The following is a 72,089-nucleotide window of genomic DNA, read 5'->3' as shown; positions in this document are numbered from 1 at the left end:
TCTGACTTACTTCACTCTGTATGACAGTCTCTAGATCCATCCACATCCCAATAAATGACTCAATTTCGTTCCTTTTTATGGCTGAGTAATATTCCATTGTATATATGTACCACATCTTCTTTATCCATTTGTCTGTTGATGGGCATTTAGGTTGCTTCCATGACCTGGCTACTGTAAATAGTGCTGCAATGAACATTGGGGTGCATGTGTCTTTTTGAATTATGGTTGTCTCTGGGTATATGCCCAGTAGTGGCATGTCTGGATCATATGGTAATTCTATTTTTAGTTCTTTAAGGAACCTCCATACTGTTCTCCATAGAGGCTGTATCAATTTCCATTCCCACCAACAGTGCAAGAGGGATCCCTTTTCTCCACACCCTCTCCAGCATTTGTTGTTTGTAGATTTTCTGATGATGCCCATTCTAACTGGTGTGAGGTGATACCTCATTTTTGAGGTAGTTTTGATTTGCATTTCTCTAATAATTAATGATGTTGAGCAGCTTTTCATGTGCTTCTTGGCCATCTGTATGTCTTCTTTGGAGAAATGTCTATTTGGGTCTTCTGTCCATTTTTGGATTAGGTTGTTTGTTTCTTTAATATTGAGCTCCATGAACTGTTTATATAGTTTGGAGATTAATCCTTTGTCCATTGATTCATTTGCAAATTTTTTCTCCCATTCTGAGGGTTGTCTTTTCATCTTGTTTATGGTTTCCTTTGCTGTGCAAAAGCTTTGAAGTTTCATTAGGTCCCATTTGTTTATTTTTGTTTTTATTTCCATTACTCTAGGAGGTGGATCAAAAAAGATCTTGCTGCGATTTATGTCAAATAGTGTTCTTCCTATGTTTTCCTTTAACAGTTTTATAGTGTCCGGACTTACATTTAGGTGTTGAATCCATTTTGAGTTTATTTTTGTGTATGGTGTTAGGGAGTGTTCTAATTTCATTCTTTTACATATATCTGTCCAGCTTTCCCAGCACCACTTGCTGAAGAGACTATCTTTTCTCCATTGTATATCTTTGCCTCCTTTGTCATAGATTAGTTGACCATATGTGTGTGGGTTTATCTCTGGGCTTTCTATCTTGTTCCATTAATCTATGTTTCTGTTTTTGTGCCAGTACCATATTGTCTTTTTTTTTTTTTTAACATCTTTATTGGGGTATAATTGCTTTACAATGGTGTGTTGGTTTCTGCTTTATGACAAAGTGAATCAGTTATACATATGTTCCCATATCTCTTCCCTCTTGCGTCTCCCTCCCTCCCACCCTCCCTACATATTGTCTTGATTACTGTAGCTTTGTAGTATAGTCTGAAGTATCCTCCAGCTCTGTTTTTTTCCCTCAAGACTGCTTTGGCTATTCGGGGTCTTTTGTGTCTCCATACATATTTTAAGATGATTTGTTCTAGTTCTGTAAAAAATGCCATTGGTAATTTGATAAGGATTGCATTGAATCTGTAGATTGCTTTGGGTAGTATAGTCATTTTCACAATATTGATTCTTCCAATCCAAGAACATGGTATATCTCTCTATCTGTAGGTATCATCTTTAATTGCTTTCATCAGTGTCTTATAGTTTTCTGCATACAGGTCTTTTGTCTTCCTAGGTAGATTTATTCCTAGGTATTTTATTCTTTTTGTTGCAATGGTAGATGGGAGTGTTTCCATAATTTCTCTTTCAGATTTTTCATCATTATTGTACTGGAATGCAAGAGATTTCTGTGCAACTTTACCTAATTCATTGATTAGCTCTAGTAGTTTTCTTGTGGCATTTTTAGGATTCTCTATGTATAGTATCGTGTCATCAGAAAACAGTGACAGTTTTACTTCTTCTTTTCCAATTTGTATTATTTTACCTAAATGTCCATCGACATAGTAATGGATAAAGATGTGGTACATATACACAATGGAACATTACTCAGCTGTTAAAAAGAATGAAATAATGCCATTTGCAGCAACATGGATGGGCCTGGGGATTATCATACTAAGTGAGTAAGTCAGACAGAGAAAGACAAATATCATATGATATCGATTATATGTGAAATCTTTAAGAAAATGATACAAATGAACTTATTTACAAACCAGAAACAGACTCACAGACTTAGAGAACAAACTTATGGCTACGGGGGGGAAGGTGGGGGAAGGGACATATTGGGAGTTTGGGATTGACATGTGCAATCCCAGGAAGAATATATTGATTTTTATTGCCTCATAGAATAAAACATTTCAAAATACTAATAATTTTAGACAAAATTTTAAAATTTAGAAACATTTTTGAAAAACAATGTTTTTAAGTATTATTGCAAAAGAAGACCACAAAGTATAATTACTTTCTTTTTGTTCACTTTTATAGACACACAGACAATTTGAGGATTTCAAAATAATTATTTACTGAATAACAGCTACATAGAGAAAGGATAGCAGGTGTAAACAAAGAGAAATAGCAGGAGAACAGTATTGTTAGAACAAACTGGATTAATCTCTAAAAATACATTCATACGGGCTTCCCTGGTGGCGCAGTGGTTGAGAGTCCGCCTGCCGGTGCTGGGGACACGGGTTCGTGCCCCGATCCGGAAGGATCCCACATGCTGTGGAGCGGCTGGGCCAGTGAGCCATGGCCGCTGGGCCTGTGCGTCCGGGCCTGTGCTCCGCGGTGGCGGGGTGGGGGGGGCACGGCAGTGAGAGGCCCGCGTACCAAAAAAAAAAAAAAAACATTCATACTCTATCCATATGACTATAGAAAGTTCTAGAAATCACAAGTAAACACAAGCAAGTAGTCTATTAGCCACCAGAACGACAATACCACATGTCATGTTGCCTCTGAAAAAATGCTTTTCACTTCTGAGATAATTAATGTGAAACATGCAAGTAACATCTTAATGTTATTATAAAAATAATTTTTATACTGTGAACTCTCTGAAAGTCTTGAGGTTCATGATCCACACTTTGAGAACTACTGCCTGAGACCTTTTCCTTGTGGGCTGCTCATCACTTAGGTCTCAGCTGCCTCAGACAGGCTTTCTACCACCCAAATTGAGGGGGTCAGGGACTTGCCTTCACTTATTCTCTATTGCTTTAACATATCATCGTTTGTTGCATTTACCACTCTCTGGAATTATCTTAGGTTGTTTGTTGATTTTTTAGCAATGTATTTTATAACTATCATTTCCACAAGAATAAGGACTTTATTGGTCCCTTAGGGTTGGCACAGGTCCTCCATATATGTTTGTTGAGTGAATGCAATACTTTTCAAGAATACTCCTTGTTGTTCTCAACTTGTCTGTTTTTTCAGATGGATTCTCATTTACATTTTTATAGCAAAAACAATACTGTTGGATTTGAATGAGGTCACACTGATTTTTATAACTCAACCGAGGAGAAGTTGACATCTTTACAATATTGTATTTTGACATCCAAGGATAGATTGTCTTAGCATTTATCTAAGTGGTTTTTTGTAACTGTGAATATCTAGCTTTTAACTGAATCTGTACAGTAAATTAATTAACTTTTGAAAACTCCATGCCATGACAGAATCATGGTGGAATATGATTCCAGTCTAACCACTGGAGAATTTTAAATAGTTCATTTTTAATCTTTTTTTCAGGTCTAGTTTTCTCCAGATTATCTTGTCTCTATTACTGAACCAACCGAACCTAGAAGATACAAAAATACTATCATTTACAGTGCTGATATGGATTTTGATTTTTTTGTACAGGATAAGCAAGAATTTAACTTCCCTTTATTTTTCATGAAAGTAGGTAAAGCACAAGGAATGTACTCATGACATTATAGTTTTTTTTTAAGTTCAAAGTTTCAACCTAGAAGTTTCTCTGACATGTCCTTTAAAGCTCACAAGACAGATACAAGCCACTGTATGTGAAGCATGTCTGCCAGCTGTTACGGTTTATATATGTCTAATATAATGTATATCATGATTATAGATATTAATTGGATTTAAGTGGAGTGAAATAGGAAGAAGTGTAACAATCATTTCAAATACAAAAATTTTTTAAAATACATCAAGATTGGGCTTCCCTGGTGGCGCAGTGGTTGAGAGTCCGCCTGCCGATGCAGAGGACACGGGTTCGTGCCCCGGTCTGGGAGGATCCCACATGCCGCGGAGCGGCTGGGCCCGTGAGCCATGGCCGCTGAGCCTGCGCGTCCGGAGCCTGTGCTCCGCAACGGGAGAGGCCACAACGGTGAGAGGCCCGCGTACCGCAAACAAAACAAAACAAAACAAAACATCAAGATTATATTATGACAACTAATCATAAAAAAGTGATGACATCAGGCTTTCTGCCTTCTTCTATCCCTTATTAATCTGTGTGTGTGTGTGTTTACCCAATACGTTCTAGCAGTTAAGAGTGTTCTATAACATATCTGCTGATTCATTTTGAGCAATTCACTTCGCCTCAGTTTGTTTATCTTTAAAATTGGAAAGGTCATGGTGCCTATTTTGCAAAGCTTTACTCATGACCTTAAATGAGTTATGCATGTATAACTTTTAGAAAAATTTCTTGCAGACAGTAAACACTCAACGATTGTTAGCTATTATTACTGTTATGGAGGTCCACCACTTCCAGCATGTATGAAAGAGAGTGACATGGAAGGTGGTGCATTGTGTAGGAGCAGCAAATTCCCTGAGATAGGAATCTTTGCTTCTGTCTCTTCTGTTGTCTGCTTTGCAACTAACTCTATGTATATAAACTCTATGTATTTAAACCCTTTAAATCTCATTTTCCCTTTTTGTAGAATAGAATTAATTACCACCAACATAGGCGATGGTAAAAGGATTAAATGAGTTAATACATTACTTAGAACATTGTAAGCATACAGTGGTTTATTTTGGTAAGCTAAAGCATATAAAAATAGACATAAATTATTAATATTTATACTAATATTAAACATGCAAAAACAAATTAAAAATACAACTTATCAAAAGTATTATAAGGTAAACTAATAAGATGTAATGAAAGAGACTACAAGCATTGGAAAGCAGAGAAAGACTGCCTGTTGGATAAACAAATATTTAAACTGGGTAGGAAAATATGAAGAAGTGGAGCAAAGAGTGTTTAGTGCAGAGATTTCAGAATTTTTTAATGAGGGGTCGATGATAAAAGCTGGGTAGTTTAGTGGCATGGAAATTGCAATTGGTTATGTAATGATGACCAGGTTATGTAGGTCATCACAGTCCATACTATACATTTTAGATTTTCATTCAAGTGCTTTGGATGCTAATAATTGTAGGTAATTGAATGACAAGAGGAAGCCAAAAGGCCAAATTGGACACAGCAGCATTAGTCCAGACAAGAATTGAAGATGATGACTTGAACTACAGAGGTGGCAATGGAAATGGATAGAACTTAGTACATATAATTTCAGTATAATCAAAGAATGAGTTAACTGCATAAAAATATTTCCTTCTAATGTCTGTAGCTGGAACTTAATTAAGAACTTTAAAGACTGTAAGCACTGAAAAAAAAATCTTATGGAGCTACTCTTCAATATGCAATTCAAATTAAAATCAATACAAACCTATACAATGAGTGTAAGACAGTTAGAAAAATTCTGATTTGCCTCTTGAGGGAAAACCAAATTATTCATTTATTGGTCCACACATAAATACCAACCAAATTATTCATTTATTGGTCCACACATAAATACCTATAAAGACTTAGGCACCATATTGCACTACAGACCAGCCCCCTGTCCTCACGAAGCACAGAGTCGAGGTGGAAAAGACGCAAATAAGCATGCAGTTATGATGCTGTGTGGCAAATGCTTCTACAGAGGGAAGAATAAGAGAGAGTAGCAGCAGCTGAACCAGGCCTGATTGATTGAAGAAGATTTTACATTGGGAAGTGAAAATCAAGATGAACCTTTACAGTGAAGGATGAGCTGGGGTTAGCCAAGGGGAGAATAGTTCACATAATTCCAGACAGGGGGAAAGCTTTTGAAAGGTACAAAGGGTGGAAGAAGCCTATAATTTTGGGAATCAACTGCTTTCCCATGACGGAATTCATGAATAGAAGGTCTGTATATACACTGAAAGTTAAAAATAAATTCCTTTTTCTTCTGATTAACTCTATGATGTTTCAGAACATATCGTTTTCCAAGGAGCTAAATTAAACAAGGGTTTAACTATGCACAAATAGCATAAAAGATTAAAAATATTTTTGTCTTAACCTTTTTAAAAATGAACACTTTCCTAGGAGTCCAGGAGGCATATTGTATGACTATAAAGTTTTTGAAAACTTAAATAATCCTGAAGTGTATTTTTAGTACCAAAGTCATGTTTTGAAAATGACATCATATTGACTCATTATAAAACAGGTTCCACTAAAAACAAATTGACTTCTAACAGCAGATGGTATAAGTACTCATTATTTTAATGTTGAAAGCTTTGGTCCTGAAATTTAATATCTACCCTTCATTCCAAATATCCTTCCTCTATTACATGTGCAAGTAAATGGTTGACCTGTAAGATTAAGTAGTTAATAGACTTTCAGATGATACACATTTTCCAGGGCTATATGGTTTCCCCTAAGATTCAGAAGAGAATTTTAGAAAATAGCTCTGGGGTTTTAAAATATAAGTTGTAGTTGACTTATTCATAAACCACAAAGTTTTTTAGGATAATTACTTCAATATTGAAAACTCTAGTGTACTTCTAAGCTTCCCGTCTGCAGAATATATATTTTTAGATACTCATCCAAACCTATTATATTCCAACCGATGCCCAATTTCTTCCTTTGCACAACAATGAAATTACCATGTTAATAAAAGTCTTTCTAAAGTTTCCAAGAAGAAAATGGGGCAGATCCATTACAGTAATCTTGGCAATGATTTGTTGATTTAAATATTTCTGTATTAAAAATAATCATGTTTTTTGCCTTCTCTAGTTAGATTTGGCCATAACTCAAATTTTGAATAAATTAATGATTTCCAAAGTTGGTTGTTGATTGAAATCATTCAAGGAACTTAAAAAAAAAAATACAGATTCCCAAGAAATGTCTCTTGGAGATCCTAATTGAATGTGTGTACTATGACATTTACATTTTTAACAAACACCGAAAGTAATTACAATAATCAGATGAAAGTAAGTTATGTTCTATTCATTCCTCTATTTTTGCTTCTCTATGTAGTAGACTATCCAAGGTTTGGATTCTCCTCATTTCTCTATGTTTGCTTCTCTGTATAGTGGAAGATACCATCATCCTAAGTTTGGAGGCCTTAGGCTAATATCAGGCATTTGTACTATTTTGTGCTATTGTACAATAAGTGTAAGACAGTTATAAAAATTCTGATTGTACTATTTGTACTTTGTACCATTGAAATGATCTTCTCCTCAGGACCTTAGATTCCAAAAGCCTGATTTCTTATAGTCCCCTGTGCTAATTAAACAGCCCCTTCGAAATTCCTGTGCCTTATCAGTTGTCTTAGGGAGAGAATGTCTCTGCCTTTTTTTTTTTTTTTAAGTGAAAAACGTGTGACTCCAATGGAGGAAATTCAGGATTAGTTAATCAGAAAGACCCATAGAGGAAGCGAAGACTTCATCATAGCTTTCTTCATGACTATCTATTCAGTCTATTAATAATGCAGATTTGAGGAGAGAAGATGTTAAAAGACTCAGGGTCTTCAGGAATATTCCTATTGGTCCAGACATAGGCTCTGGCAAATCTAGAAGCTAGTTAGTCATGGAATATTTATTCATTTTGTGTTGATTGAAAATTGATGCATGGAATTCAGATGGACAAAGAAAATTACAATACTTATTTTTTAAATTTTTTGTTTAATCTCCCTTCCACCAACACTAGATCGTAGGAAATCTGAGCTTAGTAGTTGACATTTTGTTAGTCTCTATCCATTTAAATAGTCTCTTTCAATTTAGATTGTCTCTTTAGCTTTCCAGAGATTAACTCCCTCAACATTATCTTCTACAGGATGGAATCTGGGTGTGGAACTTAATATATCTTCCTGGTTACAGGGGCTGATGAAGGGAAGGAGCAGCTACTAGGATTGGTATGGTGGTTCTTTTGTTCCTTGGTATCTTCACTGATGAACTCCTGCACTGGAGATTGTGGCTCCTGAGTTTGTGGCCTCTTATCTCTGGGGTGGATTGTGTACCCATCAATCCTCTATGATGCTCATCTCTTACCATCTCCGGCTGGCTTTGAGTAACTTCCTGATGTTTGGCTATGACTCCCAAACAAATCCCTGCTTGTGTGGTTGTCTCTGCAATCACTGCAGTAATAGAACCAAGGCCAGAGAAGAGTGAGGGAGGTCAAGAAGGGACTTAGATGAGTTTCAGGATCCGTTTTCCTGTTGCTGCTGTAATAAATGATCACACACTCTGTGCCTTAAAACAGCACAAATATATTATCTTTCAGTTCTGAAGCTCAGAAATCCAAAATGAGTTTCACTGGGTTAAAATCAAGGTGTCAGCAGGACTACATTTTGCGGGGGCTCTAAGAGAGAATTCATTTCCTTGCCTTTTCCAGCTTCTAGAGACATCACTTTTTTTTGTCTCTTAAGTCCACCATCTTCAAAGCTGGCAATGGTCAGTTGTGCCTTTCTCACATCACATCACAGTCACATCATGTTACATCACTCTGACATTAACTTTTCTGACTCCTTCTTCCACTTTTAAGGACCCTGTGATTCCATGAGGCCCACCCAGATAAACAAGGGCAATCTTCTATTTTAAGGTCAACTGAGTAGTGTTCTTAATTCTGTCAACTACCTTAAATCCTCATTGCCATGGAATGGAATATGTTCACAGTTTCTGGGAATGAGGATGTCTACATCCTTGAGAAACCACTATTTTGCCTACAACAGCTTCTAAAACATTTTGGGGAACTATGGGTTCATTTAAATTAAATCTCCAAGGATGTTTGATTAGAAGAAAGTTGTGCTCTTTAGATCCATGACTTCTAATATGTTTGATCATAATTTTTAAAAAATCAATTATAGCCACATCACGTAGTATCTCCTAATTTATACTCTAACATTAGACAATTAGACTTTTTATTTTTTAGCTTTTATTATCCAGCTAGGAAGGTGAGTTGAGATATGACTTTTAGTAGCGTGATTCAGCTGTTATACATTGCTAAATTGTGTATTTAATACTCCCTTGGAATCAGGGAAAATAAAATTATAATAAATTTATTTCTGGTCTGCTTAATGTCCTTTCTGGGAATAGACTTGGGAGTAACTTAAAAAGTACACTGAGACATTTCCTTGTGGGCATGTGGGTTGTTCTTCCCAGAAGTGTTGTTGTATACTAGTCTGGGCAACCAGTCTCAGAAAGGAGGGTGTGAGTGCTCACAAGTGTGCATTTATTTCTGTGATCACCATGGTCATGACTCAGAGTAGAGTCCCTAAATGAGTCATATCTCACTTTGCCACTTTGGAAAAAAAGAAAAAGATGAGTATCTAAGAGAAAAACAGTTATGTGGTTGTGCTGGATCATGGATCACAACCACTGAAAATACTAATCCCAATATGAGTACCAAATTTCTAATATCATTTTGTCCATGAATTTTATCAGGATCCTTCCTAACACCGACTCCTTCCTTCCCCATTTTCCTGCCTACTTCCCAGTTATATTTCCCTTTACTGCTCCTATGATTACTTTGTGATAAACGCAACACCTGCTGTTGTTTTATATATAACGTAAATATATACATAATATGAATATATATTAATATATATTTACATATTTTATAATTATGTTATTTTACATATATAAATATATATAATGTAAAGTAAATGTGTATATGTATATATGTAATGTATGTATATATAAAAACATGTTCAGTAATTCCCCTACATACGGACCTTCAAGCTGTGAACTTTCAAAGATGTCCCTGTATGCCCCTTTATGCCAGCTGTTGTACTGTACTACTGTACTTTTCAAGGTACTGTACTGTAATATTAAAAATGTTTTCTTTATTTTTTGTTTGTTTTTTATGTATTATTTGTGTGAAAAATATTATAATATTACAGTATAGTACTGTATAGCCAATTGTGTTAGTTGGGTACCTAGGCTAACTTTGTTGGACTTACAAACAAATTGGACTTACAAACGAGTTCTCAGAATGGAACTCATTGGTATGTAGGGGACTTACTGTATATACATTTAGTTAATATGATTTCCACACAGAAGAAGACTAAATAGAACAGGAAAGTAAACAAAGGAAGGGAGTGTACCATTACTTTTAGATTCACTACTTCAATTTTATTAGCTTTTATATATGATTCTTCTTAAGGAATACGGTTATAGTATATATTTGGAGAACATTCCTTAGAAAAAGAAAAGAAAGGCAAAGTAAGCATTTTTCAAATAGGGCTAACATGTGGTTGAATTTGAGCCCTCTGCTTCCCTTCCTCAATTCCAAATGTTACTTTCTTCCTAAATGAAATTCCAAGGTCTCCCTCTTCAACTAATATAGGAATCTTTACAACTGAAGTGGTGAAATATGTCTAAGACATTATTATGTGTTTAAAGACAGTCACTCTAAAACACCAGATCTAATCAGGTCTCTCTAAATACATCTCGTTGTATACGCAGAGCTCCATAAGCAGTTTATTTTAATTCCTTATTTCTTAAAAGAGTCTTTCATGGTAGTGATATCTAGAGAAATTCACCATTTACCATTCTTGACAAAGATAATAAAGATCATTAACGTTTTAGTTATTTACAATATAGAGAACGCTTTCATGTATATTATTTGAACTGATCCTTGTTAAAACTCAGTGAAATACAAATTATTAAGTCTGTGTTAAAGATGAAGAAAATCAGGCCTCAGAAACAGGACATCTGCCTCCAAATTCCTTGACTTTTCAGCTCCACCATCCCTGAAAGAGGAGATACTGTCTCATGTTTTCCATTTCCCTTTGGATACTCATTCTCTCACCACCCCTCACGACCACCCCCAACTCAATTTGGATTCTTCCACTGTACATGGTACATGTAAGCCCTAGGGATTTTCTCTCAGCAGGCTGTCTGTCTCAGTTACTCTTTTGTTTCTGTCATAATGTTATCGAAAGTGGGATTTGGCTGCTCGTTGTTCTAAAGCCAATAAAGCGGCAAAGTTGGTGGAAAGGAAAGTTTGCTTTACTTTGGAGGCCAGCAACCAGGAGGGAGGGTGGACTCCTGTCCAAAGGCCAACTCCCCCAATGACAATCAGTGGGCAAGAGCTTTTGTAGGCAGAGGGAGTGTCTACATGCAGAAACGGCACAGTCAGCTCTGACAGTCATCTTGAAGTTGGTCATGCAGTGTTCAGATCAGTGTCATCTTGATTGTTTTAAGTACAGTTAATCTTCAGTTCCAGGATCTATTTGTTCCCATTTCTTTGAGGCCAGCTCTCGGAATTGTGGCAGCTTATGTCATGGCTATAGTCTGGTCATCATGTAGTTAACTTCCTCCTGGTGGGGGTTTTAGTATCTATAAGACAGCTCACAGGACATGGCTCAGAATATTATCTATAGCCCTTGAGGAGGAACTAAAAGTCTTTGACTACGCTTAATGACTAAACTATTAATATTTGGTCTTCTTTGACTGCTTTCCTTTGCTTCTGTTCTGCATTTTCTCATTTTTCTGATTAAACTTATTAAAGTTTTTCTGCAGACAAAGACCATAGGGTCCTGCTCTGCTCCAATAGCACCTATTACAATTTGTCTTTTATTTATTTTTCTGCTTACTCTGTGTGAGTGTGTGTGTGTGTGTGTGTGTGTGTGTGTGTGTGTGTATTTCTCAATGGAGTGAGATCATACTTGCTTTTTATGTTGTTGTTTTCACCATAAAATCTCTAGCATCTATCACAAAGTTCTGCACAGAGTAGGAGTTTAAGTATTTGTTGAATGAATGAACAAATACATGAAGATCATGGTTTAATCTACTCACAGCTAAAATATTATATATGCCAAAGGATTCTGAATTCGATTTGGAGTCTGATGAGTATCTTTTAAGAATTAAACCATAATGGAGGTAGTTCCGGGATTATGTGAGGTCTTCCAAAAGTCTGGGAGATATCCAAATCTCCCCACACTTCTTAGGCTGTGTCATGAAAGCATTTAAGTTTGTTCCTTTTGCCTCACAGTAGAGTCTTTAAACTTTCACTTCTCAATCAATTTGTGCTTCAGAAATATTCATACTATGAGTCTCACAGATTTAACAGTCTCTCACTGCCAATTTAAAACATGCCATCAACACTAAGTTGGCGTGCAAATGATAAAGAACACAGAACTTGTGGACAGGTGGTGGGATTAGTTCTTTCACTAATTTGCTGTTTTTTTTTTTCTCCCTGGGGCAGTTTTTTAACTTCTTTGGACTTTACAATCTTTATCATTATAATGAAGTCAGTAAAGTATAACTAGGTAAAAAAACAACAACAAAAGTAATAGTAAGCAGAGAAAATCAGTTACCATTTTAGACCTATGAAATAACATTAATTAAGAAAATTTTTTTCATTGGCAAATGTAATGAAATGTTCAAAGCCGTTGATCCAGTAATCCCCATATCTAGATATCAAAATATTAAGTGATTTATAATCAGAACAATAAGTTTTTCAACTCTACATAATTTTTTCAACATTATGTATTATTTTAGGGTAATAGAAAGTTGGACGAAATTCTAAATTAGAGGAGAAAAAAGCATGTGTAAGTGATTATATGGTAAACTCATGTAATGAAATATAATACATTACTAAAATTATACCAATATTATGTAATAAAGAGGAAACATTTTATTCAAATAAATCAGTAAAAGTGCAATATATAATTTCATAATCTCTCTTTGCAGTGATATAGAGCTGTATGGTCTTGCATCAGCATACATACCTAACAATGAAATATTAAAGTGAAATCATTGACACAATTATCTCCTTGAACAAAGATATCTTTATCTCTAGTCTCATAATTTTACACAACTTAATATCAAAATAATCATCTTACTAAGAAGCAATTCCTGATAATGAATAATTCCTAAATGCAGATACAGAATTCATTATTTTATGGGTATTTTTTGTAATTATGATCTTATTTATGTATTCTTATCCCAACCAGAAATAAAGTGAAGAGTTTGACTGTCAAACGTATGTGGGAATTTTGGATAAAATCTTGAAAACTTTTTGTTTAATTTTTATACTTTGACAATTATAATAGCTTTTTGAAATGAAATTATACTTTGTATTTCAAATTTGAGAAAAGATAAAATAAAAATTATATATGTTATGAATTTTTTCACATTTTTATTATAAATAATGTGAAAAATATTATGATACATTTTGTCAAGAACATCTTCCCTCATTTTATGCCCATATTTGTTTTGAAGAAAGTACTCTGGGTACTCAGAAAGCATTGCCTCACCTCAAAAATATAGTTTTAAATAAATGTACCGTCTGATGACCAAAGGAGGCTTTTCAGACATTATGCTTCATGTAAACACAAGCCAACCTCAAAAAAACCCTGGCTCAGTTTGCAAAAAGGAATCTTTTAGGTGACTGTTCTTAAACTTCATTAACTCTAATTTTCTGTTTCATCAGTAACGATCAGAATTCCTGAGGACTGTCCCCTAAGGTATTGGTCTAACTCACCAACATTTATAGAACCCAGTACAACAGATGTGATTTTCCCTCATTTTGCTTACTGAAAATAATGCGGTGTTTTACCACAACTGCAGTTTTCTGGTTTCAGAACCCAACCCATAGAATTTCATTTGGTTTTCTAATTTGATCCAGCTGTTGAAATAGAACTTTTCTTTTCTCTTTTCTCCTTCTCTTCTCTTCTCACCTCCCTTCTTTCCTTCCTTCCTTCCTTTCCTTTCTTCTTCTTCTACTTCTCCTCCCCTCTTTCTTCCTCTCTCTCTCTCTCTCTCCAGTCAATTATTCTTTGGAAACTTATGGCTAAATGGAAGTAACATTGTTAAAAAGAAGTGAATTTTCAGCATCACAAATGCTACCGGCACACACCTGTTTCATAAGGCAGATACAAGGAGTAATGAAGACTTTACTAAATGTGCTCATCTTGTGTCACCTTGAACCTATCCCCTGCCTCCGCCTTCTAGAATCCAAGTTACTCCTTCAGATTCTTCTGGCAGAACCCCTGTTATAAAATATCTCTATTAACTCTTTCACCCTGAACACTCAAAATTAAGAAAAAGAAGGTAAATAAAAGCAGCTAGTTTGCATTATTGAATAATACTTTCAAACCTTCTGAGTAGCTGGCTGTGAGTGTGAGTATAGAGTCTAACCAAATGGTCTCCTTTGCTCTGACATTCGTTCATTCATTTAGTCCTTCATTCATTCACTCAAGATATATGGAATGTCCAACTGTGTGTTTAGAATTAGCCTTTGTTCTTGACAGATAGCAGTGGATAAGATGGACAAGGCCCCTGCTCTCAAGGAATTTTTTGGGGGAAAAGATAATAAACAAGACACTGTCCAAAAATAGTTTAAGTACTATGAAAAATAAAATAAGGTAAAGGGATGGAAAGTGATGAGAACATATGCTGTTTTATAAATGGTGGTCATGGAAATGGAATTTGAGCATAGATCAAAGTGTCCCAGACAGAGGAAAGAGCAAATATAAATGTCCTGAGGTAGGACCAAATTAGCATGTTACAGGTGAGAGTTAAGTGCAGAGGTTTGGACAAGGAAGTGTTTGTGTAAAGCCTTATAGATTGTGATGTGGGGTTGTGTAGGAGTGGGGTAGAGAGAGAGGATGAGTGGAAGCAGGAAAATCACTCAGAATATTTCACATCCCAGGTGAGAGATGATGGTGTTGAATTGGTTGATAGCAGAGTTGATGAAAAGGGGACTTATTGAGGATATACTTTGGATGTTATGTTAGTAGTATTTAACTGATGGATTACCAAAAAACTTCCCAGATTTTGGGTGAACTAATCAATGACTGTAGCATACTGACAAGTAACAATGTTTGATTATTTCAATAACATGAAGGGAATGAAAATCATATTACATTCTTTTGGACAACAAAAAGCTAAGAATATTAATAATGATTAGTTGAAAAACAGGTGCACAAATTACTACCTAATAAGTAAAACTCATATTTCTTGCTTAAAATTCAGGGGGTTTATTACAGTACACTAGTGATTTGAAAAGGCTTTCTCTACTATTCCTTCTTTCTTTTTTTGTTTTTGGCTTTCTAAAATTTACACTTATAGATTTTTTTTAAACATCTTTATTGGAGTATAATTGCTTTACAATGGTGGATTAGTTTCTGCTTTATAACAAAGTGAATCAGTTATACATATACATATGTCCCCATATCTCTTCCTTCTTGCATCTCCCTCCCTCCCACACTCCCTATCCCACCCCTCTAGGTGGTCACAAAGCACCGAGCTGATCTCCTTGTGCTATGCGGCTGCTTCCCACTAGCTATCTATTTTACATTTGGTAGTGTATATATGTCCATGCCACTCTCTCTCTTTGTCCCAGCTTCCCCTTCCCCCTCCCCATATCCTCAAGTCCTTATCTGGTAGATCTGCGTCTTTATTTCCACCTTGCCCCTAGGTTCTTCATGACCTTTTTTTTTTAGATTCCATATATATGTGTTAGCATGCAGTATTTGTTTTTCTCTTTCTGACTTACTTCACTCTGTATGACAGACTATAGGTCCATCCACCTCACTACAAATAACTCAATTTCGTTTCTTTTTATGGCTGAATAATACTCCATTGTATATATGTGCCATACCTTCTTTATCCATTCATCTGTTGATGGACACTTAAGTTGCTTCCATGGCCTGGCTATGGTAAATAGAGCTGCAATGGACATTGGGGTGCATGTGTCTTTTTGAATTATGGTTTTCTCAGGGTATATGCCCAGTAGTAGGATTGCTGGGTCGTATGGTAGTTCTATTTTTAGTGTTTTAAGGAACCTCCATAATGTTCTCCATAGTGACTGTATCAATTTACATTCCCACCAACAGTTCAAGAGGGTACCCTTTTCTCCACACCCTCTCCAGCATTTATTGTTTGTAGATTTTTTGATGACGGCCATTCTGACCGGTGTGAGATGGTATCTCATTGTAGTTTTGATTTGAGTTTCTCTAATGATTAATGATGTTGAGCATTCTTTCATGTGTTTTTTGGCAATCTGTATATCTTCTTTGGAGAAATGTCTATTTAGATCTTCTGCCCATTTTTGGATTGGGTTGTTTGCTTTTCTGATATTGCCTCTTAATTCAATTAACAAATATTTATTAATTGCTTACTATAAGCCAGGTCTTAGGGAAATAACACAAAAGAGTGCATGGACATAGTCACAAAACTTACTGTCAAAGTACTGAAAAGTTTGCTCCATGTTCTTCTGTAGTTTAGTGCTGTAGAGAAGTCCAAGGCAGGTGTAATTATTTTCCTCCTGTGGATAGACCCTTCTATTTATTGTTGTTTGTCCCACATTATACCTGTATGATGTTTTTGTGGTTGGTGTTATGTTCATTTTTGATATCCAAGTACATTACCAGGTTTCATTAAGACTGTTTTCTTTCCATTAATACTTCATGAGCCCCCTTGTAAGCTGCAGATTCCAGTCTTCAACTCAGAATGTTTCTCCAATTTTGCCTTTGATTATTTGTTTTGCACAGTTTGAATTAGTTTCTTTTTAAAGAACAGCAATTACCCATGGGATGGTTTTCTCCTGTTTTTATTTGTCATCACATTGAAGTATTCACACCTTTGTCTTTTTCCTTTGCCTTCTCTCTGCAGTGTTGATTTACCTCTTTACTGTTTCTGAAACGACCTTATTTTTCTCATAATGTATTTTCATTTCTTTAAACTCTGCCTATCACCCAGATCTCTCTTTCCCTCTATCTCAGTATCTCTTGTGTCATAAATGCTACTTTTTCAATATGTATTTAGAACTTTGCAAAATTTCTGTTTTCTAGATAAATGATTTTCAAAGCAGTGATTCCCCCCACCCAACACCAGTTCAGTTCTCCTTTTTATTGTATGTTGCAGAATATTTTCCTAAAGTTCTAGCTGTTTTAACAATGTTTTCTCATCCTTGAGCGATCTCTACTCAGGCTGGCATTTTGCCCATCAACAAACACTTCAGATTCTTCTTCTTGTCTTTATCTCTCTTTCGTTTTTTAAAAAATAATCCTTTTATATATTAAGCAAGGAAACTAAGTGGTGTGCAGCATTCTGGTCTTCCACAATGATTTTTAGACTGTGAATTTGCTGAGCTAAGGAGGAAATTCCTGGTTCTATCACCTGGTCATCTTATCTTTCCAGATACAATGAAAAGAGGAAAGTTTCAAAAATAGCATAGAAAAGCAAAAGTGCATCATTTCTGTGGCTCTGCCAAGAAACATAAAAACAAAAAGCCTGTATAAGATGTTATAAAAATGAATTGCCTATTTCCAAACTTACTCTGTTGCACATGGAATACCATTTTTTTTTGGAATACCATTTTTATCCATTTTGCATGTAACTTATTGAAACTCCAATCCCAAAATTAGTGCAAAAAATATTAATTAAGGCATAAGATTAAAGAATATAAAAGCTCTTGTTCTTTCAGAAATTGACTCTAGATAAATAGTAGTGTTGGCTCTTCGACAATGGTCTCAACAATATTTTTTTAGATCTGTCTCCTCAGGCAAAGGAGACAAGAACAAAAATAAAGAAATGAGATCTGATCACACTTAAAAGCTTTTGCACAGTGAAGGAAACGGTCAACAAAATTAAAAGGTTACCTACGGAATGGGAAAAAATATTTGCAAATGATATGTCTGATAAGGGGTTAATATCTAAGATATATAAATAACTCATACCACTCATATAAAAAAAAAGCACAGCCCAATTAAAACATGAGCAAAGGATCTAAAAAGACATTTTTCCAAAGACATACAGATGGCCATCAGACACATGAAAAGATGCTCAACATCACTAATCATCAGGCAAATACAAATCAAAACCATGATAAGACACCACTTCATACCTATCAGAATGGCTATCATCAAAAAGATAACAAATAAGAAGTGTTGGCAAGGATGTGAAGAAATGGGAAACTTGTACACTGTTGGTGGGAAGTAAATTGGTATAGCTACTATGGAAAACAGTATGGAGGGTCCTCAAAAAATTAAAAATAAAATTACCATATGATCTAGCAATTCTACTCCTGCGTATATATTCAAAGAAAATGAAAACACTAATTTGAAAAGATATATGCACCTCAGTGTTCATAGTGCCATTATTTACAATAGCTAATATATGGAAGAAATCTAAGCGTCTATCAACAAATGAATAAATAAAGAAGACGTGTGTGTGTGTGCGTGTGTGTGTGTGTGTGTATGTGATGGAATATTACTCAGCCATAAAAAAGAATTAAAAATTGCCACTTGCAACAACCTGGATGGACCTGGAGGATATTATGCTTAGTGAAATAAGGCCAACAGAGAAAGACAAATACCGTACGTTAACACTTATATGTGGAAACTAAAAGATAAGACAAATGAATGAATATTAAAAAAAAATAAACAGATTCACAGATACAGTGAACAAACTAGTGGTTACCAGTAGTAAGAGGAATGGGGGAAGGGCAAGATAGGTGAAGGGGATTAAGAGGTATAAACTACTAGGTATAAAATAAAAAAGACACAAGGATGTACTATACAGCACAGGGAATATAACCAATATGTTATAGTAACTTTATGTGGAGTATAATCTGTAAAAGTATCAAATTACTATGTTGTAACCTGGTACCTACTTGTATTGTAAGTCAACTATACTTCAGTTAAAGAACAACCAAACCAATACATTGTACATCTTAAACTTAAACAATGTTATATATCAATTATGTCTTAATAAGAACAACCCACCCCCCCAAAAATAGTAGTGTTGGTTTCCTTACTCTGACCGACAAGGAACCTGTACTTTTTTGGTAGGATAATTATACCTTGCCACCAACCAAATATGACCATTCCATATTTGAAGAGTTTGTATTAGAAGTCTTTTTACTTTTAGCCATTGTCATAGGTACAGGGTAGCATCTTATTGTGTTTTGTTTGTTTTGTTTTGTTTTCTGTTCTTTAAATTAAAATTATATATATATATATATATATTAAAAGTGTACAACATGATGATTAGATAGACAGGTAAATAGTCAAATGATTACTACAGTCAAGCTAACTAATGTATCTTCTCACAGAGTCACCATTTTCTTTTCTTTGTGGTAAAAGCATCTGAAATCTACTCTCTTAGCAAATTTCCAGTATTCAAAACAGTATTATTAACAATAGTCATCATGAGCTTTTAAACAGCATTTCCCTGAGGACTACGTGATCTGTACATGTTGTACATCGTTGATCTTACCATACATTTTTTGGGTTATTTACATATTTTCTTTCATGAAATGTCTGTTCAAAAGTTTGTCCATTTTTTGAAGGTTGTTTGGTCTTACTGAAGTTAAGTTTATGTGTGTATACACACACACGCACACACACACACACACACACTCTGGATAAAAGTTCTTTGTTAAATATATGTATTGGAAATGTTATCTCTCAGTCTGTAGCATTCTTTATTTTTCTTAAAATGTCTTTTGAAGAGTAAAAATTTTAATTTTATTGAAGTCCAACTTATAAACTTTTTTTTTATTATGGTTCATGTTTTATGTATCATATCTAGGAAATTTTTGCTTACCTCAAGTTCACAAAGACTTTCTCCTATGTTTTCTTCTAGAAATTTTATAGTTTTAATTTTTACACTGTATTTATGATCCCTTTTGAATTAATTTAATTTTTATGTAGAGTATAAGGTAATGGTCAATTTGAATTGTTTTTCATACCAATATCTAGTTGTTCCGGGACCATTTGTTAAAGTGCCTTTCTGTCCCGTTTCAATTGCCTTGTCACTGTCATTGAAAATCACTTGACTGTATACGTATGGGCTCATTTCTGGGCTCATCTCTCTTTTGTTCAATTGATTTTTATATCTATCCCTTGGCTAATGCCACACTATCTTCACAGAACTTTTTTAAAAGTGTAAATGATCAATTTTTTTCTTGGAAAAAGAGCTTTGTATCTACTCAGTTGTTTGCATCTTCATGTAAAATTTAGAATCAGCTTGTCAATTTCTATATAAAGTCTTATTAAAATTATGATTGAAATTGTGATGAATCTATAGGTCAATTATCTTACAATAATGAATTGTCAAATGATGAACACTGTATATGTCTCCACTGTTAAGGTCTCCTTTGACTTCTTTTTTTTTTTAAATATCTTTATTAGAGTATAATTGCTTTACAATGGTGTGTTAGTTTCTGCTTTATAACAAAGTGAATCAGCTGTACATATACATATATCCCCATATCTCCTCCCTCTTGCGTCTCCCTCCCACCCTCCCTATCCCACCCCTCTAGGTGGTCACAAAGCACTGAGCTGATCTCCCTGTGCTATGTGGCTGCTTCCCACTAGCTGTCCTTTGATTTCTGTAAGGGCTATTTTATAGTTTTTTATGTATATGTCTTACATTTCTCCTGTTAAATTTATTCATAAGTTTTCAAACATGCATTTTATAATTCTAAGATAAACAGAATAAAAAAAAATCCAGGTTTTTGCTACTGGTAAGCAAAAACAAACCTGATTCTTGTATATTAACCTTGCATTCTGTGGTCTTGCTAAACTGACTTATTAATTTTAGTAGGTATCTTTTATTTTTATCTTAGTATTTTTATGACTATATTCATGTCATTTTCAAATGAAGATGGTTTACATCTTCGAATCTTCATTCTTTTCATTTATGTTTCCTGTCTACTGCATTATCTAGCACTTTCTGTACAATGTTTAATAGAAGTGGTAAGGTTAGTCTTTTTTTTTTTCCTGATCTTAGGGAAAAATGCCCCACTTTCTAATACCGTCATATTGAGGGATAGGGTTTCAACAGATGAATTTTGGAATGTCACAGACATTCAGGCCATAACAGAAAGGGAATGGATAAATGAGAGAATGAGGAAGTAAGCCAGGGAAGAGGTGGAAGAGATACCAATAAGAATATTGAAGGAAAAAAGATATTTTTCTTCCCCAGTCTGTTAGCAATGCAACTCCTTGTCCCCTAGCTAATGGATTAGGCCTATGTTTAATTTCATTTCTCTATCAAAGCCTTTTAAAATTACTTATACCTTGTCTCTTTCAGAATATAAACAAATTCCACTGTTGGTCGTAAAACAGCAATGAGGTTATATCAGTGAATACAGTTGTCAACCAAAAGCTGTCATATCAATGCAAAGTATTGCTATTGTCATTATTACTACTGAAAGAAAAGCCAGTGAAAGGATATAAACTGAGGGATGTTAACTAAACTTATCGTGGTGATCATTTCACCACTATATATATAGTATGTGTGTAAACACCAAATTATTATGTTGTATAGTCGTCCCTCGGTATCCATTGCAGATTGGTTCCAGGACTTCCCACAGATACCAAAATCCATGGATGCTCAAGTCCCAGTCAGTCCTCTGTATCTGTGGACCTGCACCCACGGATTCCATTAACTTCGTATCACTACATGTGTTCATTGAAAAACATACATGTATAAGTGGACCTGCACAGTTCAGACTGGTGTTGTTCAAGGGTTAATTGTACACCTTAAAGATAATGTTATTATTTATAGTATTTGTAATAATATTTGTAATTATATCTCAGTAAAACTGGGAAAAAATACATGCTTGCCCATGTGAAAAAATAAGCCAAAACAACTTCAAATCAATTTGCTATTTTCAGAGTCAAAAAGGACGAAGGTCAAGGAGTTCTAACAACCTATGAAAAGACTCTGTTTACATTATTACCTGATTTCCAGTTTTTGCCCACTAGAGCCAAAGGCATTCTTTCTCAGAAAGGAGTTTAAAGTGGACCCTAGATATCTGAGAAAATGTAGGCTTTGTGAATGTGACAGCAACTTTTATATCCCAGCTGTGTTCTACAGCCCACTCATGAGTAGCTGAGTTTTCTGCACTAACTTTCCCTTTCAGAAACTACGAACTCTATCATCACTCATCTTAGGTAAATAGATTTCTAGTATATTTATCAATGAGAGTTGCTGAAGCTAGGAAGCTATACCAGAGGAAAAAATCCATCTATCAGTCCAGATGTTATGAAAAGGGTCTTAATCAAAATAACAGCATTCATGAACAGCTGGTCTCATAAGCTTTATTTATCATTTCCTAGACCTCAGAAAAAGCTTTGTGAGTTGTAGGTGGCCTGGTATTTCTCACAGTGTTCCAGATGTTTTTCCTGAAGTCAAAGACAGCCACAGGAAATTTGTTTAGCATTATAATTTTTAATCAGGAACAGGGACACAATACTTTTGACTTTCATTTCCTCTCAGAATCTTCTCAGGTATTACCATGTCATTCATTTTTAAAGTTGATTGAAATAATATCTCACTTTCACATCCCACTGTTATTAACTACAGGAAATCAAATATACATTTTTTTTGTTTTTATTTTCTCCAAACCTAGCATAGCTCCTGTCATATTCTATGTCTTCAATAAATGTGTGAATTAAATAAATACGTGAATGAATGATCAAATTAATTAGAATTTTACTTTTTCTCTTATGAGCATGTTAAGATTACAAGAAGATACCCCCTCCATACACAACCCCCACATACATGGTTTTGTGAGAAGATAAGAAAAAGTAAATTATTTCAAGAGAAATGTTTTATATTTTTTTACATATCGAGGCCAGATCAGGTGGCCTCATGGATTCTTCATAAACTAGTGATCAATAGAAGTTATAGCAGAATTGTCTATGCTGCAATTCCATGAAATAATGATCAGCTCTGGAATTTATACGTGTTTCCGTGGTTTTCTAGTTAAATGTGTTGGTACAGTGCCTGAGGCCCACCGAGACCTCCTGCAGTTTGAGGAATATGCTTTCTTTATGGTACAGGACTGTTTATTCATAACTGTCAAACCACCAGCAAGTTATCAATCCACATTCAAGGCAGACACCAAGCTGTATTTTTGTTAATGTGAACTCTTGAGAGAAACAGAAACTAGACTGTGTTTTTATATAATTTTTAACTCATAAGAGAAAACACAGGGATTTTTTCAAAAACAATAAAATGCTTTCTCCTCAAGAGGTTTCTTTTCCTGGTATTGTTCAAGCAAGGACTGTTTTGGAAATGCTGACAGGATCTTAGCAAAGGCATCCAGAGGGAAACATATGTTTATTTATCTAAGAAACCACAAGAACATTGCAAAAGGCCAGAATTGGCCCTGTAAAATGTGTTGCTAGCATTATGGTATGACTGCTTAGTTTTGATAAAGTCAAGCCATTTCTGTGCTGATAAAGGAGGGCAAACTATACTCTGACATCTCCCAAACTTATGTCTACAGCCCAACCGTCTCCCTGAGCTCCAGACTCCTGGATCGAGAGCCTCTTGTATACCTCTTCAAGAAACTGAATAGGCATCTTATTTTATTTATTTATTTATTTATTTTGCGGTACGCGGGCCTCTCACCGCTGTGGCCTCTCCCATTGCGGAGCACAGGCTCCGGACGCGCAGGCTCAGCGGCCATGGCTCACGGGCCCAGCCGCTCCGCGGCGTGTGGGAACCTCCTGGACCGGGACACGAACCCATGTCCCCTGCATCGGCAGGCGGACTCTCAACCACTGTGCCACCAGGGAAGCCCTGAATAGGCATCTTAAAAGGAACAAATCCAAAACCAGACTTTTGATTTCAGCGCTCTCCACCACAGCCTCCTCAGCGCTTCCCAACTCAGTCAAGGGTGACTTCATCCTCCCAGTGGCTCAGACTAAAATTCGTGGAGTCGTCTCTGTCCCTCTTCTTTCTCTCTCACACCCCATTTGATCTCTCAGCCATCCTTGCCCTCTGTATTTTCAAAACACTTCCATACTATGACCCATTCTCACCGTCTTCTCTGTTACTAACCAGGTCAAAAAAACCCATCACCTATTGTTTATTACAATCGCATCCTAAATACCCCTCCTGGGTCCATTTCTGTTTCTGGGTCTATGCAACCTGAGGTACCCTTTCATAGACAGTTGAATCAAGTCATTCCTCTGCTGAAAACCCTTCAATAGCTTCCTGTCTTGCTCAGGGGAAAAGATAGTCTTTAAAATTGCCTAAAAAAGTCCTACAGGATTTAGGTTCCCATTACCTCTCTGACCTCATGCCATATCTTCCCTCTCCTTTATTCATTTTACCTGTTCACATTTGATCTCTTTCTTACGAGAACCTGCCATGCATCTTCCTAACATTGGGCTCCTTTTTTGGCTTGCTTCCTTCCATCCTTCGTATCTCTGCTCAAATGTCACTTTATCTGAAGGTCTTTTTCTGACCATCCTGTATAAAATAGCAAGTCCCATCCTCTCATTTTCCTTATTCCCTTATCCTTTTCTTTCCTCTGTTTTATTTGTCGTGCCCCAGAAGGTCTCCTCCCACTGTGATGTCTGCTGCATGAGGGTGAGACACTTCATTGCTCTATCTCCGCCACCAGGGCAATGTCCAACACACAGTAGGTCTTTAATAAATATGTGTTGAATGAACAAAGTGATATGTGCTAGTAGATATGTCAGGCCTAGATAGGAGGGTTAGATTATTTTGATGTTTGAGTAGATTTAAAAATTGATTTGTGTTCCTACGTTTGTCTGTGAAGGCCTGGGAGCATGAACTTAGCTCTCATAGTCCTTACTGGAATAAGGAGCCTGGAGGGCAAGTCTCCTAACCATCGATGGCTAATCAATGGTTGGGAGTCATGTACTCAGGGGGGCATTTCATCTAGTCCTTCTCTGGTTATTGTGCACTGGGGGGAAATATGGACTTTCTCTTACTTCAAATTTAACTCCATTTGAAGGTTGTTTTACATTCCTGGATGTTTATATTTGATTTTAATAAGTTTAGTGTTTTCCCTCTCTTGATTTTCCTTTGTTTTCCACTGTTACGGTTTGTAGTGTGAAATTGACAGTCTGTCACAGACCTGTGACTTGAAGTAACTGTGACAGATGGTGCACTAGAATATACAAACAGATCTCTTAAAAGAAATTACTTAGCAATAAGTGTGGGAATTAAAAAATGAGCAGCAAAATCAGAAATGAAATAACTCAGCCACCTGTAACACTTGTTCTGCAGGAGATGAGGGTCTGAAGGGCAATGAAGTCTTGTAAAGAGTTAACAGTGTGGGCTTCCCTGGTGGTGCCGTGGTTGAGAATCCACCTGCGGATGCAGGGGACACGGGTTCGTGCCCTGGTCCAGGAAGATCCCACATGCCGCGGAGCGGCTGGGCCCATGAGCCATGGCCACTGAGCCTGCGCGTCTGGAGCCTGTGCTCCGCAACGGGAGAGGCCACAACAGTGAGAGGCCCGCGTACCGCAAAAAAATAAAAAATAAATTAAAAAAAAAAAGAGTTAACAGTGTGCATTGAGGGGCAGTCTTAGAACAGGCCTCGCTGGAACTCTGGATGAATGAAAAAGTGTTCTGTATAGGTTTTTAGTTTTTAGTTTACTTACGGGATCAGGCGTCTCTTTGTTTGCCTGGAAGATAAGGGAATGAGATCCTGCATTTGCAGCTGCAATAAACCGTGGAATGAGGAATTGTATTATGGAAAAGGAGGAAGGAAAAAAGAAAAGGAAGGTATGGGGATGATTCAGTAAAATGAGTGAACCAGGAATAAAAGCGTACACCCAGGTTACGCCTGATTTATGTGATGAGAATGACATGGTAACTTTCATTGCCAGATCAAGGTCATTGAAGAGGAATGCATGAAAAGAACATAAATACTGTGTTCTGGAAAATTTGGGTCACTTGAATATGGTAAGATGATAGCTCTTAAGACCAAAATGTGTACAGCCTAGGCTAGCTTGAATGTATGAAGGGGGCTTACCCAGCCACAAAGGGTCAGGGCCAAATTCATACTTTCCAACCTGTTATGTAAACCACACACAGTCAAACAAAAGTGTTAATAAAAAGGAAAACAAAAAATAAATAAGATTCTAATAAAGATAGAAAGAAGTGAGTGTTAATGGTTGAATTATGTCCCCTCAAAAGATAGGTTCAAGATCTAACCCCTAGTACCTGTGAGTGTGACCTTGGCAGATGTAATCAAGTTTAGACGAGGTCATACTGAATTGGAGTAGGGCTTAATCCAATATAACTGCTGTCCTTATAAAAGAGGAGAAAAGATAGACACACAAGAGAAGGAGGCCATCTGGAGACGGAGGCAGAGATTAGAGTTATGCTGCCTCAAACCAAAAACATCTGGAGCTACCGGGGACCTAGAAGCAGCATGGAGGTGTCTCCCTTGGAGCCTTCGGAGGGAGCATGGCCCTGCCAACACCTTGATCTTGGACTTCTAGCCTCCAGAACTGTGAGAGAATAAGTTTCTGTTATTTTAAGCCAGCCAGTTTGTGGTACTTTGTTACAGCAGCACTAGGACACTAATACAGTGTGTGGCAAGGGGGCAGGGGGGGTTGTTCACAGGAGCCAAGCAGTGGGAGACAAGAGACAGACATGGTCCAATAGGAAATGAGAGGACCCTATTGCTTTGTCCCTCAAAGTACAGACCGAGGAACAGCAACATTCCTGGGAGCTTTTTTGAAATGAACAATCTCAGACCCCACCCTAGACTTGAGACATAATTTCCCTTGAGATGATTGCAGCCCAAACTATGCAGCCTGGGGAAAAACAGCAACAGCAATCAACATATTTAAACCCATTTCATGTATTAGGCTCTGATCTGAGAGTTATACTCTAAGTTAACCCACTTAATTCACACACCAATCTACAAGGTATGCACTATTATTATTCCCATTTCACAGACAGGGAAATGAGTCACAGAAAGGTAAAGTAACTCTCCTAAGTATGTGAATAACAAATGTTGAAGTCAAGGAAATGAGCCGCATTTATCTTTATTTCAAAAGAAAATATACAAGAAAAAGTTGTGCTGATACCTAAGAGTGGGATGCTGAAGGGTTAGTCCTCTCTCTCCTATGGACCTGAACAAAATTAGAAACAGTTTTACTGCTGGAAAAGGTGTGCTGGAATATCTACCTTGCAGAGGAAACTCCAAAATCTTCCCCATCATTCTATCTCTATCCATTCCTCACCCAGCTGTAGATTAAGCAGCAGGGTAGCTGCACTTTTTTCCCCTACAAGAGGAAGCTACAGCATGAAGGAGGCAAGACTAGAGAGGAGAGTGCAGCATTCAAGGTCCAGCTCTGAAAAAATTGTCTAGAGATGACGTAGACCTTGAACACCAAATGCCTTCCCATAGAGATTACCATTTCACTGTAGTCATGAGAGTGGGATCTCTTGAGAGGTGTGAGAGAGAAGAAGAAAGACGTTTCCTCCTTCCTATTGAACATTCTGGGAAATTATTTTGTGGGCCAGCAAGACTGTGGAAAGAGAAAAAAAGGCCACTTCTTCTAATGTTATCCTCAGCTCCGTGTATATCAAATGTACATATAAACCACTGCTTCTGCTTCAGAAGAAAGTAAAGGAGCAAACCCTCCTTTATGCCAGTGGATCAGAGATGACGTGCTATGTACACTTCTTTTTTCTTTCTTTTTTTTTTTTTTTGCAATACGTGGGCCTCTCACTGCTGTGGCCTCTCCCGTTGTGGAGCACAGGCTCCGGACGCGCAGGCTCAGCGGCCGTGGCTCACGGGCCCAGCCGCTCCTTAGCATGTGGGATCTTCCCGGACTGGGGCACGAACCCGTGTCCCCTGCATCGGCAGGCGGACCCCCAACCACTGCGCCACCAGGGAAGCCCTTATGTACACTTTTGAGTGGTCGAACTTAGTCCCCAGCAAATCTCCCTGTTGAACCTTCACACATTCATCAAAATCCACTTCAACACTTATCTGCTCAGTGAAGTCTTCCATGTTCCTCTGTGCTTATTCTCCTACGCTTGGAAGATCCTCTGAACTACTGCTGTAACTTGCATATACTCCTATGATAAAATTTATCCCTCTGTATTTCTATTGTTGGGTTAAATGATTGTGTCCTTTGTTAAACTCTGATCACCTTAAAGTCAAAGATGGCATCTTATTCATTCTTATATCCCCAGTGCCTGGCACAGACCTAGTAAATACTTTTCCATGAATAAAAATCCACTCTGTACCATGAAAATCATATTTAAAGTCATTGGGAGTATTTAGAATATGATACCCACCAGTTACATATGGCTATTAACTTAAAATTCATTAAAATGAAATAAAATTTAAAAGTTCTTCAATTCTATCACATTTCTAGTACTCCATAGCCATATTTGGCTAGTGGATACAGTACTGAACAGTATTGATATAGAACATTTTCAAAGTTGAACAGTTTTTGTACAATATTTTCAATTTGTATGAGCAAAGTTATCTTTTTTGAAATGTGAAAACACTAATTTGGACTGGTGGGATGCCCGTTATTTTATAGCCCTGCACACTATTGCAAAGAAGATGGAAGATGCTATGGATGTTCAGTGATCCTTCATTGTTGGGCACATTCTTGTCTAAAGCAGCAGAAAGCAACACACTGAAGTGACGGAAAGTTTGCCTTTCTTACTTACAGGCTGTGTATCCATGGGAAAATTACTTGACCTCTCTGTGGCTCCATCTGCTCATCTGTAAAAGGGATATTAAATAACCATACAGAGCCCACAGGGCTGTTGTAAACATTAAATAAGATACTTTATATACAGTTAAGACATAGTATTCAATAAATAATAGTGATTATCCTTATGGTACCTGCACCTCAACACTCTAACCTATTAACACAATGTGGAGGAACTGCTGAGAACCATGGATAGATTCCCTTCATAATTTTTAAGACTGTCACCTTTGGTCTTGACATGCTATGAATTGCATAAACTGTTGCACAAGCAAGGGCTGACCCTAACTGGATCAGGGCTATGATTCTGACTGCATTTCCTATATCTCAATTTCATCATCTGTGAAATGGAAATAGGACATTCTTATGGAATTTTTGTGATAAGTAGACATGGTCCAAAAAGAGCCAAACACAGAAGCTGGTAATTTGTTGTATGCATTGAATAAACTCTAGAAATAAATATCTGTTGTTGCTACTGTTGCTGTTGTTGTTTTTATCTTTCTACCAGGAGTTATCTCATGTCTGCAATATATTCAGTGCTAGTTTATTGAATGAATGAACAAATGAATGAATAGAGTATGCTAAAGCAATAAATAGCATTTTCCATTTATTGGCTGATAATAGAATATGAATAAATATCACTAACATGATCACTTGATAATTAAATAGCTCGTACAGAGCTTTGTACATTCCAGGCAGTAACTGGTATGAGGAGAATATGACTTTAACGGCAACAGTTTAGAGCCCTGTGCTCTGACTCTCATGATTCTTGTTTTCTAAATTTATTTTTTAATTAACTTATTTTATTTTTGGCTGTATTGTGTCTTCGTTGCGGTGCGCGCGGTTCTCACTGCGGTGGCTTCTCTTGTTGTGGAGCTCGGGTTCTAGGCACGCACATGGGCTCAGTAGTTGTGGCGCACGGGCTTAGGTGCTCCGCGGCACGTGGGATCTTCCCGGACCAGGGCTTGAACCCGTGTCCCTTGCATTGGCAGGTGGATTCTTAACCACTGCACTACCAGGGAAGCCCTCTCATGATTCTTATAATTATCCAAATATTTTCTTGGTTTTCTGCCAAATTTATGTACAAAACATAATTGGCTGCCCGTTAATATTGACAGTGTGCATCTTCTGTTTACTCTTTGATTTTTAATACTAACCATATTTCTTTCAATAAGTGAACTCTGTTTTAGTCAGAGCCATTATAAAAACAGTCTGCTGTATCATAATGGAAAACCAGATTTAGCTAATCATTTGACAAAGTTTCATCAAATATTTTTGTATTTATTAGCACCTCTGATCAATGCAGAAAAGTGTAAAATAATTGGGGTCATAAAAAGTGCCTGGGATGACAAATGATGTAAATGTAATGCTTAGCTGAGGCTGGTGGAATTTGTTCAATCATCCTACGGATACTGTTATAGTGTTTGGGCTAGTTATTCTTTGAGTGTCCTGACCAGATCCATTCCCCTCCCTTCTCTGCTCTGCCCCAGGAAGAGGCTTAATCTTCCTGGTTTTCTTGATGGTTATCTTCCCTTTAGGTTTGATCAGTGAAAGGATGTGAAGTAGAAGGAAAGAAAGGTTGATACCCTGCTTCAGTACTTCACCTCTGGTGGATGTTGCAATCCTTCCAGGGACATGGCTGCCTGGGCATGGAAACCTTCCATGGCTGTCCTCTCACTTAGCTCCAAAAACTCCATTTCTTCTGCTGTCCATTTAGCCACATGGGTGAGAATGCCTTTCCTCCATTGCCCATTCCTAGGTGCCTCACCATCCCTAATTTCATGCCATAAACTCTGCACACTCTAAAATAGTCCCTTCATTAAATTATCCTCATTTAAATTCTCTGGGGTAAATTCTGTTTTCTACCAGACTCTGACTTGTACAAAAGTTAAAAGAGAAAGCTCTATTGCCAGGTATTTACCAGGTATTTAACTATAAGAAAGTTATTTAACTTCTCCTAACTTCAGTTTACTTTTCTACAAAATGGGAATAACAATAGTATTTACTCATTTACTCTATAGGGTTGTGAAATTTGTATGTAATGATGAGAGAGAATCTCATGACTTTTCCTGAAATTTTGTGTTAATATGCTTTTGTATGTGGGTAAATGATGGAGGAGATTCGTATTTTGCAACCATACGGGAAGCCAGCCTGAAAATGTAATGAAGGAAGGCAAAGCTGAAAGAATTGCAGAGAAACTCCACTAGAGGCTCATCTAATAGCAGGACTGTTTTGTATTTCCCTTTATCGTTACCAGTTTGGATCCGGGTCTCAGTATTTACAATCAGGAAACACCCAAGGTAATAAAAGAAATAAACTGTTTTCTCATGTTTACTTATTAGATGATGATAGCATAAATGTATTTTTTTGATAAATATTTACTCTTGGTAAATCAGCCCATTCCCCAGGCTTATTGAATGGTCTTCTTTGATAGTTATTTCTAAATCCTGCAAAAAAAAATTTTTTAATTGAAGGTTTAACTAAATGCAGGAAATAGTTCTAATACATCTAGTAAGTACAGAAATGCTCAGGCAGATTACACACATAATAGTTTTAAAATTGATTTAGTATTTACTAACTAAAAATATTGGTTTTTTAGACCAATAGGAGAAAGTCAGTTTTGTGCCTTATCAGCGTAATACTGAATATAGATAAAGTAAGTTATAATGCACAAATGTCAAAGGACAGAGGTAGAATACATACCTAAGAACTTGAAAAGGTGTGCTGTTTTTATTAAGAAAGCAATGTTTACTCTCTTCAGAAAATTGAGGTTAGGGAAGATTTACAATTACGCTTTTATACAATAGTAATTTAAAATGTACTTGTGAATTTATTTTTTTTCAAAATAATGACATTAGCAAAAATTTTACATAGCCTGTATTGAATTTACACACTCAAATGAGGCTTAATCAGTAATAATGGGGATGAATACATTATTGCTAGACTATGTCAAAGGCGCTAACCCCCCCTATGAGTTACAGAAGATTGATACCATTTTTATTGATTTCTTCGGGAAATTAAAAGCTCTACTAAATTGTTTACTCCAAATTTTACATTTAGTGAAATAAGAATATCTGCAATAGCTCAGTTAACATCAATAATAAACTTCAAAACAGGATTCTGAAAATGGCAGGCAAAATATTTTTTTTTATTGTAGGCAATTATTTAAACTGCATATTTGGCTTTACGCATAATAAGTCATGTGGGGAAGACATCCACATTGCAGTTAGGTTTCCAGTATCTACCTTTCATTTTTTTTTTTTTTTTTTTTTTTTTTTTTTTGAGCAGTGACGTTAACGGGATTTTGCCAGGTTATAAAAACGAGGGTTTTCTTCGGAACTACTTGTAGTTTCCGAGCTGAATGGCAGAGCGCACATAGACACATCGGAAGGTGGATGGCTGGATCTCCCAGTACTGGACTGGGTTGCTGAAAAGGCTCACCCCGGAATAAGAAGCCTTTTTGGTGTTGTATCCAGGTGGGCAGAAGTCGTTAGGGCCGATTGCAGAGATGTTGTTGTTATGAAGGTAGACAACCTACAACCCAAAATAATGGCACATGGTTATTTTCCTCTAAATATATTGAGACCATACACGTATATACTCTTTTTTAGTACACTCATCCTTCAGTTTAAATACCTTAATACTTCTCAAACCAAACTTTTGATTTCTCTCTCTTTTTTTTTTTTTTTGCGGTACGCGGGCCTCTCACTGTTGTGGCCTCTCCCGTTGCGGAGCACAGGCTCCAGACGCGCAGGCTCAGCGGCCATGGCTCACGGGCCCAGCCACTCTGCGGCATGTGGGATCTTCCCGGACCGGGGCACGAACCCATGTTCCCTGCGTTGGCAGGCGGACTCTCAACCACTGTGCCACCAGGGAAGCCCTCTCTCTCTCTTTTTAATCTTGCTTTTCCCTCCCTTAGTCTTCCTCATCTCAGTATATGACATTTCAGTCTTTCCAGATGACTCAGGCTAAAAACATTGACATTATCTTTGACTCTCCCTGTCTCTTATACTCTCTGCCCAACCATCAACAAATCCCGCTAGTGCAACCTTCAAAATGCACATATAATCTAGTTCTGCCCCATATCTACTCCTACAGCCTTATCCAAAGCCACCATTATTTCCTTCTGGATTACTGAAGTTGCCCTGATTGTTCTTCCTGCTTCCTCTTTTGCCTTCTTGAAATCTGTTCTTTCTTTCTTTCTCTTTTTCTCCCTTCCTTCCTTCCCTCCTGCCTGCCTCCCTCCCTCCCTTCCTTCCTTCCTTTCACCAATTATTTAAAAATGTAAGCAAGTTATATCATCTTTGCCTCAATACCCCAGCAGCTTCCCATCTTATGCAGAGTAAAATCCAAAGTTCTCACAGTGGCTGACAAATCCTACATGATCTGGCATCCTTCTACTCTGAGCTCATCTCTCCTCACTGTTCAATCCAACCACCCTAACCTACTTGTTTCTCTTCTCTAGAGGATGGTCCCTCCTCAGGTTGACACACACTGTTTCCTCCTTCTGGCATAAACTTCTCCAAGATGTCTCCAAGTCTTACTGACTCATGTAATTCATTTATCCTTACCAAAGAAGTCTTTCTTGACTATCCCATTCTGCCATTTTCTGTTCCAATTATATTTATTTATTTTTATTCAGCGTAATGATCACTATGTAACATGTATTTGCTTTTTGTCTGTTTTCCTCCTCTAGAATAAAAGCTCTATGAGGTAGGAAACCTGTTCAGTTTTGTTCGTGACTGTATCTCCAGTGTCTACTAGAACAGAGTAGGTGTTCAACAAATATATGTTGAATGAATAAATGAATGAATTCATGGTTATTTCATAAATTGTGTCTACATGGAATGTTATGTTTTCAGGGCAAAGATAAAATGGTAGACCTTTTAATGAATTATATAAAATAAGGAAGTAATATATAGTGAAGTAAGAGAGGGTATAGAGTATTAGAATCGAAATTAAAAATCACAAACTCTAAGAAAAGCTTGAATGTCACTGCATTTGGAATATATAAACCAAGAAATTTTAACAAAAATGTATTCTATGTTACAAATTCAGCTCAAAGAATATAATGTTATAGTTCATCAGAATTTTTTTCTGAAATATATTTTATGGTTATGTTTAAGATAATGGTAATTTGTTCATAGATTTTCTTAGGGAAATTAATATCAGACTTAAAAAGAATTATAGAAATGAGTTTTTACTCCCATTATTTATATGTGAATTCTGAAGAATAAGAAGTGAATTGATCATAAAACCAAGGCTAAAATATAATGCTAAGGCAATAATTTCTAAAGCAAGCTATAAAACCTATGAGGTACTCCCTTAAAATAATTGATTTGATGGCTTCCCTGGTGGCGCAGTGGTTGAGAGTCCGCCTGCCGATGCAGGGGACATGGGTTCGTGCCCCGGTCCGGGAAGATCCCATATGCTGCGGAGCAGCTGGGCCCGTGAGCCATGGCCACTGAGCCTGTGCATCCGGAGCCTGTGCTCTGCAACAGGAGAGGCCACAACAGTGAGAGGCCCGCGTACTGCAAAAAATAATAATAATAATAATTGACTTGAAATATTGTTCCACCTACCAGAACACTTGCACTCATATGCTGGTGAAAAGGGTCTTGATCAAGAAAGGGTTTAGAAGGAGAACAATAGATGTATTACAAAAATAGAAACAAGGAATATTAAAATCAAAACAGTATCTGTGAGGTTCGTGTGTGTGTGTGTGTGTGATTCTCAAACTTTGAAAATTTCTTCTTGTCATTGACCATTCTCCATTTCTCAGAAGTGATTAACAAGAAAGGAGAGAGGTGTTTGGTGAGAGTTTATGGCTAATAGTGAAAACGAGAGAAGGAAATATCAAGACATAAAGAAAGTATTAGTCTGTGTAAAAAGGAAAGTAAATTTCCAACCTGTTCTATGAGGTCAATATTTTCTTAAAGCCAAACAAAAATCATCACAAAAAAGAAAACTACAATTAAATATCTCCTATATAGACAAAAAAATTAACAAAATATTAGGAAACTGTCTGTATCTCACAACATTATAAAAGGACTATTCACCATGGCCAAGACCAAGCATGATTTATCTCAAGGGTGTAAAACTTATTTAACTGGAAATCAATTAGTTTAATATAGCATATTAAAGGAATAAAGGACAAAATCACATGATCATCTCAATAGAAAAGAGAAAGCATTTGAAAAAACGCTTTCATGATAAAAATTTTCAGTAAACTAGAAATCAAAGGGAATGTTTTTAACTTGATAAAGAGCATCTACAAAAGACCTATAGCTAGCATCATGCTGAATGGCAAAAGGTTGATTGCCCTTTTAAACTAGGGACCAGGCAAAGATGTCTAATTTTATCACTTCTATTCAACATTGTACTGGAGATTCTAGCCAATGCAATGAAGTAAGGAAAAGAAATTAAAGGAATTCAGATAAAAAAGAATACTTAAAATTCTCTTTATTTACAAATTACATGATCCTGAATGTAGAATATCCAAAGGAATTCATAAAAAATTACTGCAACTAAAAACAATTTCAGCACAGCACTAGGGTAGAAGAAAGATACACAAAAATCAACTGAATTTCTATAAACTAACAAAAAACTCAAAAATAAAATTATGGTAAACGCATCAAAAATAATACAAAATTTAGGAACAAACTTAATAAAAAATTGTAAAACTTGCACACTAAAAATGCCAAAATATTGCTGTGAGAAAATAAAGACAAAATAGAGAGATATCCCATGTTTGTGCATTGGCAGACTCAATGTTATTACAAGGAAAATTCTCCCCTAATTGATCTACAGATTCAACACAACTCCTATCAAAGCCCTAGCAATCTATCTGAGAAGAAATGAACAAGCTGGTTCTAAAATCTGAATGGAATGCAAAGAAACAAGAATAGCCAAAATTTTGAAAAATAAGAACAATGTTAGACGGCCTTCATTTCTAATTTCTAAACATAATCAAAACCTACAGTTATCAAAAGGTGTAGTACTAGCAAACAAAATGTGGTATATCCATATGATGAAATGCGATTCATCGATAAAAATGAATGAATTACTGACACACGTTATGATATGGGTGACCTAAAATTACTATGCTAAGTGAAAGAAGCCAGCCACAAAAGCCACACATTGTATGATTACATTTATATGAAATGTCTAGAAAAGGCAAATCCATAGAGACAGAAAGTAGATTAATGGTTCCCCGTGGCTGGGGATGAGATTAAGAACAAGTAGAAATATATAAAAGGGATATTTTGGAGGTAATCAAAATGTTCTAAAACTGGATTGTGGTGATGGTTGAATAATTACATGATTTTGCTAAAAATAATTGGACTATATAGATATAGAAAAGAAAGTAGAGTAGGTGAAACCCCTGGGACCCTCTAGAAATGCAGGTAAAATGGGTACATGGATGCCAATTAGAGATGGAAAACCAAGAGTGAGGTCCTTCTGAATGTGGGGCTCTGTGTGAATGTCCATGAGATTTGCTGATATTCAACAAAGATTTCAAAATGGAATGTTTTAGAATTTTTTCTCTGTGACCCACAGTAAGACACACACTATATATTGAGCTTTAGTATATATGGATCTATGCATATGAAACAAAAATTTTATAAAATACTTACAATTACAGTGATATTTTCTATTCTATTCAACTTATCCCATCCCATCTCATGGGATGTTCCAAATGAAACTTTTAAACTGATTTTATGAACTCAGTAATATGTCCAGACTAAAATTTGAAAAACAGTAATTAAGAAGATGAAAATTATTATTCTGAGATCTAAAAACAAAACCCAAACCAACCAAACAAGAAAGCCCACCACCAACAAAAACCTTAATAATGACAACATTAGCTATTTTTATTAGGTCTCCAAGCATCTTGGTTTTACTTGTGGCTCCAAGCTACGCTTACTCACCACTCTACCACCACCACCAAAGACCCACTGAAAATGAATCAGCATGAAATAAAACGTCTTTAATTTCATCTTCATATGTAGAATTCTTACACTTTACTGAAAGCTAGCTAATGTAAATTGTGATATGTAAACTTAATTTGGAGGGTTTGGCACAACTCAATAAAATAAAAGAGATCAGAAATTTATTGACACTGTTGACAGCAGAGTAAAGGATAAACCCATTTTGAACCCCAAACAAAGAAGTTGAGATACTAGATTACCAAAAGGTCAACTTTATAAAACGGTTTTATCTGTAAAAGAGTGTCCGTTTAAGACACAGTTTCTGAATCACCATGATTTCACTAAGTACCTACTGAAATTTCTGAAAGAAACAATTTAAATACAATCTTTAAAAAAACTGAAAAATTAGAAGAAATATACAAATATGTAAAATCTGTCGATGACCACACTATTGATCTTTTAAAAATATATAATTTAAATAATGTGTTTGTTTAATTTCCTCAAGGTAACAATGGAAATCTTATATTGTTATATATGAAGTTACTATGATTATTTAAGGTAATAAGCACGCTTTACATTTATAGATTTATGGACTGTAAAGCTATATTACCATAGTGGGCCACTGAACCATATCTTCTTATCTTCAAGAATACACTATAACTTGATAATCTGTACAAAGTTAATTCAGTCAGTCACACTACTATCAATAGATAAACACTGTCTTTTGACCTATATGACATCTGCTGAAGCTAAAAGTTACAATTACTATTTTATTCCATATCTATGCACTACAGATGATATCATCTTTTCCAACAAGTATGTATTTGTTACACTGATCTGTGACTTGAAACTACCCTGCTTCATAAAAAAAATATTACATTCTGGAAGCAAGCATTATAGTACGTTCAAGGCAGTAGTCCTAATTTTAAAAAAGTAATACTAATTTAAACCTATAGATTTCACAAAACCAGAATGAATATGTAGAAACATTAAAAATATCTCTGCAAAAGAATTTCTAAGCAGAGCTTCCTGCCTCCTAGCATCCCAGTAGGGAGGATTTGCTCCCTAGATATTCCTCACAATAGTTAGTGGCATTGCGTTACCTGGATGTACTTATGATCCGCCAGCCCACCAGGCACTTTGATAAGCTTGTTGTTGTTCAAATGAAGTTCCCTCAAATGAGGAGTGTTGGCCAGAGAGTCATTGTCGACAGCAGAGATGCTGTTGAAACCCAGTCCCAACCTGCAACAGAAAACAGAAACGAATGGATACACTACACGTGGATGCCTTCTTACAGGCATTGTGTGATTAATCAAGTCAATAGGAAAAGAATTTTGTTTTGTTTTGTTTTTGTACTTACTGTTACCTCTGCCTAATGTGATTTTTCCAAACTTTCTGAGTTGGATAGAGCCCATTGGTTCTTAAGGTTTCAGCTCAGAGTTACCCTCTTTAAAACTCCTCTGACAGTACCAGGCTGGATACGGTGTACCCCTAGTGAATGCTCATATAGCATCCTGTTATCACCCTCTTGTAAAACTCTAAGGATTGTGTACTTGTGCGTCTTGCCTTGAGAAAAGTGACTGTCTTGTGGTATATCCAGTACTAACACAGAGCTTGATATGATCAATGAATAGCTGCTGAATTGACTGTATAATGAATACAGTGAATTCATTTGAGAGAAAAATGAAAGGAACATTATCATTTCTGGCACTTTGTAAACCAAGCAATTGTATATTTATTACGCAAATTTATTTGTTGTAAATAAAAAGTGAAAGGTTCTAATGAGTCAATAAACCTACCTGCCAAAAAGGTTAACAGAATTAGCATTTTACATTTGTTTGAGTTTATCAGTGACCATCTGTTAACTGTCAGAATATGCCTGGTGCCAACATTCTTGGCCTCTAGAGCCCTGATCTCTGACCCTGATCTTGGCCCCTCTGACATTTCTTATGCAATGCCACTCAAGGTTTTGGGTTGTATTTTTTTTTAATTAGATGTTTAACAAGTGAGAGTCTGCAGCTGTGATGTCCCCTCACAGTAAATGGGATTCAAAAGTCAGAAGAAGTTGACTTGAAGACAAAACTTGTGTACCCAACATTCTAGGAATAAATCTCTGTCAGAACCAGGGTTCTGTCAATCCAAAAGGGCAGAGAGAGATGAGGCAACAAGGTTGTGGAAGAGAACCAGAAAGTTCCAAGGAAGAGAAAGGGGAAGAAACTATTGGATTCCTTCAAATTTAGTGAAAAAGACTTGGGTCCTTTTTGTGGGATGATTCCTACTTGCTTTCAGCTAGTTGAGATCTTTGAGCCCTTTTGGGATTTAGATGTTGGTTTAGGTAACCAAATTCTTCCAATTTTAATCATGACTTGGTATTTGAAATAACTGAGATTAAAGTGTACTGATTTTAGGCTATTAATAGCACAGTTGGTTTGTCTTACCTATTGATTATCAACCTGGCATCTTGTCTCATAATATTTTGTTTTTTCCCAGTCTTAAACTTCCATCTCTTGTTTCTGGTCTTTCCTTTTCTATTTCAGAATCATGTCTCTATTTCTTATAGCACTCTAAATCCCATATCCAATTTGGGCTAATACATTTCTTAGAATATAATAATCTTAATTATCTATTGAAGTAAACTACATTTGCAATGATTAATTTATATTCACTCATCAAATGTTTTTGAGAACCTATTATGTTAAAGACTTTTATCTTAGGCTTGTGAGGGCAGAGGAGACATGGCTCAAAAACCACCATGATTCTTTCCATCGAAGAATATTCCACCTATTAGGGGAGATGATGATATATATGCTTAATAAGAAAAGGGAAGTTTGCCTGATTAAAACACTTTATTTTTTTGCAGAGGGACATATAGTATTTTCTCTTCACTTGTTCTTAGTAACTAATCAGAATATTTGCACTGCAACAATGTTCTGAGATCAGTGGCTGCTTTTTTCTCCTTTCCTCAATTTTGATTTTCATCACCAAAATACCCTTCATGTTCCAAAATCAGTGAGGAGCAAAAAACATAAGGATTTGATGGTTTAATAGATGGATTTTTCTGGACTTGATTCCAAAGAGAAATGTATTTAGTTAATTCAAGAGTTGGGAAAGTTTGTTGGCCAATGAGGTATTTTCCTCTGATTTAATGAATGGAATTCAAAATCCATTTAAACAGAAATCTTCATTTCTATTGACCTTTTCAAAGTTTATTAGCTCTTTATACTTCTATGCTTCTATTTGATACAAAGCATATGATTTTATATTAAAGAGAGGAAACTCAAAATCTCCATACCACTTTCAGTACAAAATAAACTTACTTTTCTAAAATGGCACAAATATTACGACTGATTTACCATATTTAGAATTTTATACCATGGTCAATCCCAACTGCTACTTCTACTCTTCCTCTTCCTCCTCCTAATAATAATAATAATCCAATAATAATAGCTGTCCAAAAGACAGTTCTACACAATGCAGAATAAACAATGCAATTGTTCTACACAATAAACAATGCAACTTATCTTCCTACAGTTTTCTCCAGCTAGAGAGACCTAACCAACATAGAAAGGTAGGTAATGCATAACAGTATTTTGAAAAATATCTTCTTCATTAGAGAGTGTAATTAAAATAGCTTTAGATAAAGGATTTCTTATCATTTGAGACACCAGGGTTATATATTGCAGCTATAGTCACATGCATATGACACCTTCAGGCCTCACGCTCCACCGGGTCACTGGGGGATACCCACAGAAATGGGAAAAACTGCATTATATATCCATCTGCTCTTAGGTATTCCTCAGAGACAAATGATATGCTTTATATTTATTTATCCACTATGAAATTTATACGCAAAAAAAGGAGTGAGCCAATTTGGTACAACCCTGTGCTTCTCTGTAAGGACATTCAGCAATACGTGTGGATGAAGAGCAGAGTGTTCCTTGAAGACAGCTGAAAGGGTCTGCCAGCACTCTTTTTTTATTGCTTCACCACATCGCAAATACAGAAAGACTGAAGTTAGGTTAGAAAGCAGGATGGGCACTAGTGATCATCTATAAGGAAAAAAAGGTTAAGAAGGCTCAGAAAAAAAGTTTTTTTTAGAGTACATTAAATGTCCAGAGACATTTTACACTCTTTAGAGAATAGGAATTAGAGAATCTCATGATAACTATTCTGTACTGTACTGTGAGATGCCCAATATTCCCATGTCTGGTAGCTTTCATTTTAATACATTTTCAAATTCTGAATACTATGTTATAATTTACTTAGCCTTCTGTTTCATACAGTCAAGTTAAAACAGATTGAATGAATATACTGATTTAATCAAATATCTTGTACTTATATCTAAATTAATCTAAAAACAATATGGTATTCATAAAAAATAAGGGTGATTTTGGTGGGGTTATGATAAGAACACTATTTCATTAGTTTTTTTTAATATTAATAATTGGGCAAGCTGAAGTTTGAGGTTTGTAGAAACAACAACAAAAAATGTGGTTTAGGCAAAAGAATCAATCATCATGTTTCTAATTCTGAGCATATAGGCACAATATACCTAGCCATTTTACTGATAGAATGTTATGAAAGAATATTATTACTTAGCCAAATTATTCAGTCCTTTCAGGCTAGCTGCATCAACTTTGGTGATTTTGTTGCCATCAAGATGTAATTCAGTAAGGGAAGGAGGAAGACCTGCAATATGGAAATATAAGAAGTTAACTTAGCAGATAAATGTAATTAGAGAATGTACAAAGACTTAATGAGAACATATGCCATCAATTTTCCAAAAGACATACAGTTTCAAAGGATTTTCTTTGCATCTGATTCATCAGTTTTGCTTTTCATCTTTTTCCTTCATCCCTTTTATACAATAATATATCTTTTGGGAAGTAGTACAAGCCCTTTCTGCTTTTCTCCTAGATTTATTATGACAAAAACATGGACTGGGTTTATCATGTAGTAGATTTTTGTCTTAGCCACTGTCAGGATACAGTTGTAGAACTGAAGAAAAACCCTGAATCTCATTAGTTTCTTACAGCTTTGTTAATGGGCTAGCACTGCCATTGACAAAGGATAATAACTGTAAAATGAGGAGATGGGCATCTGCACTACAATAAAGCGATTATGTATAAGTTCAACCTACAAACAAACTTAACCAGGTATTTTATTAATGAGCATAATTAATAACTAACACTTATATACTGTGCTGGCTTTAGTTTTAATCAAGTTTTCCATGAAAACATCAAATGCCTCTGTAATACAGTGTGTAGCAAGAGCTAACACTTACTTGTTCCTTTAAAATCAAAACTGTTTCTTTATACAAGACGAGTACAGAGACCTATAATCAAGTGATCTGCCATATGTGGGGCACCTGGGGAAAATATTTTAAATCCAAAGTATCCACTAAACCTCTGGATAGTACTTCGTGAATGGCTACGACTTCTAAAAATTTAGTAATGTAAATTTAAAAGTTTAAATCTTTTATTTTCATTTCCTCCTGCCATCTGCGACTCTATTAGGTTTTTATACAGCTTTTTAAATGGCATATTGTTCCATTTACAAGAACAGCAACAACTACAAAGAAAATAGCAAATGGGTTACATGTAGAACTAACATCTGCTTAGCAGATATTGGGTTGGCCAAAAAGTTCATTCTTCTGTAAGATGTTTCAGGAAAATCCGAAAGAACTTTTTGGCCAACCCAATAGTATTGGTTGGTTGTCCATAAAGAATAAAACTGGAAAATCACAGGTTATGTTTGGTCTGAAATTTTCATTGCAACCCACTGAATTCTGTCAAGATCTTCTATTTAATGTAAAAGTTTATTCCATATTTGATTTGAAAATGACTATTAGTTTCTCAATAGTAGTATGATTTGTGTGGGAGATACTAAGGAAAGGAACTTCTACTTACTAAATGTCTGTTATGTGCTGAACACTGAGATTAGCATTTTCGTAACTTAGCTCATGTAATTTTTTTCAATTATAAATTATTTTTCATTAACCTCGTTTCATCAGTGAGGAAACAGAGATTCACAATTACCCATTTTGTAGGCTATCTAGCTACTAAGTGGGGAAAGTAATATGCTCCCAGATGGCCAAAGAGAGTTAAAATAACATGTTCTTAAATGAAGGAAATGGAATAACAATGGCATTATTCTTATGAGTAAATGTCAGGAAATCAGTCACTCTTGGAATAAGGGATTTCAACCACTTGAGTCTCCTTAGAATAAATAAATGTGGATTTTTAAAATACTTCTATAAAGAAAGCAAGTGAGTATATGACAAAGCAATGAGTGTATGTCCTTTTTTCCCTATCACTATGAAAAGACATTAAAAAAAATGTAGTGTCTCTGGAACACCAATTATCATCTCATCCATCATTCTTACCTTGTTTCTAAGTGTCTTCCCTTGTGGGACATCAGTTTCCAAAAAAAAAGTTATGGGAAGTTTGACTGTGGAAGGAAATTTTGCAATGGGATGGAGAGAGGCAAATTTATAAAGAATATCATTAGCCTATGCCACTATAGCATTTAGCCAAATTACTTTTTTTTCTTTTCCTTTTCCATTTTTAAGATAAAATATACTGAGAGCTTACTTTGGGCCAAGTACGCTATATATATTACAAGTCTTATTTATTGATACATCTATTAATCCTCACAAATATCCTAGAAGATAGGAGGCACTAATACCTTCATTTTATAGGTAACAAAACTGAGGTTTTAGAGATGTGGAATAACTAGCCTGAAGTCACAAAACAGCTAAATGATTGAGTCAAGCCTCTCACCCAGGTTGGTCTAACTCCAGAGTGTGAATTTATAATCTCTCTACTCCTCCATGGCCTTTTCATGTCCATCAGTGATGGGACACAGTATATGGAAATTAAGACTCCTGGAAAGTGGTGACATCCAGGCATAAGGGTCCCAGCCTAGGAAAGGTAGACTCATACATGACACAGGCATAAATATTCACAGGAAGAAGGACTTAAGACGGCAGCAGAGTGAAATGGTCAAACACATGAGCTCTGATGTCAGCCCAGCACAACCCAGCTGTGCCACTTCCTAGCTCTAAGGCCTTGGTCACAATTTACTATCTTTTTAAGACTTATTTGCCTCATTTATAAGACAGGTGTGATAATATTACTATAAAGGATTGTTTTGAGATTCATATAACAGAAGCCATGAAAAGCATTTGGCACAAGTGCTTAATAAAACTTACTTACTATGATTTTAATATTATTAAGAGTTTAGTAAATAAAAGCAAGCTAGAGAAGATGAGAAAAGAGCACCTAGCATAGGGATAGACACATGTAAGAAATCAAGGAAAACGGATCACTAAGTGATGAAATGTGTTACTGAGGTATATTTAGGAGATGTAATTAGAAGGACGGCAAAATCAAAGATTGTACTTAATGCAAATCATCTGGCAGCATCAAGTAGTGAAAAATACCTGGACTTTAAATTCTAGCTACTTTACTTCACCTCCTACAGCTCTAAGGCTTTAGGCAAGATAAATATAGAAAATTATATGTATATGTATATATATATAATAAAATATACTATTGTAAATATAAATTAAAAATATAGTTACAAATATAAAATCCTTGCACTGGGGATTAAAAAATTACTTGTTACATGTAACAAGTCAGAGACTCAACATGAAAGTACTTTGTGAACTATAACTCAATCTCCATCTATCTATCTATCTATCTATCTATCATCTGCACCAGTAGTTGCTATTAATGGGCATCAAAAACATACTTTGTAGCCAAAAGACTGTGGAAGGGCAAGGGGTAGTAAGGAAACATTCTATGGACTCCGTACTCTCTAGACTTGAAGTTTCTGTGGAAGCACAGTAAAGGGAAATTGTTTTCTGTGGGCAAGTACCTATATTTTCTACCCAATTCAAGAACAAGACATCCAAGTTGAGGAAGGGCCAGACTAAGGGGAAAATTTGAGAATACAGAGGCAGTTTTGTGAGACTGAAAAACCTGGGACCAGAAAAATGTAAACTTAGAGAAACTTATTTTTGGTGATTTGATGCCTTTTCTGTCACAAAGATTGGCTTATGTGCCTCTCCTGGCTAAGCCTTAGCACGATGAGCTTACCCCTGTGACTGTATGATGACTGCTGTTTATTTGCCTGTCTTTGTTCTATGCAATAAGATCCTTGAAGGCAGGTCTACATCCTACTCACTGCCCTGTCTCCAGTGTTTGTACTTTGCCTAGGCAAAAGGAGTGTTTAAAACACTTTTAATGAATAATAGAAGGTAATATTAATCCACTACTTATCTACAGGCCAGATAGTTCTCTATTTATTTAGTTTTAAAACAACCCGATGAAGTGGATGTTAATATTATTACCACTTTACAGATTTAAAAATGTGTCATACATGTTGAATAACTGGTCCAAGATCGTAGAGCCAATTAGTGACAGTCTGAACTCATGCAAATGACCCCCAAAATCCACACTCTTTACAACACACACCACCACTCTTAAATAAGAATGTGACCCCTGTGAGTCCTGTTACTCAGATAGTAATGACTAGAATGCCCTAAGATGGAAAGGAATTCACTAAGGGATCAGAGACTCAAAGTAAAAATTGGCTCAATATCAGAGGTACTTCCACGTATCATTTTTTTTAATAAAGTACCACTAAAGCACTCTATTTTTTAAGTAACTGTACTATTTTTCTGTGATATCACAATTCTATAATATAAAATCATTGTGTGTTAACCTACATTTTATGTTAGATGTAAGAGACTTTATAGGTGAAAGAGTCTAGGCATCTCTACTGTGAGCCTAGAGGGCCCAGTGGTCAGCTAGGTTCAGTAGAAACACTTCGAGGGATAGATGGCCGCTTGAGTCACCATTCAAATTTCCAAAACCATTTTTCAGTGTCAAAGCCTTTGGATTTAGATATTCAAATTGCTTTGGAGAATTTTCGTCACCTTGAGGGATGGTGGTTATATTGGTGTCAGCAATGCGGATGTAGGAGAGCTTCTTCATTCCCTGGAAGGCTCCATTTTCAATGCCTGAGCTCTTCAGAGGGTTGGTGCCAAGTTCTACAAATGCAATAAGTGCAAAGCTTTTAGAGGACAATTTGAGGGTATTGTAAGTCAGAGTACTGTCTGTTCAACAAGAAGAAATTTGGGTTAATAACAACTTGCCTGAAAAACAAAAGAGAAATTAAAGGACATGCTTCTCAAAGGGATGGCAAATGGGGTAAAAATTTTCCTTATTAAAACAATCAAAAAATGAACAACAACAAAAAACCCCAAAGATTTATGAGAAAGCAATAGTAGCAAAAACGATAACAACAAAATTATTTAAGGTCCATACACAGGTCTGCCTAGAAATCAATAAAAGTAAGTGTTTACAAATCACACTTATTATGGGGCAATTACTTTACTAAGATATATTAAAATATTGTTAAAATAATTTGAATCTAGGATTTTTTAAGCCAATTATAAAATTACAAATATTTTACCACACATAGAGAAAAGCTTTAGAACACATTTTTTTAAAGCAAATGATTTATAGATGTTCAGACTAGAACAAATTCCCACAACAGAAAGGTATCCTCCAAGTATCTCTAATAAGCACTACTTAATTCCATCCTGTACCTTGGGCATGCAGCAGCTAGTGGAGCATCTGCCCTAGAGCTTTTTTCCACATTCTCAGATCCTCAAGGACAAGAATAAAAACGTCTTAAGGCACAGATTCAAAATCCCATTTCTCCTTGCCCGGCTACTGTTATTTTTATAGTATTAAGACATGTAAGTTCTAGCTAATTTACCTTCCTGTAGCTAAAGCTTACTTGTAATCTCTTAAGGTGAACCTTGAATCCTGCCTGGTCTTAGAGTTATAAGAATATCTGTACCTACGACAATCAACTGGTTCAATCCATTGAGCACAGACTTTCGCACTTTGGTGATCTCGTTCTCATGGACACGCAGCTCCTGAAGAGTTTTGGGCATTTTCTCTGGCAATTCCTTCAGTTGATTCTTGGACAGATAAAGTCGTTCCAATTTCACCAAAGGTGCAAATGCCCCAGGACTGATTTTGCTAATTTTGTTGTTGATAAGAATCAACGTCTGTAGGCAGTGAACAAAAGCAACATCTTAATTCCAAAACCTTCCACACATAAATATGTATGTAAAGCAAGGGTGTGGTTTATTCATTCCATTCATGGGACTAGCAGAGAAATCTGCAAAATTAGAAGAAATCAGAAAAAAATTAAACTGATCTGCTTCCTTTATTTGAAAACATATGTGGACCTGAACACCAGGAGTAAAGGGGAGAGAAATTTGATAAAATACAGATTATAGATAGATAGAGATAGACATACTTAATTTTTAAACAATAAATACTCCAAAATATTGAAATTACTAGAGTGACCTGTAAAGAATCGTGTGCCACAGGCATCCATTCTCCAGTCAGCTTTTCAACCTAAAAGTCCATCTTCATTGGTTGTTGTCATGGATTCCACTACAAAGGGGTGGCACTAATTTATAACATCACAAACAATGCAAGAGAGTAACATTTTCTTGCAGCCTCACAGAGTTAGATATAATCGCCTTCTAAAAGTTTGCCAAATTAGCACATTATGTTGTAGCTCATTGCTTTACTTTGCATTTCCTTGTCACTTGAGAGGTTAAACAAATTTCCTTTTTTATTTTGCTACCATTTATTGTTTGGAGGAAAAGGATTGCTTGCTCACAAAACTTCACATTTTTCTTAAGTTTTTTTTTTTTTTTTTTTGCAGTACGCGGGCCTCTCACCATTGTGGCCTCTCCCGTTGCGGAGCACAGGCTCCGGACGCACAGGTCCAGCGGCCATGGCCCACGGGCCCAGCCGCTCCGCGGCATGTGGGATCCTCCCAGACCGGGGCACGAACCCGCGTCCCCTGCATCGGCAGGCGGACTCCCAACCACTGCGCCACCAGGGAAGCCCATTTTCTTAAGTTTTAATGTATTTTAATAACTGGTTTACAGAATAAAGGTATAGATAATAGGATATGCAGAGACAATATATTTTTCTTCTGTTTTTGCCCTTTTTACATATAAGGGCTTTATGTAGTTAAATATGTCAAATATGTTATTTTGGGGGTAATTTAAAAATGTTTCTGAGTTCCATTCATATAGGAAGTTACTTGTATCCATTACTGTTACACTATAGATATTGCTACACCTACTTTTGGACTACCTCATTCTCCAACACTGATATTATTTTAAGTCAATTTATCAACTAATCCTAAGGAATTTAGGATAATTTTATCAAGGTTCAAGAAACTTGTATTTTCAATTGCAGTACATTTTTAGGAGCATATGAAAATGGAGAGAGGCAAAATAGGAACTAGAGTAATAGAACAGTGAGAACTTTCTGTCTCAGAAATGCAGGACTACTTTCTGAAGGTAACAGCTGGTTTAATGACCCATGTACATCCTCATATAGTTCACATTATTTGACTAATTAAAACTTATTACAAGTAACATAATCTTTTAACTAATCCTAACAGGTACATTGGTTGATTAAAACAAAATCCTAGGAAATTTCAAAGACTATTACAGAAAGTTCAAAACCCATAAGGGTTAAAGTCATAGGAAATTGATATTAACAAGCAAAATGTCCAGAAAATCAGTAAAAGCCAGAGCTAGAGGAGAGAAGAGAGAACTTGCATCATTAAAAGGCAGCCAAAATGATGGATGCTTAATTATAAAGGCAAAGGCCGTCCTTAATTGCCACCCATGCAAGAAAATTCTGAAAGACCGATACAATTAAATGAATTAAACATGGTCTGAAAATCTGTCTTATTTTACGTTAAATGTTGAAACCTATTATGAAGAATCAACCTGCTGATGTGTTACCTGAAATTTCAGGTAATAAAATATTACTTCTTTTCCTGGATAATAACTAGACAATGTCTCTACTGGTGAGTACGCTGTAGTAATAATAACTGCTGCTAAATTTTGGGGTGGTGTGACATTTGTTCCCAATTATTTTTTCAGTAAAGTAGAAACTATAATAACACCTACAGGGGGTTGTTGTGAGGATTAAAAAATGATCATGCATATAGTTTGCTTCTTTGGAAAGCACCTTTCAAATGTCATTGTTGGTTGAAAGGTCTAGTCCAGCAAAAAGCATTTCCACTTTCAGAATAAAATAAATGTGAAAAATGAATCAACCATACAAATTTTGGTCATCATGATGTAAAATGTTAAGATATATATAAATTAGAGCTTCATCTAAAAGAGACCCATATGTGAAAAAAGGTACTCATGTATATACAGTACTGCTAAAGATGGTTAATGTTAGTTTCATACACAGGGAAATGTATTTAAGAAAGCATAGTTATAATATTACAACAGGTAATGGAAAGATGTCAACATGGGAAAAAACTGACTAATTACATTGGCTAATGACAAAACAGAGAAAGAATCAAAGGTGAACCGCAGATATTCTTCAGGAGATCAGCTGATGAAAAAATGAATCACAAGGGCCTCCCTGGTGGCGCAGTGGTTGGGAGTCTGCCTGCCGATGCAGGGGACACGGGTTCGTGCCCCGGTCCGGGGAGCGGCTGGGCCCGTGAGCCAAGGCCGCTGAGCCTGCGCGTCTGGAGCCTGTGCTCTGCAACGGGAGAGGCCACAATAGTGAGAGGCCCGCGTACCGCAACAAAAGAAAAAAAAAAAAAAGAATCACAAGTAGAAATGGATTATCATTAGTTAGGTAAGAGGACGAGAGAAGTCGAATTAGGAGAGACCTTGTTGCTCAAGGGTCAGGAAATGCCTTGAGTACTATTTAACCTGAAATTGAAGCCCAGGCTCAAAAAATCAGGACTGCCTACTTCTCTGGTGACTAAAGAAAAGTGATCTAGCCTGGTAGGTAGGGGAGAGGTGACGAAAAAAGTGACTGACCATAGAAATAGACTGGAAGGGGGAGTAAAAGCATTTTTACCACCTTCATCAAAGAAAGTGGTCAAAAGGTATAAACTTACAGTTATAAGACAAATAAGTACTGGGGATGTAATGTACAACACGATGACTATAGTTAACACTGCTGTGTGGTATGCCTGAACATTGCTAAGAGAATAAATCCTAAAAGCTCTTGTCACAAGGAAAACATTTGTTTTTCTTCTTTTTTTAATATCTGTATGAGATGATGGATATTAATTAAACTTATTATGGTAATCACTTTGCAATATATGTATGTCAAGTCATTATACTGTACTCCTTGAAGTTATGTAGTGCTGTATATCAATTATATTTCAATAAAACTGAAAAAAAATGTTGAAACCCGACTTAATAGTATGTACAATTTTCTCCAAAGCCATTTATGTAGGGCTCACACTGTACCAGGTGTTGTTTAAGGGATTTTATTGTTACTGTCATATTTACAGGCAATTTATAAGTGCACAGACTCAAGCCAGACTGTTCCCGAGGTTCGATCTCAAACTCTGGCTCTTATTTGTTGTGTGACAGTAAGCAAGTAACATAACCTCACTGTGCCTGAGTATCCTCATCTGTGTTAAAGGTGTTCTCAAGAGTGTCTACCTCATTAAAATAGTTATAAGAATTAAACAAGTTAATGTATACAAGATATTAAGAACAGTGCCTAGTATATAGTAATGGCTAAAGAAGTGTTTGCTATTATTCAATCTTTGACAATTTTTGTTTATTTTTAATTAAAAACTTTAAAAATTAGATTTATTAAGCTTTAATTCAAAGGAAATATATTGAATGTTGATATTATTATACTGAATTTTCCATTACTTTATAGAATAATTATGTATTTTTTTCTGCTATATATAAGTATACAACTACTCTTAAGCAATATATACTGCTCATAGTGAGGCACGGTTGTAAATTAATAAAATTATTGAGAAAAAGGAAACATTTTTCTGTTAAATCCTTTCTATTTTAATCCTTGGTAAATTTTTATTTCTCTCCCTTCTCATTCAAGGGTGGCTTTCCTGGCTGAAATTATGATGTTTATTTGCATAATAACAGGGATAGAAATGGTCATGAATGAAAGAGTAAGAGAAAAATAGCTGTTTAACATCCTCTAAATGGTTAGAAGCTCTAATGAACTCTGTCTTCTTCCAGTGTATACTTTAAAGCAGAAAGAAAGAGATTGCCAAGATGATAATTTGCCTAAAAACATACTTAGCAGGAGACGTGGAAAAGAAAGAACACATTGTTACAAACACCAGACTTAGTGAGAATGTCACAGAAACTAGGTATCTCTTATTTAAGGTATGAGGAGTTTAAAAAAATTATTGAGATTATACTTAAACATACAGGAAGTTGGGTATAAGAGAATTTTCCTTCCTTAAAAAAGTAGCTTTAGGCTAAAGTTATGCAAAAAAAATGAAGCTTTTTCATATTTTAGTTTATTGAAACTAATATATTCATTTTTTATTATCACCTCTTTTAACTTATTCCAATGATAGTTTAAAAACTCACTGACAATCTTTGTTGGTACCTCCATCATTTCACTCCCAGTGAAATCATAACATGAAAGCAGAGAGAAGGTGAGTAGGGGCCCACGTCCAGTAGCCTATCAGTGGAGAAGGATCCCATTGGTCCAGGGCTCGAGATCTCCAGCACAACCCTTACCTTCCACTACTTTGGAGCCTGTATCTTTCACTTTAGCCATCTTCTCTTTTTGTCTGCTGCTCATTTTCTTCTGCCTTTCCTTTCCTCTTGCACAGAAAACTCTCTTCTCTTCCTTTCAAAATTCTGCTAATCCTCTATGAACCCTTTGTTCCATATTCTCCAATAACATTAACTGGGTAATCTGATATGAGAGCATGTCTTTTTCTTCTCTTACTTAATGCCTGAAATATTCACTACTTATATCGTAATGTGCTTATATTGTTGGATACTTCAGTAATTTGATGATGCCATTTTATTACTTGCTATTATTTTTGTTAACTGTTCCATGGGCAATCTTAAAATCTCAAGGAAAAATTCTTTGCTTCCTTTTAAAAAGTTGGTAAATTGGGCTTCCCTGGTGGCGCAGTGGTTGAGAGTCCGCCTGCCGATGCAGGGGACACGGGTTCGTGGCCCGGTCCGAGAGGATCCCACATGCCGTGGAGCGGCTGGGCCCGTGAGCTATGGCTGCTGAGCCTGCGCATCCGGAGACTGTGCTCCGCAACGGGAAAAAATCTGGTAAATTTTCTCCTAATGGATAAATGTTTATTGCTTTTCTCATCTTGGCTGTCAGAAAGTTGATAACTAAATCTTGCCTTGATCATGCCATCTCTTTTCTGCTGGAATCCTGACTGTGTAGACTGGATGTGTTACATTACAATAGAGTAGAAGTAAGTGAAAAAGCAGAATAAAAACACAGATACAGATAAGGATGCAGCATGCATAATCTTAAATACAAAGCAAAATATATAGCTATATAGACATTTATTTTTTTCTCTTGGTGCCAGTCTTTGAGCCTTTACAAAGCCATTTGCATGTCTTAGAAAATGAATGAAAGAAAACAAAAGAAACAATGAAATAAAATAATACTAAGATCAGTCCATTTTGTGTTTTGTTCCACTATTGAAGTACATTCTAATTGGGAAGATAAAGATTTTATTGATAAAATGTGTGAGAAGATTAAGATATAACATATCTTTTAGAAAGCCAATACTAAAGTTATATGAGGTATATGTAAGAAAATTGGATGTTTTTTAGGGGTTAATGAATATGGTGCTTTGCTCCTTTATCACCCCCTAAAAAGAGAATTTAATAAACACTTACGTGCTTATTTATTACCATATGGTAATCTTGGCCTTACCTAAGTTTTGTTTTCAAAAATACTTTGAGTAAGATCTTGTTATAACTCAAATAAATAATAATTCTTACGTGAAGGTTCTTCAGGTTCTTAAAGTCTCCATCTTTGATTTCAGTTATCTTGTTGTTTTGCAGGTCCAGCAGTGCAGTGTCAGGGGGAAGATCTTTTGGCACTTTTTCCAGACCTAGCATGAGAGTAAAAGCAATGTGCACTCAGTGAAAAAGGACACATGACTACAGAATCACAAAGGATGGTTTACAGAGAAATCAATGTTTCAATGATAGTTTTACTGCTACCATATTTTTCTTCTAGGAATTATATCAACTGTAGTTTAAAATATCTGTTCTATCTTTTCCAACGAAGTCAAATGATTTTTTAAAAAATCATAAACAGGTATATTATTTACCCCATGTAATTACTCTTCTGCATAATAGGAAAATTAATATTTTGTAAGGTGTGGTTCAAATGTCTCAGTACACAGTGTGTTTAACCTCATTGTTCTTGTTTTAGAAAATCATTCCTTTGATAAGTGTTAAGTGGGAGTGATTTGTAAACCTGTATCTTTCTACATAGATATCCTTTCAGTAGAGCAGAGCTTTAGCCAAATCATCAAAGATCCTTTTGATAAACCTAACGCTGTCACAGATCTACATATAAAATTAAAATTATGTGAATATGCAATCACGCTGTTGTGTCAAAAACTTGAAAATTTATCCAAACTTTTAGGAGAATGGCTCTTTCAGTTTTAATTGGAATGTTAAAACTATCAATTTTATGACCAATAGATATGTAGCTAATCAGAATAAAATGAACAAAATTTGTTAATATAACTTCTCTAAAATTTATTATATGAGGGCTTCCCTGGTGGCGCAGTGGTTGAGAGTTCGCCTGCCAATGCAGGGGACACAGGTTCGTGCCCCGGTTAGGGAAGATCCCATATGCTGCGGAGCGGCTAGGCCCGTGAGCCATGGCCCCTGAGCCTGTGCGTCAGGAGCCTTGCTCCGCAACGGGAGAGGCCACGACAGTGAGAGGCCCGCATACGGCAAAAAAAAAAAAAAAAAAAAAAAAATTATTATATGAAGCATTACTTTTGGACTTTAAATTTAGATCTAAATAGCTGAGTTATTTTTTTTAGTTTATAAATGTAAACACATTGAAAAACCAAATGCTCTATGGCATTAAAAAAAGACATTTCAATAGTCATTCAACTAGATGTATAAGGATCAACTGCTTTTATTCAAAAGGTATGGCATTTAAAATAAATTATTGGGCTTCCCTGGTGGCGCAGTGGTTGAGAGTCTGCCTGCCGATGCAGGGGACGCGGGTTCGTGCCCCGGTCCAGGAAGATCCCACATGCCGCGGAGCGGCTGGGCCAGTGAGCCATGGCCTCTGAGCCTGCGCATCCAAAGCCTCTGCTCCGCAACGGGAGAGGCCACAACAGTGAGAAGCCCGCGTATCGCAAAAAAAAAAAAATTATCGTTATGAATGTTAACGAAGAAAATATTAAATTATATAGCCTTTTTCCTTTCTTTCTTCCATTGGCTTTGTTCCATATTGATGTAAGCAAAATTTTGATATTTTATTAACTCAAATTCCTATGGTCATTTTCATATTTTAAGATTGCATAACGTAAATCAAAAACGCTTTTCAACCTCTCCATCATATCTTAGACTTAAAGTGCTGAAGATCATTCTTTCAATTCATTCAATAACATCTTATTGAATACCTTTTAGACACCATTAATTTATTAGGCTCTGGGGATATAGCAGGAACAAAACAGAAATTGCCCACATCCTCATGGAAAAAAGGGTTCAATCTACAGTTTTCAATTAAAAGGAAAATTGAAACAGGGTATATAATAACTGCTATGTTGGGAAGATATCTTTTCAATTTTCAATCTTATGTAAGCATACAGGTAAATTATCATGGTAACCATATTCCTATCTTCATATTGCCATGAAAATTACAGAAAATGTATCTGAAATACCAACTTCTGATTTCTTTCCCCCCCAAATTTTTTTGTTCACATTATCACTGTTCTGTTGATAATGGCAAAAAGTCTAGTTCCCAATTTAGTGATCAGCTATGGTTATAAATTTGAATATCAAAGTGCAGGTAATTCTGCACATGCATAAATATATTCCAAGAACTCACTACAGAAATAGTTCACAGAGAAATAACAAAAATGAAGTGTTTTCAGCGATGAACAGCAAACCACCAGAACAGCTACTTTGTAGGAGGATTTAACTGCACTATACACTCATGATCACTGCCATTTACAGAAATGTCAGTTTGCTAATTTCATGCAATTAAGAGTAGTAAACTTCTGCCAAATCTTTGATAATTAGTGTTCTTCAATGCAGAAAAGGCACATTTCCTTTCATTTGGCGAAAAGTTACTGCCTACATTTCATCATTGCTTCGTGGGCTTCTTTGTCAAAGTCTTAATTCCCACTTATGCTTAGTTTTATACATTGTTGAACTTATATTATAGTGGCCCCCTTAACAATTGTTCAATGCCAAAGTGAAGATACATTTCAGATGTGAAGAGAAAATGATATATCTGGATGGCTGACAATTTTGATTATGTCATCCTAGAATTTTATAGTAATAGGAACTGCTTGGGGTGAATTATTTACATCTTTTCCCTGAAGATTTAGCATAAAAAAAACCAGGCTTGTGGTTTCTGCAGCTTAGTTCTTAGAGAGTTGTTATAATGATTAAAATCATAATCCTACAATCTTCTCTGAATTACTAGAAAATTCATATTCATTTGAGGGACTTCACATATCAGCACTTTATTATTAAAACTTTATTTAGCTTTAAATTTATAAAAAAATTGAAAATATGTTATCTCATTTACCTCACAGCAATCCAATGAGACAGGTAAGGCAGTATGATAATATCATTTTTTCAGATGATTTTTAGAAAAAGTTCAGTGACATGAACAAGCTCATGTAGCTAGGAGTGACAAAATGCAGATGAAAAGCCTAATCTCCTGGCTTCCAACAGGATATATTTTTTTCCTATCATACTTATTTGTATCCCCAAGAAGAATTATTCTGACATCAGACCCAATAACATGCTATACATTTAAGGGCTAGACAAGGTATTGGGGTATTAACTAGCTCACTCAAAAAGTATAGGCAGAATACAAAGGGGAAATTATCCTAGCTATGAGTTCTTAGAATGTCACAAAGGGAAGGACCATTGAGTATCAGCTAATCTATGGTTTCCAAATTCTGATCAGGTAGACTCTATGATGAGGTTCTTATCAGTCTATATCATAATCAGAAAACTATGAGGGCAATTTGGTTAGTTTTAATGTAAATTATTAGACACACATACACATGTACACACACACATTTCTGAGACTAGCTCCTGCCTCCATTTTAAATATACCTTCTTTAAAAAAATGATTGTGATAGCAGATGTCAGGTTGTTGTTATTTTCTTGGATTTGGTTCTGACCTTCATAAGAAAGTAACTTGTTCAACATTCAAAAAATTTTACTTGTCCCAGAAATCAGTAACTTTCAAGCCAGTCTAATACTCTCTTTTCATAGGTAAAGAAACAGAAACCCAATGAAGTTAAGTGGCTTCTCCACAGTGCCTCATGGTTAAACTAAACCAAGAACAAGATGCATGAGTCCTCACTCTAGAACTACCTGATATGCCATGGATGCATGGAAACGATGTACATATTTTTAAAAGATGCTGATCTACACTGTCCCCTGAACATACTGTGCTTATTCCCAGCTACTCATTTTGTTCATATAATTTGTTTTATGGAATACTCCACCCACTCATTTTCTTCCACTTCCGTTCTAACAGTCCTTTAAAGTGTACCCACTATCCCAACCCCCCTCTATAATATTTGTCATAACCACTCCAGAAAACAAACTCCTCCAAAATTCTGATCTATCAACTTATTATGTATTATACCACATTTTAGTTTTCTTTCTTTTCTGTAAGTCCTGGGTAAGTAAGGACAAATGACTATTTTTCATGAGAGCTTTGATCTTACTGCCCTATGTACAGAAATAAATTTTTGACTGATTAGTTTTAAAATCATAGTGTATTCTGCTGTCCCATTGTGAAAAGTTCATGGCCATGGCTTCAAGATCTTTTCTGCTATGTTTTGTTACAACCATCTCTTCACATCCTTCTTTCATAAAGGTACATATTCTCATAGTAAATCTCCCAAATTATTAGGATGCAACTGGCTCAGAATTCAACAAGCTAGTCTATAAAATAATTCCCTACTATAGTGCATAGCAGAGTCCCAACTCCTGGTACCTGTAATTATTATCAATAATGAGAAGAGAGGGTAAAACTCTATCTTGCTGATTATTAGTCTGTAAGTCTGTGACAAATGATTGTTTTTTATTTTCTGTACAATACAATTATAATGCATATTATCCTGAAAGCTGCAATCTATTTTTCAGTTGTTATCACACACAGATTTTTCACCTAACGCACTTGATTCTGAGTTGGTTTTTCTTGTCAGTCATTTTGTGGGCTTGTTATAGTCATCATTTTTCCCATGAAGTTCAAGACCTTTGGACAACTCGTCTACCAAGCCCCCCACCTTTGGATGATAACTCCTCAGTTTAGTAGGCACATATTCCCAAAAAACAATTAGACCCCCCCAAAAAGCTGTTCACGGTCAATTTAACCCTAGTTCAATTATGGCAAATCCTACAGGCTTGCAAATCTGTAAAGTATCAGTCTTTGTTTATATTAGGATATTCTTTCCTTTCTTTCCCTCCCTCCCTCCCTCCCTCCCTTCCTTCCTCCCTTTTTTCCTCCCTCCCTTCCTCCCTCCCATCCTTTCTGCCTTCCTTGGCATTAATTATATCTCCCATCTTACATGTTCTTATTCAATACACACTTGTCCAACCCCATCAAAAGATGGAGTCAAATTCCTGTCCCTTCAAATGTGGCATGGCCTTATGATGTCTCTCTGACCTAATGGAACGTGGTGAAGGTGACAGAGCATGACTTCCGGAGCTAGGTCAGAAAAGGTTGTTCAGCTGCTACCCAATTCTTCTGGGATGCTCGCTCTGGGGGCATCGAGGGGTCACGTAAGAAGTCTTTCTACACTGAGACCACTATGCTGGAGAGGCCATGTGAGACACTCCAGATGACAGAAGAGCTGAGCTCCTAGGCAACAGCAGAACACACTGCCAGTCATGAGAGTGAGCTGTCTTAGGTCCAGTCTGGGCCATCCTCCCCATGGCTATGGCCTCAGCCAACACCTGACTACAAATGCATGAAAGACCCCAAGTGAGAGCAGCCCTTCTAAGCCCTGCTCAAATTCCCTGTAGCTTAAATCATGAGCAAAATAAAATGATTTTTTAAGTCACTAAGTTTTGAGGTAATATTTATTCAGCAATAGTAACAGGAAAAAAGTGGTTTCCTAAATTTAATTATTTTTCAATGAGCATTCTTTAATATAATTCTAAATCTCCCATCAAAATGCAATTATTTTCAAGGCTAGACTGAATTATTTAGTTGCTCTTCCAAATTCAGTAAAGGAAATTTTATCTTCTTTAAAATAGGGTTATTAATTAAAGTAAATAAAACTCTATTTAAGACATTACCAGAAAGTCATTTCTGAAATAAAGGCTAATAAGAATTGTACTTTTTTTTTCTAGTTGTCTCAGTGATGAATGGTATTGTTGTGCTAGCAAATTTCATCAATCTGGTAAACATCATGTTGGACAAAGGCCAGGTCGTCCTAAAACATCATGCCTTTTTTTTGTTGTTTTCTGCCCTGTGGCAGGGGTTCAAACTCCAAGATTTATTCTTGTTGATTTCCAAAATGTTTTTATATTTCTGTCTTCAATTTAATAATTAGGTCAATGGTGATACACTTTAGTTTTGGCATATGATCAAAATAATATGTAGGAGTCCCAGCTCCATCAAAAACCATTTCTTCCAAAGGCAGGAATGTTTCCCTCTTTTCCTCTTAAAAAATAGCAATTCGACTCTGATGGCAGTTGGATTCAGAAATAATAGATCATCATTTTAATTCGATTCTCTTTCCAAATAACTTAAGGAAGGTTTAAGCTTCCTGGTTCTATAGTCATCCTCAAAAAGAATAAGAAAGGATACGCTACAGTTCCATGACTCCTAATTTCCAGTCAGCCATGTTCCACCCTGTTTCCAACTAGAGAGAATCAAGAATATTGTAGAACTATGCACTCATTCAAGCACTAAGCCATGCATATGTTAATTTATTCACTTATCAAGCATTTATTGATGTTTGAGAACCTACCAAGTGTAAGGCATTTTTTGGAGTGGAAGACCAAAAGATAAATTATCACCATGCTCTTCTTCTGGTAGAGAAAGTAAATATTTAAATAAGTAATTAAAGATAATGAATAATTATTATCTATGTACATATAATTGATTACTGCAGAATCATCAAAGCAAATATAGATTACAGTGAAAGCACAGAAGTAGACAAGCTTCAGAATTTGCCTCAAAACCATCTTCAGACTGAGTCAAGGGTTAATTAAATCTTGAGTGTTACAGTGTAGCTGCTACAGGGCTTCTTCCTTTTGTTAAGACTAGATTGCAAACTGGGTTAATTCTTCTTTATCCTTATTTTCAAGGAAATATATAATTTTCTTGCTACTCTTTTGAAGGAGAAAACTTAAGATTAGAGGGTCTCCTGCATTTCCTCTTTCATCCAGGAAATTGATATTCTGACTAACCTATTCCCATCCTGTCCTCTGGAGCCAGAAATGATCTTCCAGAGGAGAATGCATCGCAGCTGCAGTCTAACCAAATGCCTTGATCCCACACAGCTGCCTCTTTCTCCCTCCTGGGACTAAGAAGGAAACCAGGGAAATGTCAGTTGTCAGTCAGGTCAAGGAGACAGATGCTTCCTTCGGTCTTCTCTGACCCCTCTCTTCCTCCTTCTCACCTTTAGCCCCTTGAGTCAGGGCTTTGGTTATCTGGATCACACCTGAGCATTCCTCTTGCTGCATCTGAGATCTGTCATACTCTATCCCTACCCAAAACTATTTTAGGCAATCCATGGGCATGCTCTGTGCACAGCCTCCGTCTTGCACCACATCTTAGAGATACCCTTTTGATGCATCTGAAACTCTGAATGAGAGTCACCCCACATCCCTGCTGCTGTAAAGCTAGATATAAACAATGAAAGCAACTAAGCTTCCAGCATTCTCTGCCCCTTTACAAATAGTCCTAATTTATTCTTCTAGGATGATTTCATGGAAGAAGTCTAATGGTTCATTTACTTCATGCATGAGATTTGCTTCTGGAAAACCAGTTTCCCCAAACAAGAGACAAGCTCTGGCATCTATGTCCCAAGTGGTGACCACTAACAAAATTTCTACCTATTGAGGGAAAATGATTAAAAAGAAGAAAACTAACTTTATGCAATTTAAAGGGTTGCACATTTTCCTGAGATTTTTAAAAAGTAAAACATCCTTTGCATTATGAGGTACATTTTAGGGACCATTAGTTATTTACATCGCTTTTGCTTGGCAAAATAAAATGTTTCATCTTCTGGCATCATGTCTAGAGGGCTAACTATGCAGGCTATGAATCATCTGTGATTATTAAATAGCCAAAAGCTTTATTGTTCTCTCTACTCAACCAAACCAATTTTGTTCAAAGGAATAGTATTTGGAGAATACTATTTTGATAATTATACAATTTTCTAATTTTTATCTATTTTGTGATGTGGCCTTCTTTGGGGGGAGGGGAGAGAAGGTACTATTTTGTATCCAGCTTGACAAGCCATATACTTAGTGTTTCTCAATTTCACATAAAAATAAAGAACATCATGAGAAATAACTTCGTGTTATTAGCTGACTTTGTCTGAAATGGTCAACTGAACATAACAGTTACTATGAAAAATGTTTTTATAAATATTTTCTATTCTTACCTAATAAGGTAAGAGATATTCCCATTTATCCAGTGAGGAAACAGGTTTTGAAAGTTTCAAAGTTACAGGTAATAAATGGTAACTCAGGACTTGAGTTCAGAGGTGTTGAACTGCATGACCCAAGATCTTTCCACTATTAAATATTTTTAAGGCTATTTCAATTCTTTTGAAAGTTGTTTATAAGAAATATATCAATAAATATTCCTTTAATTTGGAAGAACAGTTAAAAAACAATACTTATGCTTATTTCACCTGGCAGGGCTGATGTGCCTTTAATAAATGAGATGAAGGTCGGTACCAAACAATGCTTCTTGGTGACACTTGATCCACAGATGAATGGCTGAGCCAAAGAGTACATAAGTAAGGGAACTGTCTTCCTTTAAGATACTAAGTACATAAAACAAAGCATCCAATCACAGGATTAATATTAGGGCATTCAGACAAGAATGAGTAACATTGTGGGATTATTATTTTAAGGAAACCCATAGGGTTCTGAATTTGCTAATCCTACGTTGACTTTTATATTGTTATTTTTATAAATGCTATAATTATGAGTGGATTTTTTATGTCTTAAGAGGATAGATAAAGAAAGACAAGAAGATATGGGTCTCATAAAATTCTGGTTCAAATTACAAGTTAAATTACAAGATCAGCCAAATAATTTGGCCAATATCAATGGAGAATTCATTACTTTCTTAGACTGGCTAAAATATGTGTTTACTTTTTCAATCCCCCATGCTCTAGAAAAACATATTATAATGCTATTCTGATAAGTTGGAACTAGGGACTAAAACAGTCAATGGATCTTCTTGAACACCTCAAGTTTCCCATGGACTGATTATTCAATTTTAATTTCACAGTTTTTATATCTTAGGTTTGAAAGAACTGTTTAAAATTTTGATGCTGTTTAACTTTGTCAGAAATACTTCTTACTGGCAAAAATAGTCAGACATTTGAATAAGACATGTTTGCTTATATTAAACATTATGTAGATAATAAGATGACAAAGCTCTATTGTCCTTCAACACTAAAGCTCCGCTCTGCTCATTAAAAGCTCTAGCAAGAATAATCCTTAAGAAAATATTAGTCCTTGGTATAAATAGGCATTCACATTTCTCTCCCCAAAGTGCATTGCATTTTTTCTTTGCTGTAATAATTCAAGCTTCATGTTCAGATTACTAGAGAACTTAAAACAAAAAATAAAATAAACTGCATTGCCTTTACTATGAATGAGGTTGCCCGTTTCCCCTTCTCTGCTTTTTCCTATGCTTCTTTCATCTTTTACTCCACATAATCATCATATAGAAAAAATATATGGAGGCTCTACTATGGGTCAGGTACCTTACACAGATAATCGAATCTCTAAGACTGACTGTGATTTCTCTACAGATGAAAATGTCAAGGCTCTGAACAGCTTGCTGTGATCATAAAGGGAGCAGAGGCTATGCAGTAGTTGAAAATGAGAATACAGTGTTTTCTTTAAAGGCAGTGGATTGCTTTTCCTTTTAAAAAAAGTATTTTCTGTTTCAGAAATATCTGACTGATTTTTTGGACAATATATTTAAATATGCACATGTGAAAAAAAAATAAAAGTAACTTGGTTGAGGCCATTGCTCATTGGAACTCAGTACTCCCCTTTAAACATGGTTCCCCAAAACGAATCATTATTACAATCTTAGCTACTACTTCTGTATACAAGATCAGTAAGCCCAAAGGAATGATGTACACTCTGGGCTCTTAGAGAAAAAGATAACTTGGAAAATGTTCTCATCTGAAAACAACACAAAATAAACAAAGCAAAACAATAACAAGGACAACCAAAAAACTGTATCATGAGACATCCACATCAGTGAACTTGATGTTCCCTAAGGCTACATTTTTCTGTTTAGTTTTGAGCAATAGGCTTGGGAGTTTTTTTGTGATAGACAATTAGAAAACTGTCCCAATGCTTTAATTAGAGTCAAGCTTTATGAGTTATTTATCATGAAAGCAAAGTAAAACCATATTTTTGGAAGAATAAAACTTCAGTGAAGTGACTGGACAAGGCTTCCTTAAAAATATCAACTCTTTATTGTTGATAATATGTGTAGTGGGGGGTAGTTATGGATCCTTTTAAACTTGTTCTCAGGCAAAGTGAGATTCAATTTGCATCACATTTCTTAGGAACTCGGCCATTTTTGCAATATTTGAAAAACTTTACCACTAGTATATCCATCATAGGGTGACTCCCTTCTTCAGATATTTTTAACACCATTATTTTCCTGTCTAAATCAGTAATGGAGGTAATCTCTAGATGCCATAAAAGTTTCTGTAGAATTTGCTAGTAATATAATTCCCCTTGTCTCTAATACACAATTCAAAAAAGGAATAACCACCACCAGTAGAATATCAGACCCACAAGAACTAGGACCATATTTGTCTTCCTCATCCCTTTCTCCCCAGGGCCCAGAACAGATCTGACCCATTATGGGTTTCTGAGTTAATGAGTCAATTAATTAATCTAGTGGAAGTATCCTGGAGCCTTTATTTACATGTTTTATTTGGGTTTAAATGGCGACACAGTACATGCCAGCATGAAAGAACCTATCTCAAAGTGTTTGTTTTTCAGTTGTCACTATTTAACATGTTTTATATTTTCCTGGGTTCCTATATGTAGTTTATTCCAATTCTAGGAGTTAGTAGCAAATTTTCCTGCAAAATACTCCTAGAAAGCATATTCTGAATAAATATAGGATTTCAAAAGTAAGTGCTCTACAAAGCTATGGGGTTTATTCTATAAGGAAATGCACCATGGCAGAATCATTCTGTGCGGATTTTTTTTTTTTCTTTCCAGTAAGAAAAATGAACCAAAAAAAAAAGAGGAATGTGAATCAGCTGCCATGTAAACTAAATTCATTCCCTTTTGGCCCATCTGCTGGGGCTTCGAACTTTCTGGAGATTTATCTTCTGAGTATATTGCTTTTGGAATTCCCAGGCCAAATTTTTCTTGAAAGCTAATAAATCAAACTGTATTTACAGTGTTAGGATAAAGAGATATGCTTCACGATTATGTTGAATATCTATACCACAACTTCGTTATAAAGATTTCCTTTGAAACTTTCTAAAGAATATAAACAGCTAGATTACAAAACGCCAAAGGCAGAGGCAAAACTAAGACCCAGGGATTAAGGGAGTCTTTTAGTACTTGAAAGATAAATTTCTGTTCTAAAAGTTTACTTGTTTTGCTCTTGATAACGCTGCATACTTTACAATTTAGTAATGTTCAAACTTTTATCTGGGCTAAGCCAAGAGTGGAGAGATCACCCAGGTTTTCTTAATATCTAAGATTTCATGAGAGCAAATCATCAAATTAAAATAAGGTATCACCCTGGAATCATAGAACATATTATTTTGTTCAAAATTTTATTTTACAGAATGGGAGCCATGAAGCTCAGAAAGATGATTTTCTTTTTAAGTGACTCTTCCAAGATTGCAAAGTGATGGAGTCCTGACTTAGAAGAAAGTCCCCTAACTTCAAAGCTGTTTCTTTCTCTCCTGCTCTGCTTCCCTTACTTCTCATTAGGTGGCACTGTCTCTCACATTTGGAATTGCAGAAATTAAAACTGAGAATGCTAAACTCCCACAGAAGTCATTCCCATGAATAAAGCAGACAAGGTAGGTAAAGAGAGCCTGCACCCCACTCACCCAAATCAGAACACTGGACAACTCGAAGATGGCATTGACAGCGGAAGGGGCACACTGGCACCTGAGGCTCTAATTCAGGAACTTCGTGAAAGCGGTCGTCCGGGCCTATCCCAGAAGCCTCATCTTCCAGCATAAAGTCAAATAAGCCTTTCTGCTGAAACGGTCCAGCCCAGGAAACTTGTGCGAGCAAGAGGAAGATGAAAGTTGCCTTCATGATTTATCTCATGTATTTTCACAACCAAGGAACCTAGGAAACAAATGAAAGGTTTAGAAGAGTAGCCTTGCCTAGTGTATGTGGTTACTCTTAAGTAACACCTGACAGTGGAATGAGCATAGAGAAAAGCATAAAAAGTAATATTTTATTTATTGTTAGGAGCAGAGCGTTAGAAATATATTTGGAAGGTAACAAGGTACATTAGAGACTAACTCGCACAGCTATTTACTTATGAAGAAAAATTTGAATAGTATTTAAATCTGCTTGGTTTAATTTGGGTCTGAATTAAGACCATGGGTTATATAGTCAAGCCACCTGCAAAACTGTTATGATGATAAACCACTTTGGAATTTTCAATGCTCACTCAACACAAGCCATGCCACAGTTAAATGAAGTTTTGTCTGTACACATGAGAGATCTCCAATTACTGCTTCAGAAATATCTCTGGAAGCCAATCTCATTTCTCCACCCCACTGTATTTATCTTGGTCCAGACCCTTCTCATCACTCCCTGAACAAGAGCTTCCAAATGGACTCAGCCTTGAATATTTCTTCTGCTCCAGGCCATCTTCCACTCTGCTGCCCAAGTCATCTTCTAAAAATTAAATTTCATTGTATTAATTTTCTACCGCAAACGCTTTGTTGACTTCTCACAGCTTGCCAATAAAGTCTACATGCCCTTTGTTGCATATAAGACCATACATAATTTGATACCAACTGATATTTCAAGCCATATTTCTCTCCATTTTCTCTCTACTCCCAGTCTCCACCTCAAACCTGACACTCAAAGCTAATCACCATTTAAAATACCTACCTTGTAAGAGTGTTGTAAAGACTAAATGAGATAATGGGTTTCCCTTGCGTATTCCCTGGCTCATTCAGGCAGGATGCTGCTTTCTCTTCTATGCTCCCAAAGCATGTTGCTTACCTCTTTTAAAGATCTTATCACATTATATTGTAATTTGTTTCACATGCTTGGCCTGCCCCCCCCCCCACTAGAAGATGTACTCCTTCAGGGCGTGTCTTAATCTTTGTTGTGTACCAGGGCCTTGCACAATATTTTGCACATAAATGACTCAATTGACCGTCAATTTATTAACAATACACGTTATTCAATTTGTTCTAGGCAACCAACTAGTCTGATTTTTAAAAATATGACTATCTTTTTTCAATATCAAATTTCTAGCATAAGAAAGATATCAAATTGATAACCTCAACTTGGTATAAGCAAGATTCAGTTTTTAAAATAAATCTATTGGCTAGTTTCTCAAACTAATCATTTTTAAGAAACTAATAAACATATATGGAAAATCCTATCTGATTTTTATATGACTTATATGTTATCTGATTTTACCAACAGGACTATTTTGTAAACAAATCGACAAACAGAAAGTATGATTTCGACAAATCCAGACAGTTTTTATCCATTCATTCAACAAGCCCTTATAGATATGTACATCTATGTTATTAAGTCGGTTGTTTAGTTGGCTGAAGTGAACTAAATGTATCTGAATAACAAAATCTTAATAAATCTGAATAACAATAAGTAGTTGATCATGGGGGAACAGTCTGTTTTTGAGTTCTTGTATTTTCAAACCCCACTGAAACTGCTCAAAGTATTCCCAGAACACATTGTAGATATTATCTTTAGTCTCATCATCTTTAATTGTACATTTATAAGGGTTCATATTAAAGTTGTACATTCATAATTAGAATTAGAGAATTATTTTCAGTCATTATCCAATTATAGCATATACAGAAAAGAAAAAGTCTTTGCATGCTCTAACCTTAATGTATCTTCTGGAAATGTTTGCCTAGATCTACTAGAGGGGAAACAAATGTTTTAAAATTTCTTACAATTTTATTCTTAGTTTGTATTTATTACTGACGCACATCTCAGGCAGCACGTATGCAATACAGAATAGTGACTTTTCATTTATATAATACCACAAAGATTATTATTCACACTGCCCCTTTAAATTCAGTATCAGGTTTCCTTTAGAAACCCATTCCCACTCAGTTACTGCACTGCCTTTTAAAGGAGACCCTATTGTTTTGGCAGTGTTCCCTTGGACTGGATCTAAGGGAGTGGTTTTCTGTCTGTTTCACATTAAAATGCAATGTTTATGGTTTACCACAAATTTGCTAGCCTTGCATATTTAATGTCTTACAATTTTTGAGAAAAATGAAGCAAACTAATTGCAGATTTAATAAATAGCAACGAGAATTAATGCAGATGTCACTTTCTGATCTTTCTCCAGAGCAGAAAATGCCTGGTTCACAAATCCAAAAAAAGGAAATGCTAAACATTAGCTCAGAGGAATATTATCATTTACACTTGTTTACTCTTGTTAAAATGGTACAAATTCTCTACACAGTATTCTTTTTGGTTGAAGCTGAACCCAGACAGCATTTAAGCTTCCATTACTTACCATTTTGTGTGTGTGTGTGTGCACGCGTGTGCATGCATTTTAACCCTGAATGTCCTGGGGAAGAATAATATGTGTCCAGGTACTGTATACAAAGTCCTCCATGAAATAACTTCTTTAAATTAGTGTCATAGTACTTAAAAACTCAGCATCTTAAACCAATTAATGTGGGCTGTTGATACTGATGATTTCTTTAATCATTTCCTTCCTTTCTTAATAAATCAGAAAAATAAACAAAAAAACCCCAGCAGTTGCCCATGTAGACAGCAAGGAGACTATTCTTGAGATGATATGCTATTAAAATTTCATTTCAACTGTTTTAAGTATTCTTAGAATGTATGCCTCTTTTTAAAATGCTAATTGCTAAGAACGTCACTACCTTACTAAAGCTCATTGCCATAATTTATGTGTTCTATCAAAAATAATAATTTCTGGTTTCTTAAACTACTCCATTTCATTATACCATTCAGATCAACATTTGTATGATGTCATTTAAGCCTTTGGTGTGATTTTCAAAGTCAAAATTTAACCCTCACGAGATAAGTGAAGCTGTAAATGCAGAGCAAATTAAATCCCCCAGCACTAGGTGAATTAAAACCTCAATAATAATAGAAATAAGTTAAAAATAAACAGTAAAAGCGGTATCCATCCATAAATAAAGGCTACTATAGGAGGCATTTGGTTCTTTTTCTGGCCAAAATAGCAATTTGAAGAAAAAGCCACAGGTATTTACATCACTGGGAGTCCATTTAACCAGTGGTCATCATGTTACCCTGTTTTGAAATTAGAAAGAAAAATAACCCACACTTTCATTTTATAGGGAATGTATCTTATAGTAAAATTTTATTTGCAGCGAACATTCTGGCAGGGTCTCTTCTTTACATTTAAGAAATTATGTAGCTAACTGTGAGATTATCTTAGTTCAGTCCTTAATAATCAGCATAAATATATTCAGTGTTTATTTTCACCTCTCTGGTGATAATTTCTATTATTTTCCAGTATACATTAGACTTCTATAAGTTATCACTAGAGTTCACTTCTCTGAGGTTTTAAAGTTCTTAAAATATACAAGAATTCAGGAGGAGAATAAATCCTTAAATATATAATCCAACTACGAATAATACGCCAGTCTAGAATACTTTTCTATAAACATTTCCCAAAGAGCTAAACATTTAATTAGCACAAATAAAAAATATATCAATAAAGATAGTCATGGTGTTAGGTTATAGTTTCTTAAGAAACATCTTTGCAAGAACAGAGAGAAAGAACTAAAGCAATGCATTCAACCATTTTACCAAATATTTACTTTCTGTTTTCAAGCAATACTTGTTTAAAATGCTGCATAAAGGTTACTAAAGGTTTAGCACATATTGTTTGCTTTTTTCCTCTTACCAAATAATCCCTTTTTTCTCAACTTGATCAAAGTTTTATTAGTCTGTAGCAGAGTTCAGGACAATTATTGAAAACCATACCTTTTAATCCGGGGATCTGCCACAGGAGCCCTCAAAGCTGAGATGTAATTACACTAAATATTCAGCCCAGGCAAAAGAGTTTGCAGGTGTGGAAAGGAGGAGGGGGCAGGTGCTGCTCTGTGACTGTCACTAGGTTGAAAACCTCCTGCTTCTACTCCATAGCACAGTTAAAAAATAAGGTTTCCCTCAATGAACACAATCCGGCTGACACCCACATTAGATCATATGGTAATGATATGTCTCTTGTATTGTAGCCAGAAATTTTATCGGCCTTTTTTTCTCCCCATTTAAATGCTTTATTCCTTTTTCATCTGCTTAAGATTCTAAACTTCTTCTGTAGTATAGCAGTGGAGCAACTTGACTTGGAATTTGTTTTACCGTGTGGATTCATTTCCCTAAAATTGTAACTAAAGGGTTTATTTCCCCACCCCCAACCCTACTCCTTTATCCAGCCTTTCTAGTCTTGTTTATAAGTCACATTTATCATATTACCGAAATGACAGTTTTTCTTGCTTTCAGGATGTGTAAGTCCAGCAAATGGAATGAAATTATTTTAAGTGTGGTCTGTGAAAATAAATGAGTAGTCATTCGGATTCTTACTTGCCCTGGGCTGTTTGTGCAAGTTCAAGTACTACGCTGTGGAGGTTTTCTATGTATTTTGAACGTATTTCTAAAGTGTCCTGGAAGAAAGCCATGGTTTTATATGAAAAGCATGTCATTTATTACTTTCCTTACTCATAGTTTAAAACCTTTCTTGTTGTCTACCAGTTGTGTGTGTGTTTTTTTTTTTAATAAAACACATAGATATTAGAAGTTGATCACAATTTAATTTAGCCTGTATATGAAAAATTTTATTTTCATAGACTACACTTTTATATAATTCAGAACTCTGAAAATGGCAATAAAGGCTATGGCTCTTTCCAAATTCAGTAAATAGAAAGTGCAAATTCAAGGAAAGATATTTATTCAGCCAGTGGAAGCTTTTTTGAGTTTTTGTAATTCCCTTGCTGGATGCTGTCAGTTCTCTGTGTGTGTCTCTATGTTTTGACTTGTATCTTTATGTCCTGGCCCCTAGGCTGTTACCAGGTAGAAACTTGAAATCAACATCTGTGAAACATGAGAGGATAACCTTCCCATCCTCCACCCTCCCTCCCTCCCTCCTCTAGCTATCTAAGTGCACAATTCTACAGTAAATATACTTTTGCCTTGATGAAATGTGAAGAAATTAAAATTTTGAGTGTGCATCTAAAGAAGGGAGGAAGGGTACTATCACATGCTATTTTGTCTTATTTTCCAAGCCCAGTCTCCATAATTTTAACACCTTACCCCACTCCTTTTCTCCTTGGCATTTAATAAACCCATGCCCAATTAGTCTGATGGTTTAGGAAAAGGCAAATATTTTCCCTGGACATTGGTGCAAAATCCATGCTCCCCTTACCTGGAATCAATTAACTTTTCCATTTGAACTCCTCTTGCATTTATCTCATTCTTATAGCATGCAATCACTTCTTCATATTATGGTTTTTTATGTACATCTCTTACCCCAAGGAATAAAGCACATCCTCTTCATATTTGTAAGAGTCCCCACACTCAGCACAAAGTATATAGTAAATTCTCAAGAAACACTTGATGAATGACTATTACATGAAGATAGATCATTAGCTATGGATCATACCATGATTATTGTTTTGCTCAGGTCTGTTTTGCTCCTTATCAAAGCCCAATCTACTATAGTGCTATAGTGTATATGATGAATAACAGTAGTAATTGTTACCAGAGAGAGAGAGAGAGAAAGAGGGAAGGGGGATTGGAAGAAGAAGAAGAAGAAGAAGAAGAAGAAGAAGAAGAAGAAGAAGAAGAAGAAGAAGAAGAAGAAGAAGAAGAAGAAGGAGGAGGAGGAGGAGGAGGAGGAGGAGGGGGAGGGGGAGGGGGAGGGGAGGGGGAGGGGGAGGAGGAGGAAGAGGGGGGAGGAGGAGGAGGAGGAGGAGGAGGAGGAGAAGAAGAAGAAGAAGAAGAAGAAGAAGAAGAAGAAGAAGAAGAAGAAGAAGGAGAAGAAGAAGAAGAAGGAGAAGGAGAAGGAGAAGGAGAAGAAGAAGAAGAAGAAAAGAAGAAGGAGGAGGAGGAGGGGGAGGGGGAGGGGGAGGGGGAGGAGGAGGAGGAGGAGGAGAAGGAGAAGAAGAAGAAGAAGAAGGAGCAGGAGGACAGGAGGAGAAGAAGACACATTATCTTGATATGTAGATCATCTTACTTTTATAAAGCAGAACCATTTTGGCTACATTTCACATCCAGGTTCTTCCCTCTGATAGTAAGCTATATGAACTCAGTATTCTTATCCTCTCTGAGTCTCAGTTCCCATATCTGTAAAATACATGAAAAGTATTACCTAATACATAATATTGAAATAAAGATGAAATGAGGCAAAAGGTATAATAAGGCATATAATTCAGAGCATGGCTGGGATAAATTAAGCTCACTGTAAATGTTAGTCTTTATTGTTTTCTGATGTATCATAGCAATCCTTTGAGTTGGGCAAGGGAAATCATTTTTACTCTTTCCAGTTTATAGATGAGAAAACTGAAGTCCAATGCTCTACCCAAGCTCACAGAGCTAGTAAGAAGCCCAACAGAAATGAATACCCAAACCTTCTCATACCTAATCTAGTTTACCATTACTATACTGCATTTTAAGAAAGATCAAACTCTTAAGTTATAGGAAATCAATAATAAAAATTCTTGGGTAACATGTCTTTGCAGACTAGTTTAAAAGCTGTGACCAAGTTTTACAATTCTTTTTAAACTTTATTTTTGTGCAGGAAAAAATATTTCTATCTTTTAAGTTTTAGTAAGAACCTCACCTCCAAAATCCCAAGGATTTTACTGAATATCTTATTATTTAAAATTTGTACCTTTAATCAGATGTTGTTACATATGTTGTCATATCCACTTTTAGATGGAAGAAATTAAGTCACAACAAAGTCATATACAGCAAGTCACAAAGAAGCCAGAATCCTAGGTCACTTGTAATCAAATGGGAAATGAAACAGTTTTGAGGCTAGAAGCCATGCTTGTGCAAAGGAGGCTGAAATTTATCCTGGCTTGGAATGTTTGGGGGTAGGGTTCACTGAAATCTTGGCTGCTGTATAGATATTTGAAATATTCAAATACAGAGCAGATACCAAATCTGCTGTTAAAACCACTTAAACTGTGATTTCTACTGACAAGCCACTAGTTAACAGGGTGACTATATTCTGCATGTTATCAAAGTTCATTTCAAGGCTAGTCACTCTTTCTCACCGACATCAAATACAAGTGATTTAAATTGTACCTGCATACTAAGATGTAAAGAATGCCAGAGCTTAGGAAGGTCTCCTTCTGACACCCTTTTATTTTCAAAGAGGTCTGGAAGCAAGTTATTATCTTCACAAACCTGATGTGACTGTTTTATTCTCATACTGACTCTTCAAAGTAAGGTCAGCAGCTGGAATGGGTTGTTAGGCTCTTTCTTTTGCCACCCTAGACAGATTTTCTTCTTTAGCCAAGAAAGAAGGCTAGGGTGGAATTCAGGGTGGCCTAGAATGCAAGTTTGAAACAAAATTGGTAGAAAACGATTACCTTGGCTATCTTCTTTCTTCCCCATATGCCTCTACTCCCTCAACCTATCGCCACTGTGTTCAGTGTCCTTGTGCCTTGCATAAGTAACGTAACCTTCTGTTTTTCAGGCTTCTAATCTATAAATGTGTCTAAACATAGTACTACCTACATTATAGGTTTGTGGTAAGGTTTAGAAAAACATTAATACATAAAGCATCTAGAACTGCACCTGACACATCTCAAACAATATATACGTGTTTGTTGTTGCTTCTGCTGCTGCCACTCTTGTGGGCATGGTTGTTACAAACCTTTCCTTGGACACTCCAGTCCAGTAATCAGACCGCACCCCTGTCCTAGCCTAAGGTGTTGTCTACCTAGCAACGCAAAATATCACCTAAACTTTGATATAGTTGGAAAAACAGGGACTTTGCAGTTAGATAAGCTTGGGTTTAAACCTCTACTTTGTACTTGTAAAATAAC

General features: G+C 35.9%; 1 protein-coding gene across 2 annotated transcripts; it reads right to left on the bottom strand.

The window, feature by feature from the left end:
- Window positions 1-31,204: 31,204 nt before the first annotated feature.
- Window positions 31,205-68,273, bottom strand: DCN (decorin). 2 transcript variants are annotated; one of them, XM_079937190.1, is made up of 8 exons: window positions 68,020-68,273; window positions 63,906-64,152; window positions 52,369-52,481; window positions 46,389-46,602; window positions 45,457-45,570; window positions 41,108-41,201; window positions 37,616-37,754; window positions 31,205-32,115 (listed from the first exon to the last, which is right to left on the bottom strand). In XM_079937190.1, the coding sequence occupies exons 2-8, from the start codon at window positions 64,117-64,119 to the stop codon at window positions 31,921-31,923; spliced, it is 1,083 nt and encodes a 360-aa protein (XP_079793316.1). In that variant the 5' UTR covers window positions 64,120-64,152; window positions 68,020-68,273; the 3' UTR covers window positions 31,205-31,920. The 2 variants fall into 2 exon arrangements, with proteins under 2 accessions (XP_079793316.1, XP_079793317.1); XM_079937191.1 differs by lacking the exon at window positions 68,020-68,273 and adding an exon at window positions 64,933-65,053.
- Window positions 68,274-72,089: the final 3,816 nt, after the last annotated feature.

The sequence above is a fragment of the Stenella coeruleoalba genome (genome assembly GCF_951394435.1).
Source record: "Stenella coeruleoalba genome assembly, chromosome: 11".
Classification (NCBI taxonomy): Eukaryota; Metazoa; Chordata; class Mammalia; order Artiodactyla; family Delphinidae; genus Stenella; species Stenella coeruleoalba.
This window is presented reverse-complemented; position numbering and strand designations above follow the sequence as displayed.

Excerpts from the sequence above, each read along its gene's own strand:
- DCN (XM_079937190.1), bottom strand. The coding sequence starts at position 64,119 with ATGAAGGCAACTTTCATCTTCCTCTTGCTCGCACAAGTTTCCTGGGCT. Across the intron at positions 46,603-52,368 it reads AGAACCTGAAGAACCTTCAC|ACGTTGATTCTTATCAACAA; the intron begins GTAAGAATTATT and ends CACTGCCTACAG. Across the intron at positions 41,202-45,456 it reads TATAACCACCATCCCTCAAG|GTCTTCCTCCTTCCCTTACT; the intron begins GTGACGAAAATT and ends TCCATATTGCAG.